Consider the following 71177-nt stretch of genomic DNA (forward strand, 5'->3'; position numbering starts at 1 on the left):
TTCGGTTTCCGGTGGCAACCTCGGAATGTTTTTCCAGCAAAGTTAATTAAATGTACCCAACACTCTCCATGCATCTTCCCCATCTTTCACATAGCCAGGCTTGTAATTTCATGTGCTTTTCCTTGATCTATTTTTACACCATCACATAATAATTTATCCCCTAAATATATCCATCATCCAGGATTTGCATTTATTTTTTTATTAAGTCCCTTGCCTGTCTCCCATAGTTTAATTGGCGTTTATTCCACTTTCTGAGTAGTGGAGGGCATAGAATGACAAGACGTGGGTCCTAATTCTGGACTCTTGTGGCTTGCCTGCTCTGTGACCGGGGGCAATTCCTTCCTGTTGATCCGGTTCTCAATGTGCTCATTTATAAATGGGAGCGAGACCTACAAGGAAGGGTTGTCGTGCGGCTCATAGGAAGAAATGCAGAATAATGCAGAAGCAACAGACTAATGGTCCATCTTTGTGTGGGGTTATCGCATATCATCGAGTCCTCAGCACCATGCACGCGGTGATGGGCAATGCAGTAAAGACAGTAAATGTGTGGTCTGTGGAAGACGACTGGCTGGCTCCCAGCTATTCCCGGCAGCGCGACTCTGGACACATGATGTAACTTTGCTATGCCTCAGTTTAGAGAGGGAACAGCTATAAAGTGAAGATGATAATAGCACCCACCTCCCTGGTCTCTATTAAGATGTGCTCAGTGGTTCTTTTTTTTTTTTTTTTTTTAAGATTTTTTATTTATTTATTCGACAGAGAAAGAGACAGCCAGCGAGAGAGGGAACACAAGCTGGCGGAGTGGGAGAGGAAGAAGCAGGCTCATAGTGGAGGAGCCTGATGTGGGGCTCGATCCCATAACGCCGAGATCACGCCCTGAGCCAAAGGCAGACGCTTAACTGCTGTGCCACCCAGGCGCCCCTCGCTCAGTGGTTCTTAATTGGGAGGGATTCTGCCTCCAGGAGTCTGGAGACATTATTGGTGGGGGTGGGAGGCTGCTGGCATCTGGTGGGTGGAGGTCAGGGATGAGGCTTGTGACCCTACAATGCGCAGGACAGTAAGTACCACCACGATATAGAATTACCTAACCCAACACGTTAACGGTGTCCAAGTTGAGAAACTCTCATGAATGGAAACAATCCAGGTAAATTCTTGGCATAGTTATTGGCGCACAAAACGTGTCTGTCTTGAGGAGTGAAGTTGGCTGTATCTGGAGAGAGCCATAGAATGTTCTGATGTCAGCCTCAGCACTGGGATGGGGACCTTCGTGCGAATCCCACTGGAGCTCCCCTGCATCTACCTGGCTCCATCGCAGATCCATTCCTTCGTGCCAGATGTGCGCACAGCAGTCCTGCTCGTCCACCTTCAGCTCTGTGGATGAGAGAATACAGCCCGATTCCTCTTCCGCTCCTTCCTGACGTTTATTACCATGACCTGACCCACAGGACATGCTCTGTTGTGGTCAGTAAAATCAGTTGCTGCCTGACAGGCGGCTGGCAGTTTGGTTTTGGAGTTTGGTTGGCAGGTATGGTAGAGAGACAGAGAGTAGCAGTCATTTGTTCAAGAAAGAGGGCGGGGCTCTTGTAGGAGGTGCTGATGGATGAATGCGGAGGGAAGTTCATCCTTCAAGGACAACTGGCTTTATCTGGAGATGGTCCTCACTCCTCAAAACTCACAGAAAAATACACTCACCTGAAGAAGGCGCAGAAGTTTCCAGGTGTCCAGCCTGGGGAAGACCAAAGGCTCTCCTCTGGGACCGAAGCTGGAAGAGTGATTGTTTGCAGGACCACCCAGGGATAGGTCTGCAAGGGACCACAGGAATCATCGGCCTCTCTGTTTCCCCAAGGAGGAAATAGATTCAGCAAAATATATCTGCAAAAGCTGCACCAGAGCTTGTGGGAACATGTCTTACTGAGCATTATATTCTCACAGGCTAGTGGAGAACTTGATAGCCCTGAGATGCTTAGGGTGTAAGTGACCCTATCGGAGTGTCCCTTCACCCATCTCGGAAGGGCCCTGAACCCTGCTGAGAGCATCCTCTCCTTGTCCATGGGTCTTAGCTAGACCTCAGCAGGTGCATATGACCATTGCACTGCTCACCTGCCCTCACATTTAAACTCCAATTCACGACTGCACGCCTGCCATTTTGCATGGGGATGGGTGGGGGCATGGGGACCAGACAAAGATCACAAGTCCACAGGGGTGGCTCCATGTCACCTAGCTCCTCCTTGACAACAGAAGGAATAATAATGAGGGCGTTCATAATGGCAGCTCTAGGTACTGAGCTTTGCTTAGACACTCAGTGCTTGACACATTTTAACTCATCAGAGTCTCCCATCAGTCCTATGAGGTGGGTGCTCTTTCCTATTTCCATTTTACAGATGAGCAAACTAAGGTTTAGACAAGGCACGCAGCATGCTTCCGGTAACAGAGCTAGGGTGTGGTAAATCCAGGACTTAAACTCACAGCCATCTGGCGCAGGAACCTCAACCCTTGACCGCAGCCCTCACGGTCTCTTAAGGTGCACGGACAGCAGCGTGATTCAGTGACCCTGGACTCCTATTCCCCACCTGCAGTGGGCAAGTTACTTACCTCTGGAAGCTTCAGTCTCCTTGTCTGTAAAATGGGCAGAATCACTTCACAGATGAAAGGAGATGTTGGCTCCCGGCACATGTTGATTGCTTTCCCTCCATGAAAATGCAGTCTGTGCAGAGAACTTAGTGGGACATCTCAATGCCATGTCCCCCGATACCCCACAATCCAGAGCTCTCTCTGCAGTATGTCCAGACCCTTGCCCTGCCCACCCCCAGGGACACCTGTTGGTTTGCAGACTGGCACCTGTGCGGAGGGCAAGGAGAGACCTGGGAAAGAGGCAGACCTCTCCAGATTGGTAGGTGGCAGCTTTCACAAGCAAGGGAACTTCCTAAAGGGGCTTGTCTTGGACGTTGCAAGATGAGTCCAGCTCCGCATCGCCTGCCAGAGTCTTTAAAGTTTATCCAGAGGCCTGAACTAGATTCAGTCACAGAAGCCACTTAGATATTCTCAACAATGCCTTATTCACAAGGCTGTGTCCTTGAAAGCAGCTCCCGCTGTGGGGAGGGTGGGCAGAGCGAACATTCCAAGGACAGGGGAGGGGCTGAGAAGCTTTTGATTGCCTGGGCCTAGTTTGCTGGCCACCTGGGGGTCTCTTGATGACCTCCCTCAACAACAGAAGAATTCTGTCTCTTAGTTATTGGCGTCCTCCAAGACTGCTTTATCAAAGTGCCTAGACCAAAATTAGCAGGCCATCAACCCATGCTAGATTGAAAGCATAATCAGACACAGAAAAAGGAGACGTGGATATATATGCATCTGTTTATATTTATATATACACAGAGAGAGTAAAAAGGCACTTACCTCATTCTCTTTCCGCAGAAGCTCTTGAAAATCTGCCTCTGGTGGCTCTTCTGTGGCCCTCTGGATGACACACAGGGACACAGGGGCTGAAGGGACCTCCATGGTACCACCTTCTGGCCAGGTTCCAGAGCTTCCTCCAGCCCCCACCTCCTGTCCCTCCTTCCTTGCCTCTCTCTCCTCTCTCCAGCCCTCATTGGCTTTCTTTTCCCTGGAGCCAGCTCCTCTTGTCGTGGCCAGTGGTTGCCCCACGGCCACGCTGCTTCCCTGTGTCCTGGCTCTGTGACGTGTCTGCAGAAGAAACTTGCTTAGAATAATGGCAGCGTGGAAAGAACCTAAAATCTGGAGTCAGGGAACCAGGGTGTGAACCCCAGACCCTCCTACCATCTTCTCAGTGTCCTCCAACTCTCTGAGCCTCAGTTTCCTTCTTCATACCATGGGCACCGTGACCCCTCTTCTGCTCATGGAAATCAAACAGGATAATGCCTGCTGGACTGTGTCACATAGAGGGTGATACCGACACTAGATATTATTAGTGCCTGGCCAGGGAGACGAAAAGCTCTGTGAGATCAGGGGCTGTGCCTTTCCCGGCTTCCTTATGGCCCTGCAGTGCCCGCCACAGGGTCGGACCCATGAATACGTGCATAATGAATTTGTAGTCGAAGGTGTCTAAATGCAAGAAAAAGACGGACATGATTATGACATAAATGTCTTGCTCCTTTGTGCTCAGTCCTGTTTTTCTCCTTCTCATTCCCATTTCACTTCTTTTATTTCGCGTTGCTTTATGAAAGAGGGAGGGAGTAAATACGTTGGCTTAACGTGAATACAGGAGAGACAGAAGAGTCCTCAAAGTCGTCCGAGGCAAACAGGAACAGAGGTGAGGCACGCTCCGACCCACGCACACTGGAGCTCTTCTTAAAAGAGCAGACGGGTGAAGAGAGAAGGGGGCAGGCTGGTGGGGGCGCTGCTGACTAAGAAGGTCGGTGGGTGGGCGAGAGGGCGTTCATGAGGGTTCAAGGAGGTTGTGGGATAAACAAAGTGACCAAGGTCGGACAAAATACGGCCTCCGCCCACCACTTGTTCCTAAAGATCAGAAGCACTTCCAACCAGGAGTGGGAGGACGCTCCCCTCCGCGCAAGGCAGGCCCAGCTCTTAGGCACCACGTGTGTTTCTGGGCTGTTCTTGTCGCCGCCAGCTCACCTATGGCCCAAGGGGTGCTGACAAAGTTGTCGTCGAAAGCCTGTCTGTAGCGGGTTGACTTCGGGGCTCTCTGTGCATTCGTCCTCATGTGTAAAGCAGTTGACTCTGGGGGTTGAGAGAAAACAAACAGCGGTGGGTTCTGTCGCCTCCTTCCTTCCCAGGGGAGAGAGGAACAGCAGCAGGCTCTGACGAGAGGACACGGGAAGAGAGAGACACGCAACAGAGAGAATTCAGAGAAGGCAAACATAATATAGAGGATGGACGGGGAGTGGGGGAGTGGGGGGTAGGGGTGCTTTCATGCCCTATGGAAAAGGGAAATGATGTAACATTAAATCAGGAGCTGGCCCCTCAGGGTCCTGGGTACCTTCTTTTACTCATGGGGTAGATTTGAACCAGACCTGCTTCGTTTCATATGAGAGGGGACTTTTGTGTCTTTAACCGGAGGGACTGGATAGGTCAGGTGTGCTCCTGGAGTCTCTGTTCAGCCTGCCTGGAGGGGTCAGGCCTTAGGTGACTAAGGGACTAGGGGTAGGTGTGTCTCACAGAAAGCAAACGCAGTAAGAGAAACACTGATTCAGTACTGAGGGGGGTGAGTACTCTTACTACAAACCAATTTTTGGCTATCAAGAAATTGATTGAGGGTAAGGAAGAGTTTGGAGGCCCTCTTGTGATTGTCTTCCTTATTTTACACAGCAAGCATTTATTAAACGCCTACTGTTTCAGTTATTTCTTTATGACATTATTATCCCATCAGATTAGGAAAGCAGAGAAAAGCTTTGGGTAGGTAAGCAATACTCATTGGGTAGGTAAGCAGTATTCCCTTCACACCTGACCTCAGCTTCTACCAGTGCCATTTTTTTGGGTAGTCTATGAAGAAGGGAGGAGAACCTAGTCGACAGCCTCCAAAGTCAGGATTTTGCATCCAATAGCCCCAGCTGAGGTTCTCCGGGAACACGGTCTCCTGCTGAATCCACGGGTCCACTGAGGTCTTCCCCGCTCCCGTTTGGGGGAAACAGTGGACAGGGTTGGGGGGTAGGAGGTGCCCTTCACCTTCCTCAGGAACTGGTTTCAGGACAGGGCACAGGTTTTTCAGGGTCAGAAGAGGGTCCCCATTTTGCATCTCAGAGAAGGAGCTTCAGCCTCGGAGGTGAGGGAACTCTTACATCACATAGTACTCCCATGTCCCCATGCTGGGGTGTGGCCTCTGATGAGCCAGGCAGGGTGTCTACTCCTGGGGGTGGGGGTGGGGGTGGAGGGGGGCCCTCTGTTCCAGGAGGAGTCGTAGATAATGCACAAGGAGATGAGATGAATTTCAAAAAATGATTAGTACTGAGAAGCAAAGGAAACAAGTGATGGGTTCATGAGGGGGGTGGAGGGTGGAGACAGGGAGGCCAGCCAAGTCCTCTCCGAGCAGGTGACATAAGAGAAGAAGCCAGCCATGGGAGAAACCTTTCCAGGCAGAGGGAAATGCCAAGTGCAAAACTCCGGAAAATGGCTTGGCATGCCTGATAGATAGGGGGAGCTCCTGGAACGTGGCTGATTCAGGTGGGGTCCCCATTCTGCCCTCCATAATCCCATAAAGGAAGACAGCCTTCCCCACCCCCAGAGATTCTGATTCGGGGGGCGGAGGGGGTGGAGAGAGGATGGAGCAGGTCCCTGCAGGTCTAACCAGTGTAGGGTGATTGGAATTCACCTGACCCTGTCATCACACCGCTCTAGCAGATGGTGACGTGGGGTGAATGACCAGAATCCCAGATTCTAACTCATTTTTATCCCATTAACAAGGCGTTTATGATTTGGTCAAGGATCGTGTCAAATTGTAGTGGCATAGAAAGCTGGTGCAGGAGGAGGCCTCAGCAAGAATTTAGCCCAAACAAGGAAACAGCACAGAGATGTCACATGGTTTTCCAAAGGCCACACAGCAAGTTAAATCCCACCCAGGGCTCATGTCAATTGGCAGCTGAACTCTAAAAGTCCTCTCTGTGTCGACTGGCTTCTGTAGTTTTTTCCTGGAAGGAAAAAACAAAACCACTAGACATAAAATCTCAACAAGCCAGACATTGAATGCCCACCTTTGCTTCCTGCCCCTCCCTGGTACGCCCTTCGTGACAAACAATTTGCTAAGCATACACTGAGTTACCGAAATGGGATTAGCAGTTCTATGAGGCATTTATTTATAAACCAACTGACAACAGGACACACTTTGGTTTACAATAGTTCATCTTTAACCTTTCTTTAGGGCAATGATGACAAGTCAGGAGAAAAGGTATATTGAGGCCCCTCCAAGTCTGAAATAATGCCATCTGAATATTAGAAAAGAATGTGTCTTTTTTTTTTAATTAGGGAGTGATGGTGACAGTAGCGTGTACCTAGCACGTTACATAGGAAATTAGCATTCAAGCCCATTGTAGATCTCAGCTTCCTGGCCCTCCTACCTGTCACCATTTGCAGGAGATGGCAGGCTGCCCTTTGTGTCCTCACCCTCCCTGGGCTGCAGGCTCTGGGCCGACCTCAGAGTCCCCAGGATGGGAAGAGGGTCCCCCGTGCTGCATCTCAGAAGAGCGGTATCAGTGTCAGAGAAAGTGCATTCATCCATACCTTCATTTATTCATTCATAAGTGAATACATTTACCAGAGCAAAAATCTCAGCACATTGTCTAAGTGGGGAGTTAAATTGCCTGATTTACAAGTGAATTATCTGGAAATTTCTTTAATGTTTAGCCATGCACTTAATATTTTGCTTTCATCAAAAAAAAAAAAAATCAAAAACAAAGAACAATTACACAAAATAAGGGCAGAGCCTGAACGTTGGGGCCAAATAGACCCAATCTAAACCCAGTCCCCACATCCCCGATATGTACCCACCGTGCAACGGAATAGACGCTGAGAATCAGATCGAAGAGGAAAATGTTTAACCAGTGGAAGACCACAAAAACATTTTTAAGGATCCTGGAATATCTGCTGCTTGTATATAAGCCATACCGCTAATTGCAAATGAGTCTTATCTAATAAAAAGGGTCCTTAAGAAGAGCTGTGTGGAAACATTTTATTTGCCATCAGGTTGAACTGCTGTATTTGGCAGAAAACCGGCATATATATTAGGATTCTTGGAAAGAATGACAAGTACAGGTTTCTGATAATTTAAGATCAATTTGCCTTCATGCAGGAGGGGCAGTAATGGACCTTTTAAGCGCCTTCCCAGGGCTGCCTGCTCAGCCCCACAATACGTCACAGGCTGGTCGCTGCAGAGCTGTCCCTGTTCTCCTCCCGCACGTCAGTAAATTGGGGCCATGACATGTAAAGACTTGTCTCTGCGGCAGGACACCCTGCAGACTCTGCCTCAAGAGAGAGAGTGGGGGGGCGAACCCACAAAAGTTCCAGGCCCAGGCACCAGTGTAAAGTTTTGGGGAGTCATTTGGTCAGATACGACTTGAGTTGTATCAGAAGCTGTGGTTGGTAAGGTGCAAGTCTATCCAGCCCCTAGGGATATGAAGGAGGTGCAAGCCTTTGTAGCATTGGGGGTTTGGGAGAGTGCCTGCATCCCTTATGGGCATGCGTGGGACAGCGGGTAAGAGAAGGCAAGAACATTCGTGAAGCCAATTATTAAATTCCGGGCATCTCCCAAGCAGAGCTACCTTTTGAGCTGGATAGGTCTGGGATTCCGGAAGGGAGGGGTGGAGCACTGCAGCAGAGAGCGCAGAAGGAGAAAATACCCTAGGATTTGGGTCCCCGTTCTGGAAGGTGGCAGAAACTTGAGAGGGCCCCACAGAGCCCCAGCTCCTAGCAGTATCCACAGTGCTCCTCCAGGTGGAGCCTCTCACCAAGAAACAAGCCGATCAGGGTGCGAGCTCCCCTCTCTACGAGGGGATGGGCTGAGAACATGTTCTATCCACTTCCTTCTCCCAGCGTTCAAACCCCTATAGTGACCAGAGGGCCGTGCCTACTAGCAGCAGAGGAGCAGCCTGTCCCCCAGCCCATGGTTTCTAGAAATGCAGGTGCCATGAAGCCCCGTAGAGTGCATAGATCCTCCAGATGCCACGCTCTCAGTTCCTGCAGGGGCCCCTGTGGCCTGTAGGAAGGGAGCGGGGAAATTCCTTCTGATGCCTGCAAACAGGAAGGAACCACAGCAGCCTGTGGGCTGAACTCAGGTTGGTTTGCTTGGGATTACTCGTGTGTCCCGGCCGTTGGCCCTTGGCACTGACTGACAGTGGACTCTTCTAAGGGGATCGGCCCTGTGGCTTGGACAAGGGGAAGCTGAGAGGTGGATGATCATGAACAAGCCCTCACGAGGTCAGCAAAGGTGGAACAACGTTTGGGTTCACCTGCAAGAGCCTGAGGCAATCCTGACCTCCACCTTCCAGCTCACACTGCTCAGACACCCCACTGGCAACCAGGAAGCTGCGCCCTAGCCCAGGTACGAGCCTTAGCAGCGGACCCTTCAGTTGATACAGCTGATTGGGTGCATAGGAAAAGGGGCCACTGTAGCTCCCAGGTGGGCTGGCCTCTTACCAAGGATGCTGGGTTGCCCGTGAAATACAGCAACTTGGTTAATGCAGTGCCCACATGTTCTGTGTGTTCTAAACAATGCCCGGGGCTCCAGCCAAAGGGGTCTGGAGCCACCTACTGGAGTGTCCAGCTGCTGAGAGATGGGAAAATTGCTTCTACTGGCTCCCTCCCTCTGCATGAGGATTCTGAATATGCCCGTTTTGTGTGGACACTTGGCCTAACTGAAGCTTTCCTTTATCGCCATGAAAACCAGGCGGCCACCATCAGAGGATTAGAGGAGCTGAGTACCACATCTGGATGCCTGTGCCAAATGCACCGTCATCAGGGGTCACACCCCAAAGGTCATAACGTGCAAGCCTGGGCCCAGGAACAGAACACTGAAAGCAAGTTTCATCTCTTCTAAAACCTGCAAGCAGCAGGCATAGTGAAAAGAGAAAACAGAGTACTAAAGCAACAGACTAAATTACTAACAGGTAAAACCACTGTGGCCATGTGGCCTAAAGTACTGTCCCACGCTTTCATACATTCGAATGATCAACCAGTAGGGCCTGTTGTTCCATATTGCAGAATGGGGACCCCTACGGAGACACCAATGCCATAAGGGATGGAAGTTTCTGGAAATAGCCCAGACTCTACCCGTGGATCAATGTGCTATGCTGCTGAAAACACCAAGCCCCATCATGCCCGGGAGAGGCATTATCTACTGGAATTTGCAATAAGACATCCCACCGGGATGGGTGAATTGCTTTGCATCCCTCCAAGAGGGGGAACTACTCACGTCTCCGTGGGGATCCTGCCGTCCCGCTGCAAGCTGAACCTTTGAAAACATTCTACCTGCAATGGAATAGGCACTATCGTCAGCGGCAACAATGTGGGGGTCTTGGTCTGGCATATCCCGCCCCCAGTCCATCTCCTCACACCTCTCCCCTGCCAACATGTACGGGACAAACAACCAGATAATGTCCCTCAAGCTGCCAACCTCCCTCTCCTCAAGGCCAAATGCACACGTTCTATTTTCCACTGGTCACTGTCTTTGTCTCCTGCATTGGCCTGGAAGACAGCACAGGCAGAAGCCCTTGCTAAATTCACCCAGCAAGCCTTCCGTGGGAACCGGCAGAGCCTGTCTTTATCGAACGCTGAAATGTCTAATGGAAAGAGCTGTCCTCCAATGTAAGATGGCCTTGGACATTATTACTGCCTCGCAAGGAGGCACCTTACCGTTATCCAAACAGAATGTTGTGTACTCATATCTGATGAGTCTGTTGATGTCCCATCTTTATTAAACCACACGAGGACACACGTGAGCGTCCTCAGGGATCCGATCCCCAACCTAGGGGACTTCATAAGTCAGTGGTTCAGATCACGGGGCTCTTCATGGAAAAAAAACCTGTTTCAAGGGTAATTACCTTAATTGTGTTTTGCATGTGCCTATACTGTTGCTGTGGTATCTCACTCAATGCAGCTGGATAGCTGCCAATAATGAGCCAACTCCACGCAGGTGAAACCCCTTGTTGACTGCTCAGGTGGAGGAGGGGGGCGGGTGAGAGTATGAGAACCGGTCACGAGGGGTGAAATGTTGGAAGGGGTGACTGAGAGGACGTGACCGCTGCTTAACCCCGAGCTTGACCCAGGGCAATCAGAGGCTCCTCACCCCCTTCCCGTCCTTGGTCCTTGGAATGTACATTTCGCTTGGCTACCCCACGCTAGAAGGTGCCCAAGGACACAGCTTTAAGGGTGTTGTTGAGATGGTATATGTGACTTAATCCAGTTAAGGCCTCTACATAAACATTCAAGGTCCTGGCAAGCAGGTGTGGAGATCTGTATGACTTACGGAGCACAAGACAAACCTCGTTAAATTCCCTTGCTTATAAAACCCACCCCTACTACTCCGGAGAGGTCTGCCTCCTTCTTGATCTCTCCTTGCTCTTCATGTCCAGGGGCCAGTTTGCAAACCAACACCGCTTCTACCTGCACGGAGTCCTGAGTTATCAAGGTAAGAAATGTGTCTTATTCCTCTTTGTTTCCCCCAAACCAATAGAGTGTCTGGTTCAGTTGGAGTTCCACGCACTTGTTAAACAGGCTGATGAGCCAAAATTCGGGAGATTCATCGGGGACGTCTACCTATGTAGGAGGGCCTTGAGCTGAAAAATGGACAACAGGGATGTGGCCTGGTGGAGGGAAGGGATAGGGCTGCTTTCTGATGTGGAAGGAGAAAGTATTATGTGTGTGGTACGTGGTGAGTGTGTGTGTGTCTGTGTGCAATGGGGGAAGTGGTATAGAAGTGCTTGTCCCCTTCCTACATTTGGGAAGGAGTGTTTGGATTCGCTTTCTGAGCCTGTGTTTTGGAAGCAAGCATGCCTGAGTTCAAGGCCCAGCTCTGGCTCTTATTAGCTGTGTAACTTGGAGAGGGCACCTCACTTCTTTGAGTCTTTCTTATCCGTGTAATAGAGGTAAACAACACACACCTGTCAAGATGACTGGAACGGTTAAGTGAGATAAGCTACGCTCACACAGGTCTCGACAGGATTTTTATTTTTGGCACTCTTGTTTTGAAAACCTCTACCTATCTAGGCCGCCCTACACGCAGGGGTCTGGGACCTCTGAGACGGCACATGCGTGAGGTGGGCTAGCCTCTGCCATTTGTGTTTACTTGCAATGCTTCTGTGCTCTGAGCTCCCAGGATCAATACACCACTAATTCAATGCCACATGTTTATTGCCTCAGAGAGCATTCAGATACTGTTCTGTTTGGATCTGGGTTAGCAAGAGGGCAGATGGCACAGGGAAATATTTCGAAGTAGATACAAAGCAGGAGGGCCATTCCTGAGGCCGCTTTCTTCTCAAATGCCTTCCAAGGAGTATTTAAGCTTGGCCTGCCCTGGGGACACCAAGTTGGCTCAACAAGGCGCTTTCGTGAGGCTCTGCCCCAGCTTGGCTGTGTGCATTGGGTTGGCCCCTGGAATTTTCTGTTCCTTTCCTCCTGATGGGATTTAGCATCACGGATTCTACAGGTTCCGGCCATTTGATCCCTGGCATGTGGCAAATCACACCCACCTGCTAGCAGGGGCTGACTTCCAGGGGATTTTCAGGAAAAGGAGGTAGGCAGCTGAAACCCCAATCCTTTGCTCCTACCTCTATCTCCAGCTGTGCTTCCATCTGGCAAATCCTGGGGCAGAACACACACACACACACAGCCCAAAGGGAATGCAGCCAGCCCTACCTGGAACCCCAGCTGTCTTTCCTCTTCAGATACAGAACCTTGGGACAGCAGTTTGGGGGGGGGGGTCTACTTGTTGCTCTTTCTCTGGGTCTCCAAGGGACGCCTGGCTCTTCCATCTCAGGAGGGGCTCCTGGCTCCCTGGAATGTTCCCCTCAGGCTCTCAGGTGGCCAGCCCCAGACGCACTGTGGTTTTAGACTGCTCTCTACCTTCCCCACATTCCGGAGCTCCCCTGGGGAGGCCCCAAGCTGAGTGTGACCTGGGAGCAGAATTCGGGCAAAGGAACCCTATCTCCACCCCCACACCTGGCGCGGGGGAGTTTACCAAGTGCCTCCTTGCCATCCGCGGGGAGGGGTGTCACGTTCTCACTCTCAGGGCCAGTTCTCCACCTTCCGCGAGGGGCCCCCGTTAGCTCCCTCCGAAGGTGGCCAAAAAGAAACTTTCGCCGGGTCCCCACCACCCCCACCCCCTACCTCCCGCCCCGCCCCCACCTCCTACCCCCGGAACGCGGAGGGGGGGAGGGGGGAGAGGGATTGAAGCGGGGGAGGGGAGAAGGCCGGCTCGCTCAGCGCCCTCTGGGTCTCGCCTTACTTCCGGGAGGCGGGGGGAGAGGCGAGGCCCGCGGAGCCCCCGCGTCCGGCCAGCCTCCGGGTCCGCGTCTCTCCGCGGTCGCGCGCTGCCTCCTCTCCGGGCGCTGGCGCGGCCCGCCGGCATTTGGAATTCCGCCCGAGAGAGGGGGGGGGCGGGGGCTGGAGGAGGCGGCGAGGAGGGCCGGCGGCCGGCGGCGAGAAGCGGAATCCGGGGTCCAGAGCGGCGCCGGGAGCCGAGCGGAGCGGCGGCGGCTCGGGAGGCTCCGCGCTGCGCCCGCCCGCAGTGCATCAGCGTGGCCGCGCGACATCCCCGGGATGCTCAACGCGGGGCATTATGCACTGGTTAACAGGCTCCGGGCTGCCGGCGACTTGTTTGAAGCATTTTCTCCCTCGCTCTCGCTTTTAATCTTGTCTCTAGTGGCGTGTGTAGGGGGGAGGACTTTATTTCCATTGGCTAAGCTCTCCCTTCCCACCCACATCTCTTCCACATCACCTTGGTGTCTCCCTAAATAAAACCAGCCCTCCTTATCGCCTGGAAAAAATCAGGAGCTAGAGTTTGAATGGGTTTATATAAACACTCACCCCTGGCAGCGTGCGGCTGGGCTCCCAGGATAAACTCAAGGCGCCTGGCCTGATGCTTGCTTTGCCGTGTTCTCTCCCTTGAACGTCAAGGTTTGAGCAGAGCCCGAGGACTGGGAACTCTTCCCTGAAATTGGATCAACCTGAAGCCAGTTGCGGAACTGCACAGGGTCCCCATGGACCTCAAGGAGAGCCCCAGCGAGGGCAGCCTGCAGCCCTCGAGCATCCACATCTTCGCCAACACCTCCACCCTGCACGGCATCCGGCACATCTTCGTGTACGGGCCGATGACCATTCGGCGTGTGCTCTGGGCCGTGGCCTTCGTGGGCTCCCTGGGCCTGCTGCTGGTGGAGAGCTCCGAGAGGGTGTCCTACTACCTCTCCTACCAGCACGTCACCAAGGTGGATGAGGTGGTGGCCCAGAGCCTGGTCTTCCCGGCTGTGACCCTCTGCAACCTCAATGGCTTCCGCTTCTCCAGGCTGACCACCAATGACCTGTACCACGCCGGGGAGCTGCTGGCCTTGCTTGACGTCAACCTGCAGATCCCGGATCCGCACCTGGCCGACCCCGCGGTGCTGGAGGCCCTGCGGCAGAAGGCCAACTTCAAACACTACAAACCCAAGCAGTTCAGCATGCTGGAGTTCCTGCATCGCGTGGGCCACGACCTGAAGGATATGATGCTGTACTGCAAGTTCAAAGGGCAGGAGTGCGGCCACCAGGACTTCACCACGGTGAGTACTTGGTTTTCAGCTCATTCTTGCGCCTGGTGCTCTTGAGAAGTGGCCGCGCCGGGGGTCTCCCTGTGCTTTGGAGCAGGAGAGAGCGTATGGTGCCTGAGTTGAAGGCCAAGAGGGTAGTTGGCCGGAGTTGTTGGAAGTGGTCGGAGAAGTCCGCCTCCTGGAATGGGGTGCGGTTGTCTGGTCAGATGTGGAGGGTGAGCAGGGGGCCTGCGGTGGGGGATCGCTCCCCCAGATGTGCTGAGTTGGCTTCCTCCCAACCAGAGGGAGGAGGCCAGAGCTGTCCGTTGTCCAGGGCACTTGGTATCTGAGCTGTGTGATTGGAACAGCTTGTCATTGACGAGGTGGCATTTTTTTTCTCTCTCTTTCTCTGCTCGGAAGTGGCATCAGGCACTGCATCCTGTGGGCTGGGCTGGAGCTAAAGCTGCCAGAGAAGGGGGTGTGGGGCCCCAGGCAGCCTGGGTGGTTCCAGTGGCTTTGGGAGCTTGCTGGAGCAGGTGATGCCGCCCGGGGGTGGAGGTCTTTGTGCTTGCTTCTCTTGTGTGGATTCCGAGCTCCGTGTGGGGAGAGGAGAGGCCGGGGGACCCCCGGTGTCCGTCTGGTCTGCTGGCAGGTTGGAAGCAAAGAGATGTCCAGGGTGCTTGGGCCCAAAAGGAGCGTGTAAGTGGAGGCCCGTGTGTAGGAGGATGGCCAGTGAGGCGCCTGTGAGGGTGACGCGGTCCAGGCTGGCTTGTCTGGGAGCTTCGGCTTGAAACTCAAAGGCTTGGTTTGCTGTCTGTGCAATCGCTTAACAACGTGGTTGCGAGAGGAGTGGTGTGGGGAGGGGGCGAGCAGCTGTGGGATTGGAAAGCCTGGAGGAGGAGTGTGGAGCTGAGTAAAGAGGAAAGGCGGAGGGGGATGTGGCTAACATTCAGGATGGGGCTTCCTAGAGGGGCAGGGAAAGGATGGGCGGAGAGCTGTCATTGCCAGGGTTCTCTGCCCAATTAGTGGGCTGCTGGGCATAACTTGGTGTAAGGGGTCAGACTGCAGCTTCAGCCCCCTCCTTGCTTCCAGGCAACTCTGGGGCTTCGGGGGCCATGGGACCCTCTAGAAGCCCAGGGTGGCCGCTTCTCCCATAGCTGCCTTAGGGAGAACTCGGAGCATTGGGGTCTCAGAGCCTTGAACCAAATTGTCATGGTAGGTTCTGGGTGGCAGGTGCAGCAGTTGCAGCAGTTGCAAAGGAACTGGACTCTGTCATCAGCACTTGTCTGGGCCCTCTGCCTAATTGAGACATGCCCTACCTTGCCGATAGTGCGTCCATTCCCCACCTGCTCTCCGATCTACTGCCTACCGGCTTCTTGCTCTGAGTTCCTGTTAATGCCACAACCAGGCTCTGCCTGCAGCCTCTGTACTTGCAGTTGGCTGTCTGTGATTCTGGAAAAGTCCAGAGTGCCGGGGAGGAAGGGGCCTTGCCACTTGCATCCCATAGAGGTCTGTTTCCTGGGGGAGCTGTTTTTACTCTCCGTTTTAAACAGCGTGAGGGAGAGCACAACAAAATCAGTGGTGGTGTATTTATACTAAAGACGAAGAGGGTCTGAGCTGGGGGAAGGGACAGCCGTACTGGAAGCCCTTCTAAATGGAGCAAAGAGGACCCTAAAACAGGCCATGCACAAATGATGTCTTAGGTGGCTTGAGAGGGAAGGGGAAAATGCCTCATTCCTGAAGGCTGAGACCATCCTTGTATCCCACCTGTGCTTTCTAGTGCCGTGGTAACACTTGGCTTCACCACTGCACTTTGCAGCTCGAAAATGCACTCCGCTGTTCCTCTGTCTGCGTGAACACACAAGGAACACACGGAGAGAAACTGCAGTTGGTAGCAGACCCTGGACCGAGTTCTCAAACATCCTCATAACTGCGTGTCCAGCTAGTGGCTTCCTCGCAATTCATGATCAAGTTCCATTTCCAAGGAAAGGTTCTTTGACCCACGGCTACTGTTTTGCGCTTAGCCCATCATTTGAGTTACTGGAGTCCCAAGAGGCCAAAGATCAGGCCTTCAAGCCTTACGTGGGCCTTTGACCTCTCCAGGATGTCTCTCCAATAGTAAAGTCGCTTGTGGGTATGGTTTATTAAATAGTGAGTGGCACGTCCCTCTCTGCCATCCTCACCAAATCCAGGCGTGTTCCCCCTCCCCCAGCACCGAAAAGGGGGTGAGCCTCAGGGCTGGATCCCCACGCTGTGCGGGAAGTGTCAAAAAGAGCACCCACTCCAGGAAATCTGGAGGAGGCCCCAGGTGGACCTCTGATCTTTCTTACCCTTTGATCGCAGCGGAAAGCCATGCTGAGCCTCTGTGAGAGGGGACGCACACCAGATTTGTTCCAAGACCTTGCAGTGAGGGATAATCCTTCCCACTGCCCCTTTGTACACCTGTCCCTTTTGGCCTGGGGTATAGTATGCTCATTCTTAGGGCAGAGAACCTCGCAGGTGGTTATGGGAGAAGTCTAGTTCATTGGCGTTCTCACTCATTCATTCTCTCTGCTGCTCATCCCTCTCCAGTTGGCTTATTTGTTAGGCCCTGCCTGGGTTTGTCCTGTGCTGGGTGGCTTCTTGCTTTACGTGCTGTGGCTGACAGTATTAGAGAAGGTTGGGGGAGGGGAGGTCCCAGGTGGATCACTTTTCCTGTTTTTCTTTTTCCATAAAGCATACCTAGTGCTGTCTCCAGGGTTATTGCTTCTGCATAAGCTTTCTTATTCCAGGTTCTTAGCTGGTGTGCAATGAAGTGCATAATACCCTTTAATTAGTGAATGAGCCATGATTCTAGCAGAGGGAAGGGCTGTTTGTGGAGGTTAAAAGTCCCAGGAAGCCAGGTGTGGAGTTCTGACTGCCGTGTAAACAGCTGTGCTCCATGCTGATGCTGGTACACTCTTAGCCCTCACCTGGGATGATCTGAATGCAGATAGGCACGTGTTTGTCCTTCCAGGGAAAGCAGAACAGGGCTTGCTTCCATAGTGCCTGCTTGGGGGAGATTGCCCCACTGACCTCCACGAGACAGATAGATGGAGGTCCGGATGGGGTGTCTCTGGCCGTGACAGTGGGCAGTCTAAGGTTACAATTAGGAGCCACTTCTTAGCTTGAATGGGTTCGAATCCCAGCTCCATCATTTTCTAGCTTATTCCCTAGGCTTCGATTTGGTCATGGAACATCTCCTATTAATACCTGACTTTCTAACTCACAGGGTTATTGGGAGGAGGAGCCATGTGAGACACTACATGTGAATATCCTTTTGTACTTTGTGACAACTGTGCAGATGGAAGGCTGGGACAGGACCTTCTCCATGTTAGGAGGAGTGTTATTGTCCACTGCACCTGCCCTCTTTGCAGCCCACCGTAGGAGTCAGGTGATGACTCATGCTGTGAGCATGAACCAGGGAGATGGAAGTGCTGCTGTTTTCTCTCTCTGGAGCCCAGGGTTAAAGCCCAGCCTTGCAGAGGTGGGATTTCTTAGAGTGGAGGTCACAGCTGGGTTCGCTAGCTAACTATTGCTGACAGGTGGCAACTCCATTGTTTGTGACTAGCACATGACTATTTCACGTTGTTTCTCTGCTCATCACAGTGGGGTTCATCTGCCTCCAAGTTCAGGAATGCAAATGACCCTTCAGTTGGCACTTGTAACTCGATTACCGTAGTTGTGTGTGTTTGTGCTTTCAACTTGAGATTTCTGGGTCTCCTGGGGGGCTCAGTTGGTTAAGCATTTGCCTTTGGCTCAGGTCATGATTCCAAGCTCCTGGAATCAAGTCCGGCATTTGGCTCCCTGCTCAGTGGGGAGTCTGCTTCTGCCTCTGCCTCTCCCCGTTTGTGCGCACGTGCTCTCTCATACAAAATCTTAAACCAACAAACTTGAGATTTCTTAGGAAAGGCATTTCTTTCTTACTGAAAGCGAGGTCTCTCCACAATGAGATCTTGTTAGAGGCACATCTATGGGTCTTATGTGTCTGTACCACATAGCGTTACAAAGACGTAGAGGTGAGGGCTTAGGAGGCTACATGCTTGGGATTCTTGCCCAAGGCTGGTGAGTCCACAGCTAACCTCTCGGCCTTTCTTATTACATGAGGAGTAGGCGCGTGAAGACTGGGGGCTTTGGGGCAAGAGCTGAGCTGGAATTCCACCTGTGTTCCCATTTACTGTTTAATCTTCAGCAAGTTCCTTAGCCTCACTTTCCCCATTTTTAAGAATCGAAACAGTAATACCTGACACTTGGAGTTGTACTGATCCAGGGCGGTAGTGTATGCCAAGAGGCCGCGTGTGGCGGAGGCCTGGTGCATACGGGGTGGACCCCTTGCTCTGCTGCGCGGCCCACGGGAGTGTTGACTGAGCCTGCGCTAGATGCTGGCTCCCTTGACTCTAGGCCAGTGTTCTTCCTACTCTTCCTTACTGTGACTCACCACCAGCTTTAGAGCACAGGCAACTGCTATGCTCCTGGGTTCTACGTTCTCTCAATGCTTATGCTTAGATTTCCACTTCCCCTGGGCTTTGGCTCCTATCAATCCTGTGGCCTAAACATCCTCTCCTTCCCTACCCTCTGGGCTTCCACATTGCAGCTCATGCTACTGACCCCGCCCCCCCCCCCCCCCCCCCCCGCGGAAGCTCGTGCGGCACCGGCCCCTGCAAGGAGCTGAGTGACCTCCACACCAGGCCCAGAGCTTTTATGACCATGCGTCATGTTACTGCACGCACAGTCTTCCCTCTGTTGACCCAAGAGAACACCTGCTCGGCAGCGGTTATAACGCCAGGCCAGGGACTTGCCATCTGAGAGCTCACTGCTCATTTCCCATCCTTTCTAGATGGAGAGCTGGTTGAGAGCCGGCATCTCGGATTGTCAAATGCATTATCTGTGCATGAGAGGCTGAATACGGGCCAGCACGCGGCTGGTTGTTGATTACAAGTTGCTTTCTGTTTCCTGACCGGACCCAGAATCTTTTGTTTGTGACTGACTTTTGGCTTCCGCCCCCCCGCCCCCATGTTTATGTCTTTAAATCCGATGGGTCCTTTAAAATCCAGCTCTAATATCTCTGTAGCCTTTTCCAGGAAACCATTGCCAATCCCTCCCCTCCATGACCGTAATCTAAATGAATTTCTTCCTCCTCTGTCTTTGAAAGAGCATTTTGGCTCCCTCCTCTGTCAGAGCACTCACTGTGCCTTTCCTAGCCTTAGACTCAAAGTGTTTACGCTAGAAGAGCCCTCAGAGATGGTTTGATTTAATACCTGAATTCTTTAGCCACAGATAATTTTTATGCATTGCCTATTTCTGTCTCTCTTCCCTGTAAGACATGATGTCTTTACTGACCTTATATTCTCAGGGCTTAGAATTGCTTAGCACATGGTAAAGCTCTCAAAATGTGTCTTCCAAGTGCGTTAAGTGGGCTTGAAGCTACTGGAAGGTAAGTTGACACGCTAGCTGATAGAAAGGGAGATAACAATTTTTCAGCCTTCTTCTCCAGCGTAGGTATCTGGGATCCCACCTGCACCGGGATGACGTGTCTCATTATGGTCATTATTTTAATAATATACTTCCAGATGATGGAAACAATCCATGCTCATTGGAGAACACTTGGGCAGTGTGGGGAAAGAATAGAGAAGAAAGACAAAAATTGCCTGCAGTAGCACCCGGATGCAATTACATGTCTTATTTTGGGGCTTGGGAGTAGCTCTGTCCGGTCACACAGTGTGTGCACGTTTGTGTGTCTGTGTGCCTGGGACCACACCTTCTGTGCCTCTGGTGACTTGTTTGGCGTGCGGCACACATCCAATCAGTGTCAGCTTGCTCTCTTGTGTCCCCGGGGTAGTGTCCAGGGTGTTAGAGATTCCCTCCAAGGTCCACTTAGCGTCAAAGCAAAATCCAAAGCTAGGTCTGATCAATACCCCTCTTGTGGGCTGCGTTTTGCCTTCTCTGCCAGAAGCACTAGGGATAATTTGTGAGAGCCAGTGGTAACCACCCCTCTTAATTCAGCCTCTTTGGATTTTAGGTTCACAACTGAACACCAGTTCCCCTCCTCTGATGGCACTTGATCGATAATTCATCTGTGCATTGACCTGAAACTATCTTGGTCCCACTGTTTGTTGTATGCTTACTAGGATGAACCACGGATGTGTTCGTTGATACCAAATTAGATCTCCTGACCCTGCTTCTAGATGAGGCCCAACCTTATGACTATGCAGAGTCATGAGGACCATGGACTACAGAGACCATGAGATTCTCTAGTCATGAGGACCATGGACTACAGAGACCATGAGATTCTCTTTGTACAGACCATTCCTGTCTGCCTCATTACATGGGTGTAGACGACCCTGTCTCTCCATCACTTGTGAAGTCTTGGGGCTCTATGACAAATGGTCGAAACTGCACTTTTTTTTTTTTTTTTTTTTTTTAGGATTTTATTTATTTGACAGAGAGACCGCGAGAGAGGGAATACAGGCAGGGGGAGTGGGAGAGGGAGAAGCAGGCTTCCTGCCGAGTAGGGAGCCCGATGCGGGGCTCGATCCCAGGACCCTGGGATCATGACCTGAGCCACCCAGGCGCCCCTAAACTGCACTTTTATTCCTTAAGGTGCTTGGAAGTTTTGTGAGCATTTGCCATGTGGTTGGAAAGGCAACCACTGCCAAGCTGAGCGAGGGATTTTTTTCCTTGGTGCCACTTCTGATTTGCAGGACGTGAGGTTGTGGCTCCCTGGAAGTAAAGCTTTCAGGGGTGTATTGAATTCTCTCTGACATGTTGGATGGATAGGACAGTGACTGGGAGCTGTTACAATGACCCACATCATCAACTCGCAGAGAAAAGTGGATACCGCTGCACAGACCATAGAGCTAGTGCCTCGATGCTTGTGGGGCGAGCCTACGTGTCTGTGCCTCTGTTGCCCTAGGACTTATTGAATTGGTAATGGGTCCCTTTCCCCCTCTCTATAGTGGTTCCCTTTTCCTTCCTACAGAAAGTCCTTCCCTTAATGAAGAGATGAGTTCTAGGAATTTTTCTGCAAAGCAAATCCTTGCTCACCACTGGTTTCTATAGTACGAGCTGAAATGGGATCCCATTAAAAAAAAAAAAAAAAGAAATCCCCCAAAGACCGAATTGGCAGCTTTTAGCACCAGGTTTGCTGTCAGAGCTATTGCTCCATAGAGCAGTTCATATTTCAAAGTACCAAGGATCCCATTCTCTCCATCAGACAAAAAATATACCACCTAGGTCAAGAGATAACTGAAAGTATGCTGTGTGTTTTCTCTTTTGTCTGAGTGTTTATGTTTGATGGAACTGAGTTGAAATAGCAAACCGGACTGCAGAGCCATTTGAATCCACAATCTGTTATAACCTGGGACTAATGGCCTACATCATCGCCCCTGCAAGTGTGAAATTCCATAGATCACATTTCACCCATGCAGTGGACTTAAAACTAGTCCATACAGACTGGCCTTAGTGGTTACTGGGTAGCAGATGCCCCCAGAAATACATGCTGATTATTTGATAAATCTGAAGCTTAGGATAGAAGCGTGTTTACTGGGTTAGGCTTTATTTGGGAACAGCATTCCAAAAAGTGTCATCCTTTTGATGCTGAAGCATCTTTCTACCTCCCAGTACTTATTTCTCATGACTCAGGTACGCTCTATATTGATTACCTCAGTGATCATGGAAATTTTTACTCAAGAAATCAAGCATGAGACACGGGAGGAATGTATTTGCCTGTATTTATTGACTTCTGTTGGTTGAGTCGTACAACCTTGGGCAAGATAATTAGCCTCTGGGGGCCTCAGTTTCCTCATCTGTAAAATGAGGGGGTTGAACTGGGTGATTCCAAAGGACTTGCCCACCTGTCGAACTCTACTGCAGTAAAGTATAACCAACATTTATTTTTCGGATTCCACGTTTGTTCCCTGACACTGCAACTTTTAACTTCTATTTGGGGGAGGGAGCTGATGTTCTTTTGCAACCAGATCTATTTATCCATTTATTTGTTTTATTTAGATAGATCTGTGCAGTGGAAGCAGAAACACTCTGATATGCTGAGTGGTTGTAGTGGGGTAAAGGGAGGCACAGCACCCTACTTCCAAAATCCTGTCCATGAGCCTGGCTGCATCATATCGGTCTGACTGAAAGTTTCCATCACTAGTCCTGTGCTTGTGAGCGGGGATGCGCGTATGAATTAGCAAGGACATCTTTGGAAGATGCTGCCGAGGTCCCCTTTGGTGCTGCTAGGGGTCAGGTTCTTGATCACTCATAGCTGTACCAATAGCACCGCCACTCCTGGGAATAGCTGGGAAGTTATTCACCTCCCCACCGCCTGGGGGCAGCCCGTGGCCAGCGACTAACTGACCCAAATTACCAGCCATCTTGCCTCAAGATGGTACAACTTTCCAAGCAGTTTACACTCCAGAGTTTCCCACAGGACGAGGCTGAGCCGGAACTCTCCGGTGGTTTCAATATCTTTGCTTATCTTTTCTCCCTTGCCCATATCCTGCATGCCTCACTCCCTGAGGTCTTTCCCTCAATAAATCACCTGGATGAGAAACCCCATCTCAGGCCTTGCTAGGGAGTACAACCCACGTGGTGATGAGTTTTAGCTTCTCTGTCTGTTTGGTAACAAGGAGAATCATCTAGGCACATGGACCAATGACTGGCTTAGAAAGAGGGAAATACCTGTTTCAAAAGTCTTCTAAGCCTTGAACTTTCTAGATCTGTGTCTTTAACTGGGGCCTATACCAATTTCCAGGGGAGGTTTATCTTTTTAATTTTTTTTATTTTAATAATTCAAATGAACATCTAATTAGGATTCACACCTCGGGGAGCAGCTGATTTGCTCCTCTTTGGAGCTTCTTGCCCAAGCAAAGCCCTTCCTGCAGTTGCCCATATCCTCCAAGTTGAGCTATCCCTATTCTCCCAGCTGCTGCCTACCCCAAGGAGCTCACATTCTAGCTCATACCTTCACCAACACCTGAATTCTCCTCTTTTCCCAGTTCTGCTCTGAGCTTGCCTTTCCCAGCGCTCCTCCCCCAGCCAGCCTTCGGTGCCGTTTCTTCCTGGATGTGCACCAGTCTGGCTTTGAGCCACAAGGAGGAGAGTTTCACGTTGGCCGTGGCTCGGGCCCATCTCTAAAGCAGGAGGCGGTGAGCGATGTCTGGCTGACCAGGGGTGATGTTCTTGATATGTCACAGAAACCATGAGTGATGAGCGTAGGAAAGAACTGAGACTCCTTAGCCTGCAAAGGGAAGTGGGTGACCCAAGGCAGGGCGATTGCCTTCTGCAAACCCTTGGAAGGCAGTCCTGGGGAAGAGGAGTGAAACTTTCTCTTGCAAGGCTGGAGCGCAGAGCTAGCCCCAGTGCGGGTATGGGGCAGAAGTTCAGAGAAGTGGCTCCCGGCTGACTGGAAGGAGCCGTCCTGGGAGTTTTGAGGACCCGTGCCCTGTCAGCAGCTCCAGCCCGGGCCACACAATTGCTTATTGCCAGTGCTGTAGGGGTGGATCAATGTCAGATGAAGGGCTGGATTTACCGGCCTCTCAAGTTCCTTCCAATGCTGAGCATCCCTGATTTATTTCCTTCCTGAACAGATATTTGAAATCAGCGGTGAGGGGCATTGGCATTTGACATTGGAAAGAATGGATGATAGATGCAAGCCAGCTCGTCCAGCCTGCAGAACCACCCCCATTTCCCAGCCCCGTGTAGGGCTGAGGCTGAGTGTTTCAGAAACCAAGGTTAAAAGGGTGCTGTGGGCCAATCCTTGCAGACAAGAGAGCGGATATTCAGTTTGTCCAGACAGGAAGTGTGTGGGTGCGGGTGGCCAGGGCTTGGGGTGGCTGTTCAAAGACCTGGCCTCCCGAAGTGAGTGTGCATGCCTTTCTTGAGAAGAAGTTCCCAGAGGAATTTGTCATAAGTTCTGGGCTCTAGATCCAATCCTAGAGAGCAAATCTTGGGTGTGGTTTGGTCTGGCCTGGTTCCATGTGGTGTCTGGGGAGACTGGGAGGTATATGGATTAGAGGTGGGTGGGGGTAGAGAGACACTGAGCTACAGGGGCTAGGAAGGAGGCTAATCTGGTCCCAAAAATGCCCTGATCCAGAGCACCAGGGGATAGTGGCAAGTGTTGGAAAGATGAAGGGGCTTTGGCACCTGAGATAATTACATAAGAGATTAACTTTGTGGCATGATCATGGAATTTAGGGTCCCATAGGTGTATGCTCCAGACTTTGTGACTGTGATTTTGATGAATAAGTAATATATATTTGGTCTTCGTTCTTGGCTCCTGGTACAAGAGCTTTAAATGCCCTTGGAATTTCCTGAGAGATTGGGGCGAGAGGAGAATCTTTGATTATTCTTAATAAGGGCCTTTCAACCATACCTGATTTTATGCTGATGAAGTGACTCTTGGTGGCCCCTAGATTGCTTTAGGATGGAGGCTGGGTGCCAGAGGAACCAACCCTCTGACCGGAGAGAGGGGTGGAGATTGAGTCAATCCCCAATGACCCATGATTTAATCCAGGGTGCCTATGTTATGAACCTCCACAGAAAACTCTAAATGAAGGGACTCGGAGTGCTTCTGGGTTGGTGAGCATATGAGGTGCCGGGAGGGTGGTGTGCCTGGGTGGGGGGTAGGCATGGAAGCTCTGTGCCCCTCCCCCATATCTTAGACACAACCTGAATTGCATCCTATAAGTAGTACCAATAAATTCCTGAGTTCTCTATGCCATTCTAGCAAATTATTGAATCTGAGAAGGGGGTTGTGGGAATCTCTGACATATAGCTAGTTAGTCAGAAGCGTGGGTGACCTGGACTCATAACTGGCACCTGACGTGAGGGACATTCTCGTGGGATCGAGCCCATAACCTGTGGGGTTTGCACACACTCTGGGTAGTCAGCCTCAGAATTGTTTGGCATGAGGAGAAAGCGCACACATTTGGCGTCAGAAGTGAAGGGCTCTGGGAGTCCAAAACAGAGCTCAGTAACGACCTCAGGCATATTACTGACCCTCTCCACGCCTCAGTTTCCCCATCTGTTAAATAATAATAACCCTGGCACTTGCCTCATAGGATCGTTTGCAGCCATGGAAGGAAGTGAGAGAAGTGAAACTTCTAGCAACGGGCCTGATGTAGAGGGCTCAGTATTTTGTTGCTGTTATTTTTATTATGACTAAGAGGGGCTGGTGATTCCCCCACAGTGAGGGGGGAATCCAAGAGCAAAAATGTTTTTGGGGGAATCCGTACCGACATCAGCAAGTCTCAGGAGTATGGGGAGTGAGGCTGCAATCAAGCCTGGGGCTCAGCTCCTGCTCTTACTGGTGGGTATAGACTTTGTCACATCTAGAATTCCTCCCGTTTGGTCATTCCTGTGTAGTTTATAAAACCTGTGAATTACTAACATTTTCTGAGCACAGAATATATCCCAGGCCCTGTTCAAAGTCAGGCACCTGATGGGGAGTAACTCATTCAGTCCTCACAACCGCCTTGGGAATGATGGATTATTGGTAACTCTTTCTGGCATGGAAAAAATTGGGGCTCAGAAAAGTGACAGGACTGATGTCACTTAGCGAGGAATTGGTGGAACTGGGTTTTGAACCGGGAACTCTGGTTCCAGATCCCCTGGATGCTTTCACTACAAGATGCTCTGTGATCCTCACTAACTCTGAAAGTGAAAAAGGTAGTGATGTATCTGTTTCCCAGTTGAACATACATAAGGCTCAGAGAGGTTTGGTGACTGGTGCAGGGTCACTGGTGCAGGCACTGGTGCAGGCACTCGTGGGGTTTAGAGTCACGCCTTTTGATTTCCTTGGGGTGTTTTCTGTAAAGACCTCAAGCTTATTTGTACAGGGCTGAGCTGCATGAAGTCGGGCCATTTGTCAGCAAGTCTTCAGCTCCAAAGGGTTGGGGTTTAGGCACAAGGTCCCTCAACTCATCTGCATCCTCCCCTGGGAACCTGGAGCCTGGCAGCTGCCAGACCCGAAGCCGAGCAGGAAGACTGGCCCAGGTGGGGGTGCCAAGTTGAGAAGCTGGAGAAGTCTCTTCTTGCCAGGGTGACACTTGGGACGACTCTGAGTTGCAAAACGGGGAGCTCAGGAGTCTGTGCATGTGATTCTGCCCTGCCTGCCCTTTCTGCCGTTTCATGCATCCATCCATTCATTCATTATTTAAAAGATTTTATGTATTTATTTGAGAGAAAGAGAGAGTGAGCACACACGTGCACGAGCGGGAGTAACGGGAACAGCAGAGGGAGAGGGAGAAGCAGACTCTCCACTGAGCAGGGAGCCTGATGTGGGGCTCATTCCCAGGACCCCAGAACCATGACCTGAGCTGAAGGCAGACACTTAACCGACTGAGCCACCCAGGCACCTCCGCATTTTAAATCCGACTCTGGGTGGCAGAAAGGATGACTTTGGGAGAAGCAGCTGTGTTTAAGGCACCGGGGGGCTAGAGCTTGGTATCGAGAGCTTCAGCTTCTGCTTCTGACCCAGTGGCTTGAATTTGGACATCTAGTCCAGGTGCACTCTGATTGACAGATGGGCAGGTGGCAGAAGAATACAGTGGGTAAGAGCTGGGCTCTGGAACGAGACTGTCTTGATTCAAATTCTACAGTCATCGTTGGGCCAAGTATTCAGTTTGGTTTTGGGAGAACTAAAGAATTCGTGAAGTATGTTACAGTAGACCTCAACCTACCTGAGTTTCTTCTCCCCCTTCTCCCTCCTGCCATTTCCACCCACATGTCAGACTTCTGACTTCTCTTCCAGGACTCTAGTCATCCATATCCTCCTTTCTGTGGTGTCAACTGAGGCTTTCCAGTGGAAGTCTCTGGAGCGTGTTCTCTTGGGTTTTCTCCTCCCCCAAGGGGATGGCAGTCGAGGGCCCTCTCTGCAGAGCAGGAGTGGTTGCAACCGGGCTCTCGTATGTCTCCCATGACGATGTAGGGAATTCCAGGTTCGTGTCTTCTCCCTGGGGACCCTGAGAGGGGCTTGTCCCTCTCTTCATGGAGTGTGAGAAAGCAGTGATGAGAGAGAAGCCTCTCCATGAACTGGAAGTAACCGTGTCTTCTCAAGTTTGGGCCAAGGCTGCTTCTGCCATCCTGGAATGATTTCTTAGCAGAACACCTTCCATCCCCTGGGCCTGTTAGCTATTTCAGGGACATTTTAAGTGGCTATTAACAAATGTTGAATTATGGCTGCAAACCTCTGGGAGCTCAAGTGACATTCACATGAATCACAAGTGAGCTCTGCGCAGTCAAGGCTGCCACAATGGGCTGGGATTAAACAAACAGGAGCCATTGTTCTCTCCAAAGCAATGAGGCAAGAACACTGCTCCTTGGAGCCTGTGATCTCAGGCAGCGTGCCCCGTAGAAGCAGGATGCTGTCCAGGACACAAGGCTCATTGCTGCAGGGCAGACAGATGCTCTTTGGTTTGCAGAGAGGCATATTCGAGCTTAATATCTGGAGGTATTTACCAACCGTCGGCATGTCCGGGGATATGCCAGCCGCTCTCGGGGGTTATGAGTTGCCCAGAACATTGATTTGACAAACATCTCCTGAGTGCTTCCTACATTCTGGACTGAACTCTAGACAAATGGAAATCAGTAGGGCCCAACCAGGAATTCGAGATGCTCAGTCTGGTGGGGAGGCTGAGCAGCAAACAGATTACTTGACTCTAAACAGCCAAAGTTTATACAGAGTCCAGAGACCACATGGGGTAGGCTCCAAAAATCTTCCAAAAAGAGATGATATGTATTTTTTTTTTTCCATAACAATTTCAAACATGTTGCAAGACTAGTTCAGAGAACTCTGGTGTGTCCTTCCCCGCCCTCCCCGGGGTCCCACGGATGTCCTCTCTGGCTAGAGGACCTCATGGAGGGTCACTCTGCTGTCAAATCCCCCGGTTGTCAAAGCCCCCAGTTATCAGATTCCCCAAGCTTCCTTTACTCTGTAACTGTTCCTTAGTTTCTCTCTGACTGTCATGACCTTGACATTCTTTACAATTCAAGGGCAGCCATCTTGCCGAAGGATTTTCTGTTTGGGTTTCCCTCTTGATTAGACCCAGGTAACAAATTTTTGGCTGAATTTCTCAGAACTGATTCAGGATTCTTCTCGTTGCCTCCCATCCAGAGGCACACGATACCTATTTGTCCCAATACTTACCATGTTAATTTTTTTTTTTAAAGATTTTATTTATTTATTTGACAGAGATAGAGACAGCCAGCGAGAGAGGGAACACAAGCAGGGGGAGTGGGAGAGGAAGAAGCAGGCTCATAGCGAAGGAGCCTGATGTGGGGCTCGATCCCATAACGCCAGGATCACGCCCTGAGCCGAAGGCAGACGCTTAACCGCTGTGCCACCCAGGCGCCCCACCATGTTAATTTTTATCCCTTGATTAACATGGTGTCTTCCAGGGAGACACTTTGAGACCATGTAAAGCCCCATTTCTCAACCCTCTCTCACCCTCTGGCTTTATCATCATTGATTTTTCTTGCTTGAGTTATTACAGTGATGCTCGCCAAATGGTGATTTTCTAATTCCATCATTTCGTCCGCATTTATTAGGTGACTTCCTAGAACACGGAAGAGCTCTCTTCTCCCCTTTTATTCATTTATTTATTCAAATCAGTGTAGTTTCAGATCTCTATTTTATTCAATGGGTTATAATCTTTAATCAAAATCTCTGTTTTATTCAGTGGGTTCCTATCATTACTTCTTTCGAAATTTCAATTTTCCCATACTTGGGAACCTCCTCAAGCTGACTTTTGTGTTCTTTTGACATTTCCTTGCAACTTCTGAGCATTTCTGCAGTTTCTGGCCCCGCTAGACGCTGCAAGTTCATCTTCTTCTTTTCCTGTAACTGGTCATGTCTCTAGTGAACTCTGGTTCCTCTCAGTAGGAAATGATGTTTAGAACTAAGATCTGGGTTCTAGGCTCATCGCAGCTGGGGTGCCACTGCTCCCTGGCTCAGTGGACAGAACTCTGTATATGTATTTACATACACATTGGCATCTACGGTGAAAACCACGACCTTACAGCAGTACTTCCTACACCCAAGGTGGGGCTTGAACTCACCACCCCGAGATCAAGAGTCACATGTTCCACCGACTAAGCCAGCCAGGCCCCCTCACACCAATACTTCCAATTCTGATCTAATACCACAGGGTTCATTCTAGACTTTTCCTCTTTTCGTATTAGTCCCTCCTTTCTCTAGCAGTAGGAAACCAGCCTCCCATTATCTTACCTACTTGTTTGCTCCATTCTCTTGAACAGAGACCATCTCCCCCTCCCCTGGGCTCCTGCTCTGCTTGGTGGCCTGCTCGCCTGGGCCCTGTCCTCAGGGCCTACCTCCTGGCCAGCCTGCAGTGCCCTCCTAGTGTGTGCTCTGGCTGCTCACGGCTGCCTCCCATTCTTACATTTCCTCAAGTGTTCCCCCGCACGTTTTTACAGCTTTTTAACTTTACAAATTCAGCAGCCACTCAAGATACAATCAAGATTCGTGGCCTGCATTCGGTTCTCCTGCCTCTTTAATCAAAGAGCTCTCCCTCAACATAGCACACACAGGGTTTTTAAAAATAGCTTTATTGGGATACAATTCTTCTATCATACAATTTATCCACAGAAAGTGTTAAATTCAGTGGATTTAGTGCATTCACGGTGTAGTGAATTTTAGAACATTTTCACGACTCCAAAAAGAAACTCGGTCCCCATTAGCTCCCTCCCTCCCTCCCTCTTCCACTCCCCCCACCCCCCACCCCTAGTGTCAAGTGATTACTAACCTGCGGTCTGTCTGCTCAGATTTGCCTATTCCGGACACTTCCTACAAATGCAATCATACGCTACAGTACGTGGTCTTTTGTGATAGAGCTTTTGTGTAGCTTAACGTTTTCAAGGTTCACCCATATTGTAGCGCGCGTCAGAACTCTCTTCCTTTTTTATTACCAAATGATGGTCCACTGGGTGCATGTGCCTCATTTTACTTCTCTCCATCAGTTGATGGATGTTCACATTGTTTCCATTTTCCGTGATTACGAATAACGCTGGTATTCCCACTTGTTTTGATAGTGACTTCTGGAAGAGAACAGACCGGTGGTCCTATACAATCCGATTATTGCCTCGTGATTTCACTTAACCTCCTTCTTTCCCTGTGTTTCTTGTAAACTGGTAGTTAGGTTTCAGGATCTGATGAGATTGAGGGTAATGATTTTGGGAAGAGGGCACCACAGACGAGGCTGTGAACCTCCTATTGCATCATAGCGGGAAGAGCGTATTGTGTGGTTGTCCCACTCCTAGAGAGGCTAGTTCTGATCACGTGGTTAAGGCGGCACCTGCTGGGTCTCTCCGTTGCATCATCTCCCATGATCAGGTGATCCCCAACATCTGTGGGATGATAGATGCTATGGTACCCTGCAAATATTTTATTTACTGTGATAGTTGAACCAAAATTAACAGTTTCATTAGAGGTTGCAAAATAGTGGTTCCCCCATTCTGTCATTCTTCCTACATCTATTGGCTGGTGTTCCTTTGTAAAGAACATTCCCTCATCAACCGGGGACCAGCTACAGTTCCTCCTGTGATGGCAGGATGAATGCTTCTTGTTGTCCTTCAGTTGCCAGTTTTCAGAGGATAGCGTTGGTGTAGGAATTGCCATCCAGGCTCTGAGGGATGGTGAGTTCCTGGACGGACCAGGGGTAAGGTGTTCACCAGAGAATGTTTGTGGGTGGGAAGGGAGCGGGAAGGACAGTAGGACTCCACTCAGCTGTAGTCAAGGCAACCACAGACTCCTTCCAGATGCCATGGTATCCTAAGTTGGGGATGTTCATTCATCCTTAGACATGGTTCTCACTGGTCCTGAGCCTGGGTGGGCCTGGAGCGGAGGTGGCCGGCACTAGGGTTGGCGGGACAGGCTGTGACAGCACTGACCACGGGGCTCCAGGCAGGTTATGAAGTGTCAGCTGTAGGGGTCCTAATTCTTTGGCCTATCTCTTGGTATCTCATTACTTCCCTGGGGCCTGATACTTGTGTGACCTTGTCCCTGTCTCTGGGGTATTCATGCAGCAGCCCCTCCTCAGGGGGAGCAGAAGAAGTGGGGCAGAAAGGGAAGTCTCACACGTGGATCCCATTTCATTGAACTGCTAAATGAAGCGAGTGTCTCATCTACTGAGCATTTGCTCCGTGCCAGGCAAAGTTGAAAGCGTGTCCAGTGACATGATGAGGGAGGTCCTTTCCTCCTTCCGTGTTATGTATATGACTGAGGCACAAGAGATTTAGGAAATTGCCAGGGTCTCAAAGTTCCTGGTACCATTCATTCCCCTGTTCTGCCTTTCTAGGCAGTGCATGATGAAGAGCCTTCTGCCTGGGGGGGGGGGGGGAGAGGGACACAGGGCCATGGCGCCCCTGGGGGCATTGTCCCTTTCCTCTGCCCCCAGCATGTATCTCCCTGCACACCTGGATGGCTCCACAGCTCTCTGGCTGTCAGCCTGGAGGGGGCACGTCTGCGTGCAGAGGGGGTAGAGTGGAGGGGGGGTTTCACAGAGGGGAAAGGTACCCAGTGGACACAAGTATGATTGTCCCCAGGAAACCGTGGCATCACGGCTCTGTCCCTTACCCTGCACCCCTGTCTGATATTCCACGAGCAGAGGCGGCTTCCTTCATACAGCCTGCTCTCTGTCTTGGCTGCGCAGGGGTGCTAATTATCTGGCATGCTAATGAGCCCGGAGGATTAACATGGAATATGGGCAATGATGATTTCACTGGATGGATTCAAGGCTACCTTCCTGCGAAAATATTTCAGCCTGTTTGCTGGGAGAGCATCTCACAACCAAAGAGCATGTGATGACTAAGGTCTCAGCTTTGGGGAAGCAAGGATAGTCCCACAATGTGTAGTTTATTTAACTTGCTCTTCCGTCCGTCTGTCCTTCCTTTTGCATTCCCTGACGGCCTACTTTGTGCCAGGATGGATAAGGCACATCCCCTGTCCGCAGGCAAATGTGCCATTTTTAGAGGGCTGCAGATACATAAATACATACTTTCAGTTAGAATTGTCATGAGAGAATTATCTCTACTGTGCGTGGCGGGGGGCAGTGCCTGGCAGAGGGGAGAGGGATTCATTACAACTGGGAGGAATGGAATAACTTTGTGAAGAAGGTGGCATTTTAGCTCGTCAAAATTCTACTTCTCCTGACGGCCAAGGGGTAGGGGCAGGTGAGGGCATCGCGGGGCTGAGGAGCACTGCCTATGAAGCTCCAGGACAGGTGGGCCCTGGGAAAGGGAGAAGCAGACTTCCCGCTGAGCAGGGAGCCTGACGCAGCCTGGATCCCAGGACCCCGAGATCATGACCTGAGCTGAAGGCAGACACTTAACCGACTGAGCCACCCAGGTGCCCCTGTTTTGTTATTACTTAAAATATAAGAGTCATGCTTTTATTGGACTCTTACCTTTTAATCTTTTTAATCCTTTCTTGGTGGAGCTCAAGTCCTTGGTGTGAATTACGGACTCCGGAGTACAAATGATACTCGTGTACTGGAAAACGGAATCCTCGTGTACCAGGAGAACTCATCAAGGCCAAAAGGGAAGATTACAGTCTAGGATTCTCAACCTTGACTGCCCGTTAGAATTACTTGGGGGAGCTTTAAACAATACTGATGTCTGAGTCCCACTCCAGAGACATCTGGGTTGAAGTCCAGGCATTGGGATTTTTCAAAGCTCACCGGGTTAGTTCAAATGCTCCGCCAAGGTTGAGCACTACTAGTTAGAGAACCAGCAGACGGAGCGCTGGCAGCAGAACCCCCTGCTAGGTTTTGCTGGATGGTCCTCTCCCCGCGAAGTGCCAGCGCTTGTCCCGGTCCTTAGCCCCTTCCTCTCTGAAGCTCAGCTGGTGTGCCTGCCATGTTCATGTTCACAGCCTGCCAGGGACCAGCGGGCAGGCCTGTCTGCCACCGCCTGGCCGTAGCACGTGACTGTAGTTCTCAGCTCAGGCCGGCCAGGCCGTCGTTGCCTGAGGCCTTCCTGGCCGGAACACGGAGAAGCTGTGGGGTTCTGTTCTTGGAATTATTAATCAAGGGCTTTCCAATTTCCCCAGCAGGAAGAGCCTTTATTTCAGGCAAAGCATCCCATTTGGCTTTGGAGCTCTGACAAGTCAGTCTGTGGGGTCTCAGGCTTCACTCTCTGGTTGCCAGTCTCTCAGCGATGCCTGTGGCTGGTAGCTGTCTGGTAGAGTAGGATTCCAAAGGTCGGGATGCTGTTCTTTTGGCCCAAGTGCGGGGTATGGATGGCAGGGGCCCCGGAAACTACTGCCTATGTGTGGGCTAGGGGGCCCAGAGGACCAGAGTAAGGGTGGGAGCTCAGTGCTCAGCTGCCCCCTCTTAGGAATGATTGGCCACCTGTCTGTCCACCAAAACGGTCAGATGCAGGACTTCCTCCTGCGGTCAGACCTGATTCATCTCGGGACCATCATGCATAAAGACTTAGCTTCTGGGTACATGGTGTGAACTGGCATTGAGAAAAGGGTGAGGTCCCTTGCTGACCTAGAACCTCATCCCATCTCCTCACAGGACTCAGGGCAGAGTCTTGCTTCTGAGCTGCCATGGCGCTTGAGCCCCAGCTCTGCTGGCCTTGTTGCCTTATCTCTACCATGGCTGTCCGCCTACTCGTCTGTCCTACTGCACTCTTACTAGGTGTCAGACACTTGACCTATGTGGCGTGAACCATCTGGCCTGCCCCTGGGGACCTCGTCGGGGTGACTGTCCAGTTTTAGTGAGAGGGCCATGTGGTTCCTTTCTACACCCTGGGGAGCTCACCCCGGCCATTAGCACTTAAGGACAGACGCTGTGCCTGGAGGTGGGGGGGGGGGAGCGGTCACAGAAGAAACTGACCACTTATCAAATTCCAAATGCAAATAAATCATCATTCAACACCCAAGCCTTTAGTACCAACGACTCCATCATCCCAGGAAGCGACAGCGTGCTTCCTGTTGGGGCATTTCAGTAGGACCCAGGATGCTCCTGACGCTGTCTGCAGGAGGGAAGGCAGGCTTGTCTATTCTTGGGTTTCCTTGGCCAGCACTAGTCTCCCCATTATAGATATAAAGGAGGAGCATTGGCTCCAGAATCAGAGAATCAGTACCTGGAAGGTGATTCCAGCGCTCATCAGCTGCGTGAACTTGGTAAGCTTCTCCTAGAAACCGTTTCTTTGTCTCAGGATTTCTCGCCCTGGGCACTATTGACATTTTAGGCCAGATTCTTTTTTTTTTTTTTTTTTTTTTAAGATTTTATTTGAGAGAGAGACAGAGAATGAGTGGGGATAGGGGCGGAGGGAGAGGGACAAGAAGACACCCCTCTGAGCAGGGAGCCCGGTGCAGGGCTCAGTCTCAGGACCCGGAGATCATGACCTGAGCTGAAGGCAGACGCTTAACCAACCATGCAGGTGCCGTGGACTGGATACCTCTCTGACGAGGGGCTGTCCTGCTCATGGTAGGATTTTTAGCAGTATTCCTGGCCAGTAGTACCTCCCCTGCACCTGAGTTTTGTCTGCCCCGTGTCTCCTGTGGGGCGAAATTGTCCCTGGTTGAGAACCACTGGTTTACCTGAGATTGGGATGAAAACCTAACCTGTTGGAGGTTGTCCTCAGCTGTAAATAAGTGTGGTTTGCAGGTGACAGCACTTGGCACACAGCAGGTGGCTTCGGCAGGCACAGCGAAGCCCAGGGAGGCTGTGGGCTCCCCTGGCTCCCTCACAAGAACAGCTTTCCCTGTTGGTGCCAGGCCCTTCCAGGCTCCCCGAGTCAGGGTGGGACACCAGGCTCACTGGCACCCTTGGTCCCCTGGCCTGTGGCCATGCATGTGGGTGTCTGCCTCCTGGGCTTCTGCCCCACAGCTCAGAGCCACGGCTGCTCCTGGGCTGTGGCCTGATGTTCTGTAGGCTGCCCCACAGGGCCAGCCCACCCCAGGACACTTCCAGGGCACTGGTGATTCACAGGAGTGTGGTTCCTTCCAGCACCTACTTTAAAAGGGAAGGGAAGGGGAAGGAACTAACATTGACTGAGCATTACCATGGCTCTACTCCCACCTACCCAGAGGAGCTCTCTCCTTGCTCTGTACCATGTAAAGAAGAGTAGAAAATCACCGAGAAAAAAAGTAAGATCCTTGGAGGCATAGAGACCTGAGTTCTTATCCTCTCATTGCCTCTAAAACGAGAAAACCTATCTCTGTCCGTATCCTCTCTCACATATATATTTACATCATGTATCATCAGATATAGATCTCATGTATTACATCTCATATAGGAGAGCGTTAGCATGCACATTGAATTACGCCAGATCATAGAAGCTGAGCGAGGGTCTGGCACATAATAAATAGGAAATCTTTGGTATTTATCATCTTCCTTCACACAAACGATCTCCGTCTCTTCTCACAGTGAAGGGAGGAGGCAGGTATTAAATTGGGGCTTAGGCCTATCTCTGGAGGAGACCGTGTTTCTAGGGAGGCCTTGGGTTCCCTCTGCAGACTGAAGAGGCCAGAGAAGCATGGGGGTGGGTGGTTGAAGCATGATCTGCTTTTCTGAGCCCTCACAGTTTTTAGGGAGTATTCACATGTACGTTCACCCTCTGGTTCAACAGCCCACCGTCGTGGGGCAGGCAGGTGTTATTCCTGCCTTATAGGTGAGCAAATTCAAGCTTGAGGAAGTTGGGGGGCTTTTCCAAAGTCAAGCTCTGGCAAGGACCCCAATCCAGATTACCCAGACTTGTCATCCCTCTTTTTGATTACGATGTTTGTTCCCTGCATGAGGCATTAGGACCTTCCTTTCTCAGCCCCCCAGCATCAAGCTCTGGGGTGCAGAGCAGGGTACCCTAGATTCCAGGAAAGCACCCACAATTGTCACAAAAGTTCTCAGAACACCCTCCCAGACAGCCAGGGGTCCTAACTTCCCACGGGGTGGGAAGGGTTTGACTCAAGGTAATTCACCAAAGGGCCAGCACTCCGACTTTCAGACAGATTCTCAGACCACCTGGGGGCCTCTTCACCTGGTCCCATGTGAGCCATGGGCCTCGGCGATGGCCCCTGCCCAGCATACCCTAAGAGAGGTGAAGGAGCCGTGGTCTGAAATGTTTTTCCCTCACCTTTTTGATGGAGTGTGAAATACCTCTTGAGGGTCTGAGGACAGAATTCAAGCTTAGGATGATGCCATCAGCTGGAGGCAGTCCTGCTGACCACTGTTGGTGCTGTCAGGGGACCACAGGCTGGCCTCCCCCGAGGAATAGTGGGGTGACACAGTCAGGGCTGGCTGTGCTCAGGTCCAGGCAGGTGACAGCTCAGAACTGGAGTGGAGCTGGGAACAGAGACCTTTCTGTGGCTCTACTTAGGTCCTGGTGGTCAAAAGGGAGGAGCCTTATCGGTGCAAGGATGACTTCTCTGGGGCCTGGGCGGTGGAGCCGGGGGGCTGGCAACTTCTTTAGGGGTACGACAGCTGACCCAAAATGAATGTTTCTAATCAGTCCCTCGCCGGCTTCTCCCCTCTCCTCCCCATTATTCAGCACTGTCACATGGTCCTGTCTGCTGCATCACTGCTTGGCTCTCCTCCATCAGCGGGGCCCCATTGCCTTCCCGAGGAGCGTTTCCATCTCTTTATGACACGTACCCTAAACTCGGGTCAGACATGCAGTGTGCTCTTTCCTGAATGCTTCCTTTGCCCGTTGACTCCTCGCTGGTACTCATCCTATTTGTTCTTAGAATTTACTCCTTTGGAGCCCCTGGTATCCATTTGTTGAAAGTCTACTCATCCTCCCACACCCATTTTGATGAAGCATTTTCCACGAGGCTTCCCATATGCACCTCAATGGATCCATGTTCTCCCTTCTATTGGACGCTTCTTCCTCTCCCAGGGCGCACGCCAGAGTTGCCCTATGATACACTGATGGCTAAACATCCCTAGCCCTGACCTCCGTCTCCTCCTCTCAGAAAGCATTTGTTGAACATCTGCTACCTTCAGGCAGTTGCTAAGGGACGCCCCCGCCCGTGTTACAAACATCAGTAATGTGGGACCCAGACCTTGGCGAGCTTGCAGCCCGGACAGGAGAACAAGCCTTCTAACACATTCTATGGCGTGATAAGCACCCTGATGGGGAATTCCAAAGCTTAGCGGAGGAAACGTGTTACTCTGTTTGAGGAGCGGTTTGGGCACCGAAGCGTCCCAGAGGCTAGAAGCATCTTTCGCACAGGGTCTCTATCTTTCGTGTGCATTTCCTCTATGCCTGGAGCAGCACCTGGGACAGAGGAGGAGCTCAGGACACGCGTGCCGCACTGGGAAGGGGCCGATCTATGTTCCCCTTTGTCCAGGCTCCTTTGAGGCCTTGCCCGTGCTCCCATTACAATGGTGTTGTAACAGTTTGCATGCCTGTCTTCACATGAACTGTGAACCCCTGGAAGGCAGCGGCTGCATCTAATTCCTCACCGCATGAACTTCAGAGTCCGCGAAGAGGAAGCCTTTAATGGAGCTGTACTGGGGGAAGTAATGGGCGGCAGCGACTGTCCCTACTGATCCTATCTTGGAAAGTATACAAGAGGTTCTGTGAGATCATTCTGTTTTAATGTGTCTATTCTGGTCCTTTCACAATGTGCTAATGAATGAATTCCCCAACTGCACAGCCAGCCTGAAGAGTGCAGAGCCACCCTTACAATGAAAAGGTGCAACTTTCCACTGTGGTTTTATTGTCACCCACCTGGACCCACCTGGCTGTTGGATGACAGTGCTTTCTGCCCCATGGGGCCAGCTGCCTTCTTAATTGCCACCCTCCCGGCTCATCAGACTCCCGTGAGGTGGGAAGTGGTGCGTCTGGGGGGGTGACCGCTCGCATTAGCCTTCATTCTGTACTTGGTTCACTCAGAGCTCATTTTCTGGGTTTCAAGAAGCATTGATATGGAAGTCCAAGAAGATGGCATGTAGCTTTGGTGGGGACTCATATGCCCTGTTTTAAGTATCAGTTTGGGTATTCAATAAAAGGGTTCTGTGGCTAAGGAAGCTCTATAAAATCTGGATGAAATAAAACTACCAAAATTTCCTTACTGCAGGACTTATCAGCACCTTTACTATGAATCTCTTGCATGCATTCTAGGAGGGTCTATAATATGTTCCTTCTTAGCCAAGAACCTGTTAATATCTTAGCCCATGATCAATGTGTATGTCAAGTATAGTCATGTGATACCAAGATTTCCAAAGCTGATTCTGTCCAACAAAGGTTTCTAGGGTTTTTGGATTTTATCGGGTAAACAAAATCAGAAGGAGGATTCTCTGCTTCAGATCATGGAGAGAACAAAATCTTGTGATAACCTCTCTTAAGAGCAGGTCTCCAGGCTAGTTGCCCTGGTTTCAAATACATTTTGAGGGTAGGGAAGTTGAAAATAGAAGAAAAATAAGAGGGCAGTGGATTTAAGCACGAAGAGGTCATAGGATTGTAGATCTGAGAGTGACAGACCTGGCAGCCTGGTGACCTCACTTTGCAGGTGAGGAAAAAGTCCCAGAGACGGCAGTGACTTGCTCGAAGTAAAACACAAGTGCAAGGCGGGGGGGGGGGGTCCAGGGCTTTCTGCCCAGCACTGGTCAATGGCCTACGGGGTGCAGGGCTTGGCCCCGGAGTCAGGCAGAGCTGGGGTGCTGGTCCACCATGAATAGTGTGCGGTAGTAAGCTCTGCCCATTCCCCCTTGCTGGGAATGGGGTGGTGCGGGCCCCAGCTGCTAGGGTGGTGTGAGCAGTCGCTGGGATAAAGGCTATCACGTGCTCCGCATAGCACTTGACGTGTTATCCGTGTTTGATAAATGTGAGCTATTAAAAACTAGGTTCATAAATGTTTCATCTCATAGTTCACAGGCCCTTGAACTCTGGGGGAGGGGTGTGCATCCCTGTGCAGACTGATGTTAAGATTATTTTCCTCTTTCTGGTTTATCTGTGTTCTCTTGTTTGGGGAGTCCGGAGTTCACAACCTTAGGATACACTGGTGAATATTCCGGAAGAACTAGCCCAGCCTCCACGCGGATCAGGGCGGGGCTCAGGAGGTTCCAAGGTGCAGCCAGAACTGACTAGAGTTAGACCACCCTCTCTATGGACTTCACCTTCCCTCCCCCAACCCCCCCCCCCAGGAAAGAACCCGACTGACTCTATTTTGCATCTGCAGGGCACCAGGCAATGCTTTGCTCCAAAAGAACCCTGGAGGCGACCCTAATACTAACCTCATCTAGCACTTAGCTCCGGTGCTAGAACCACCCTCCCACAGGTGAGGCCAGCACGGCGGGGCTGTTCGCCTTCCCTGGTTTACAGATGAGGAAACAGGCTCTGAGAGGTGACCTGCCTGAGGTCATGCAGTGACGTAGATCGGCCCCCCTTTGCCTATCAGGTTGAGTAAGTGTGGATTGCAGGGGAAAGCAGGTGGTGTGCAGCACCAGCAGTTGTCTCCTGAGGCCCAGGGAGGCTGCATGTCCCCTTGGCTCCCTCATGAGGATAGCTTCACCTGCTGGTGCTGGGCCCTACGAGGCTCCCTGTACTAGGAGATAGTGAGAACTCAGCAAGCGGGCTTCTCAATGGGGACAGACCACCCACACAGACACGTACACAGATCAGATGTATTAATTATTGACAGCCATGGTCCCAGCCTCTTACCATGCATTCATTTCCTTCCTTCCCCCCACCCCTTCCCCCCTCCCCTGTCCCCTTCCCTGCCCCCTACCCCAGTCCTCCCTCCCTCCCTTCCTTCCTGTCCTCCCTCCCTCCCTTCCTGTCCTCCTTTCTTGGCTCTTTTCTCTGTCCTCCCTTCCCTAGACCTTTACTAACACTACACAAGGTATTAAGCACGGAGAGTGATGGTGATCATCTTTGTTACAGGGTATGTTCGTGGCGGTCCATGTGCCCTGCATGCCCCATGCATTCCGTCATTTAATTCTTACATCAACCTTGTGAGGGAGGAACTATTAGAATCCCCTTTGACACATGAAGAAATCTGAGGTTTGCAGAGCTGCTAGCTGGTCACACAGCTAGAACAAGAGCTGGAATGTGGATCTCTGGGGCTCCAGCCTCCTTCCACTGAAGCCTGGGAAGCTTCGCACAAGGAAGGCCAGCTTAGTGGCAGGCCACTTGGAGACATAGGTTCCCCGACCCTGCACTCAGAACACCACCCCAGCCTGCTCTCCACTACCTGTGCTCCTCTCCTGGAATGGGACAGGTCCCCGTGTTCTTGAGTCCAGCTGTTTCTGTCTGTGGAGGACTCCGGTGGTATCTGGCTCTTCGTTGGAGCGCTCAGCATTGACCAGGTGGGGGAGGAGTAGAGGGAGCAGTGGTCCTGGCTGACCTCACAAAAGGGGAAGGAGTACGAGAAGAGGGGTCCCTGTACCCCATGTCTTCCCTTCTGATTCTAGCTACTTATTTGGAGGGCAAAACTCATTGCTACATGACTCGTTTAGGAATGTGGTTTAGGGTGGGGTTGATGGTCTGAAGAGAGGACGGGGTGGCACCAGCCGAAACTGCTGGCAGCGGTCACCCACAGTGGCTACGGCCTGACATTTCAGTTGCCTCAGAACAAATTCACGATTATTAGAGTTGAAAGAGATCCCCAAAGACCATCCTGTTCTTTGCTCTTCAGAGTTCAGAATGAAGCTAGGGAGAGGCCAGCAGATGTGGGAGTGGGAGGCAGCCAGTGGGGCAGGGAGGCAGGCGGTGTGGATGCAGGGAGGTCCAAGCCCGGTGGTAGTCAGTCCCCACTTCTAGCTAGGGAAGCCCCGGATCTGACGCCGGTGTCCTCTGTGTCTGCCCCCAGTCTTCTGGCTCCAAATGTGTGGGGTTATGCCTCACATCAACCAATTCTCCAGCTCTTGGGATACCAGCTGGGTGTCCTGCAGTCCACCTGTGACATTAACTACCAGAGTTGGTGCAGACCCTGCAGGTTAAGAGCGTCGTCCCACAGCACAGTCCCCTGCTTCAGACGCCAAGGCGAGGCCCGGCCTGCCGTGCTTCTGACCAGCTGGCTACGTAACTCAGGGTTCCCACTGCACTAGAACGACTCGCAGGACCCGGAACTAGGACTGGTTAATTTAAAAAGGCTAGAACTCCGGAACAGGCAAATGGAAGGGATGCACAGGGCCAGGCCTAGCGGAGGGGTGCAGGGCTGCCAGGCCCTCTCCAGGAACGCCACGCTCCCACCCTCGATGCACGAGTCAGCCTGGAAGGTGGCCCCGTCTGGGGTCCTCATTCCTCCTTGCGTGCCTGCCGGGCGCTGGGTACCCGGGCTCAGCTCTGACTCCGCAGTTCAGGGCACGGGGTGGGGGGCTACCATCCCCACGTTCACCTGGGAGGGCAAGCTGAGCACTCTGATGGGGGTCCCTGCGTCTCCGTGGCTTAGCGACAACCACCATAGAGGTCTGTTCTCGCTCGCCCTGCAGGCCGGGCAGCGCTCTGGAGGGCAGCCCTCCTCATGAGGGCTCAGGGCCGAGGCTCGTGCCATACGGTGGCTCTGCCCCCTCCAGGGCCTCCTGTCCTCCCCGGGGTCCACCGCATCTTGCCACGAGACGGTGGAGGACACGTGCCAGCCCTCGGCTGCTCCAGCCCAGAGCTGACCCACTTCTCTGGCGTTCACACTCCGCCGAGCAGAAAGGTCCGTGCCAGGGCCCCTCTCTGTCCCCTGGGGGCTGAGCCGCGGGGTCCAGCTGTGCTCAGTGCAGGGGGTGGGGGGGTGGGGAATGTGCGTGGGGAGGGCCAACTGCCTCTGTCACACTGTCTCCTCCAGGCTCCCCGCAACTGTGGGTCTGAGCTCCCACCAGGCTCCTCAGCTCCAGAAGCACCTGCCCGCCCACGCCCACGCCCAGGTGGCTGTGGCACTGCGGGGACACCTGGGCCTGAGAACACGGTTCCACGGCCTGTTGTGCATGGGGCTGTGAGGAAGTCCCACAACCTCCGTATATGTTTATATGTGTCTCCTCCCTGGTAAGGTAGCAAGAACTACCTTGACTCCTCGTCCCTCATTTGTTAAATCACACTGAATGGGAGCTGAGGAGACCTTGTGCCAGGACGTGGCAGCCATAGCGCCCCCCACTGGAGCAGCCAGGCACTGGACTTTGAGTGTTCCTTTGGGCTGTTCCTTTCCGAGACTGGTTCTCTGGTGTTCTGGAGATTCCAAGAGCCACCTAGCACCCTTAAATACATGCCTTTTTGGTTAAACCTATCTAGAGTGGGTTCTGTTGGGTTGGTGTTGTCCCTGGGGTTGCAGTGAGACTGTGGTGTCCTGGTGAAGCACAGGCCTGTGGCTGTCAACCCCCTGCCCCCCCCTACCCCGCCAGTAACCATAGAAATATAGAAACCACACACAAGCACCTGCTGTGTGCCAGGACCTGGGATATACTAATGACAAGGCCTGGCCATCCAGCTGACCCTGGCCAAACAGGGAGGCAGACAGAGGGCAGACATGTGCGGGGTGTGTGGTGGGGTGGGAGTTCCATGATCGGGCACGGGAGGCTCACTGGAGACCCTGGAGAACAAGTGTGCGGATCTGCCTGCAGGGGCAGGGAAAGCTTCACTGGGAGGGGACTGAGATGTGAAGGGAAGGTTTTTCCAGAATAGGGAAGAACAGGCATTATAAGCAGAGGGGAGGGCATATGTAAAAATCCCAGTAGGCGAGTGAGCAGAGCACATTCCTGAAAGAACTGGGGGAGAATTACAATAAACCGTGACATGGGGGGTGGGGAGGGCTAGGGAACTGAGGCTGAACAGGCAAACCAAGGTCAGATTAAGGAGATCTTTGTTTGCAAAGGGAAGAGGTTCAGACTTGATCAAAAAGGCAGAGAGAATCCATTGAAGGAGTATAGGTAAGGTGGTGATGTGTTCGTATTTGTGTTTTATTTATTTTTATTTTTCATTATTGTGTTAGTCACCATACAGTACATCCTTAGTTTTTGATGTAGTGTTCCATGATTCATTGTTTGCATATAACACCCAGTGCTCCATGCAATACGTGCCCTCCTTAATACCCATCACTGGACTAGCCCATCCTCCCACTCCCCTCCCCTCTAAAACCCTCAGTTTGTTTCCTGGAGTCCATAGTCTCTCATGGTTCATCTCCCCCTCTGTCCCTCCCCCTTCATTTTTCCCTTCCTTCTCCTAATGTCCTCCCTGCTATTCATTATGTTCCACAAATGAGTGAAACCATATGATAATTGTCTTTCTCTGCTTGACTCACTTCACTTAGCATAATCTCCTCCAGTCCTGTCCATGTTGCTGCAAATGTTGGGTAATCATCCTTTCTGATGGCCGAGTCATATTCCATTGTCTATATGGACCACATCTTCTTTATCCATTCGTCTGTTGAAGGGCATCTCGGCTCCTTCCACAGTTTGGCTCTTGTGGACATTGTTGCTATGAACATTGGGGTGCATATGGCCCTTCTCTTCACTACGTCTGTATCTTTGGGGTAAATACCCAGTAGTGCAATGGCTGGGTCATAGGGTAGCTTTATTTTTAATTTTTTGAGGGACCTCCACACTGTTTTCCAAAGTGGCTGTACCAACTTGCATTCCCACCAACAATGTAGAAGGGATCCCCTTTCTCCACATCCTCTCCAGCAATTGTTGTTTCTTGCCTTGTCCATGTTTGCCATTCTAACTGGCGTAAGGTGGTATCTCGATGTGGTTTTGATCTGAATTTCCCTGATGGCTGATGGTGTTGAACAACATATTTGTGTCTTAGAAAGCTCTCCCTAGCAGCTAGAGGAGGATGGCTCTCCCTAGCATCCTAGAGGAGGATGGCTGGGAAGGCTCCAAAGACCACCTGTGAGACTCTGGTAGTAATCGGAGTTTTAAAAATGCAGTCCAGATCAGTCATGCTTAGGTGCCTGAAACAGCTTTCGAAGTACATTTGGAAAGCATATTAAATATTATAGAATTACAAGTGATAACACTCATCGAGCTTTTACAAGGTGCCAGGTGTGGTGCTAAGCATTCTCTGCATATTATTTCTCTTACTTAACTTCTGTGCCTCAGCTTTCTTATCTGTAAAATGGTGAGAAAAACAAAGGCAACCTCACTGAGTTGTTTTGAAGATAAACGGCTTAATACCTATAAAGAGCCTTGAATAATCCCAGCCCAGGTCAGGCCTTCCGTAAAGGCTCGTGGCCATGCAATCCTCCGAGGTAGGGTGACCTCGTTGCAGTTTGTAGATCAGAAGCTGAGGCTTGCAGGACCACTCAGGCTATGCGTGCTAGCTCCAGGGTTTGGATCTAGACTGTCTGGCAGCCACCTCCAGATTCTCAGCCAATACACTGACTCTGTGGTTGTTGTCACTGTCTCGATGACTCAAAGAGGCAGGTGCATGACCAAGGTGACTCCCAGGGGCACCCTCATGCCTGAGCAGGGTCTACCTGCGGGGAGCCGGCTGCCATTCCCAGGAGTCAAACCCTGCCCCCTCCCTGAGAGTCTGCAGAGGGAGGGCAGGAGAGGAGCAGCAGAGTGTGACATTACCAGCAGAGCTAAAAGTCTTTCTCCCCCCTAGCCTGGGTGGGTTCCCACTGGGTTTCTGGGTGATGACACCAGCTCAGCTTGATCTCAGCTCCGTCTAGGTTGTGGGGCCCCTGGACCACCCTAGAACCCATCCACGCAGGTGGAAATCCTCTCCCCTGTCCCAGGGCCAGCAGGGAGTTTCTTCCTGGGCAGGATTGTCTGCTCAGAGCTTCCCATCTCCCTTGGAGAGGGCCACGTAACAGGCGATTCTAGATTCTTCTTCTAGCCTGGGTGAGACTCCTCTGCCAGCTTGGAGCAATGGGAGCCCTGGAAGCCCACAGAACCATCAACTGGGGGCAGTGAAGCCAGGCTCCGTGAATTTTTGATGGACTCCCCTCCCTAAGATATTAGTGTGCCCTTGAAGGCGGATAATTGAAATTCATATTTGGATATTCTGTTGCGTTGCGATCTTCTTTATGAGGGCTGCTTTGTGTTTCCCGGTGACTCGGTTGCAGCTTTAGTGACTCCATTATGGAGAAATATATTGATTTGTCAGGGTGGTGTCGGGGGCTCTGCTCTGATGAAAATTGATTTATCTCTCTCTGAGCAGCTTGTGTTTTTAATTCGTCTTTGCCTCCAACAAGGCGCGGGGTGGGGGGTGCGTGCGAGGAGGGCGCCTCCCCTGTCAGGAGCCTTCCCCAGCACACACTGTAAATAAAGTCGGGGTGCAGCCTGGCTCTGGTTTTACGTTCTGTGCCGAGGAGATAAAATAGCTCCTCATTTTCCTCTGCTAGTGTTTATAACATTTGTGTTCATTCGTCCCCTCCCGTGACACAGACACACATAGTTGGGTGTGACGGATGAGGGCCGTCACTCACGCAGCCATGGGAGAATGGCTCTGTCTCGCACTCTCTCCCTCTCTAGACAAGAAGCAAGTCGATATCGAAGTGGCAGCAGGAACTAGGGAGGTCTCCACTTGCATTCCGATGAACTGTGGGGAAGAACTTTTAATTGCGAGACGTCGCTGATGTTCACCGGCCCCTCCCTTCCTCGTTCTGGCAGTGTGGTGGCATCTGTGTGCCGGACAAGACCCTGGCCTCGGCCACTTTCTGGCTCTGCGTGCCGGGCGGTGACTTCATCTCCCGGAGACCGGCCTCCTTAGTCCTAATGGGAAGATAACGATGCTAAGATGCTGGGGAGGGGGGGAGGGGGGAAGGAGGGGGTGACACAGTGCACGTCAAGTGTTTAGCGTGTTGCCTGGCCCCAACCCGTAACAGCGATTCCTGAAAGCCAGTAAGTGCAATGAATAAAATAGAATGAAGTAATTCCTTGCTGGACACCTGCTCTGTGACCGTGTTGGCTTTGGCGATATAAGCGACAGAGATGGCTCCTGCCCCGCAAGGAGCTCAATCTAGTGGCGGAAATGTGCTGGGTCAAGGTGACCCTGTGACAGGACAGAGAGGGGCACCGTATTTAGACCGGGAGGGGAAAGGTTAGAGAAGTCTTCCTGAAGGAGGTGATATCAGATGTAAGTTTGAAGAGAGAGTAAAAGTTAGGCAAAGAAGAGAAGCAAGGTTGCAGGCGGGGACAAGGGTAGGTGAAGATCCTTCAGTGGAGAAACCTGTTAGAGATTGGAATATTCCAGTAGGCTTGGCACAAAGGGTGCGTGTGAGTGTGGTGGTGGCAGGTGACCCCAAGGTGAGGGTTGCAGTTCTCATTGTCAAGGGTCTGAAACTAGACTGAGACGTTTACACCCCTTGGTCAATGTCCTGAAGACTCAGAGGAGCCCCTCAGGGTTTTACAGGGGGAAGCGTGATCAGACTGATATTTTGGAAGGATCCTTTCAGCCACCATGTGGTTGTATAGAGGACACTTACCTGAAGGAACCCGTAGCAGGAACACTTACTGGAAAGCCCTTGTAATAATGCATGTGTCAAGAGAGGAAAGATTAAACCAAGGGTGTGATGGTGGGAATGAGTCAGGCAAGGCAGGGAGGAGAGTCAGGAGGGAAGGGGGTCACTGGGGTGAGTCTGGCTGAGGAGGCTGAGGAGAGAGTGTAGGCCAAATCGCTGTCCACTGGGGGGAAGGATAGTGGGTGTGTTCATTTCTTAGGGCTGCCATTGGGGAGTACCATGGACAGGTGGCTTAAAACAACAGAAATTTATTGTCTGAGTTCTAGAGGTTATATGTCTGAAATCAAAGTGTTGAAAGGGCCAACCTGTGAGGGAAGCCTGTGGGGAAGAATCTTTCCTTCTTCCAGCGTCTGGGGTTTGCCAGACACCCTCGGCATTGCCCAGTTTGCAGGTGCGTTACTCCAGTCTCTACCTCATCGTCACGTGGCCATCTTCTCCCTGTGTGTTCCCCCTCCTTTTAAGGATACCAGTCGTACTGGATGGGGGACCCACCCTACTCCAGGATGACTTTGTCTTAACCAAGTAAATCTGCAGTGACCCTATTTCCAAATGAGGTCACGTTCAGAGGCACTGGAGTTTAGAACTTCAGCATACATTTTTGGGGGATACAATTCAACCCAGAATGGTCTACCCTCTGGACCCCCTAAATTTATGTCCTTTCCACAGGGAAAATACATTCACCCTATCCCAGTATCCCCAAGTGTCGTGTGTGTGTGTGTGTGTGTGTGTGTGTGTGTGTGTGTTTGTGTGTGTGTGTAAGGGGGGAGGGAGGTTCACTGAAGATTAGATTTGGAGTTGAGCCTTGAAGAATGGGTCATATTTGGGCATATCAGGGAGGCTGGTTTTGCAGGCACAAAGAAGAGAAGATAAGGAGAGAGATGATCTAAGCATTATCCGGGGACTGTAATACACTTAGGAAGTAATAATAGAAGGTGGACTATGATTGGGGTAACAAAACAGTACTTTTATTTGCATCACCTCACTTGGTACTTGCAGTAACACTAGGTAGAAGAGATCTTATTCCCATTTTCAGATGTGAAAATAGAGACTCTGGACAGGGTTTGGTAACATGTCAAGCTTAATATAATTAGTAGAAGATGGAGCTGGGGCTCAAGCCAGTGTCTTTTGACTCCAAGGCCCGTGTTCCCTCTACTGTGTCTCCTTTATTACTCTTCTCCCTCTCTCAGCACTGTGACAAACACTTGCTTCTTCAGTAAAACCAGAAAGAATTCCATAAGGTTGACTGCGTGGGCCCAGATGAAGAAGCAGCTTATAGGGTGAATTTTCTGATTTCGGGCCAGCATCTTCCCTGCCTCAGTTCCTGGGGCCCCACCATGAAGACTGTGGAATGGGCAAGGGGAAATTTCTGCCTAATACACTTCCATAAGAGCTTACCCAGCTATGCTCACCGTGGACCGTCCAGGCAGGATCGATGCCAGGTCCATGTTCAAGGTTGTATTAGGCTGTTCCATACTTTGGGTCCTGCAGAGCACAGCCCTAGAGCACCCATTCCCTGGATGGAAGCAGACCATCTCCACATCTCATAAGACCTGTAGAGAAGACCAGGATTCAGAGAAGCAAGGACACGCTCACTTGCATTCAGGGGAGGAGTTGGCTGAGCTGGCTGGAGCGCGGTGCCCAGGAGGCCTCAGCCTTCAGGGTCAGACAGTTCTGTTCTGTTTCTTTTTTTTTTTTTTTAAAGATTTTATTTATTTATTTGACAGAGATAGAGATAGCCAGCGAGAGAGGGAACACAAGCAGGGGGAGTGGGAGAGGATGAAGCAGGCTCATAGCAGAGGAGCCTGATGTGGGGCTCGATCCCATAACGCCGGGATCACGCCCTGAGCTGAAGGCAGACGCTTAACCGCTGTGCCACCCAGGCGCCCCATCTGTTCTGTTTCTTGACCCCGACCAGCATCCTCTCCAGGGTAGAGGACCTGGTCAGTGTCCCACATCCGGAAACATGGCCAGAGACACATTCTGCTGACAGTGGCTGGGAGTTCGGTCTCTATGTCTAAAGGGCAGGGCTTTATGACTGCATTGCGTCAACCTCGATGGAGATCTTCTGGAAGAAGCTGAGGCCTAGGGAATTATAGGGAATTGATCCTTGTCTGCTGAAGAGCTCTTCACACTGCAAACAGACAAATATATTTTTGAAAAAGAAGAGTATGCTGCTAACAATGACAAGATTGCTTTTTTTGAGTTCTTACAATGGGCCTGATGTTACTCTGAGCCTCTTATGTTACCACTAGCTCATTTAACGTCTTGGTGACCTATGAGGTAGATCAGTGTACCCATTTTATAGAGAACAACTGAGGCTTCAGAGAGATTAAGTAACAGGCCCAACACAGCCTGTTAGGGGCAGGGGAGAAGATTTGGACCCAGGGCTGCCTGGTCCCTCGCTATGTGCTCTTAACCCCTATTCTGTGTTCCTGACATCCTCCCCACCCCCAACGACCCATCTTATTCTCCACCTGCAGCCTAAGGAGGGGTCCTGATGCCTCGGGAACTCTCCGTGGTTTGGCATCTGGCTAAGAGGTGGCATTAGAGGGTGTCATTTAAGGGCATAGCAGAGCTGATTTTCATTTCAAGGCCCAGGCAGAAGAATGTCCTTGAAAGCTGTTGGAAGATGTGCCCCTTGCTGTTATTTATCTAACCTCCCCCAGAACTTGCTTCTCCTGTGTTCTCAATCTTGGTTAATGATGACGTTAGCCAGTCGATCTGCAAAACCAGAAAGCTCAGAGTCCTCCTCAGCTCCCTGCTCCTCTACAGGGCCCCTCCCCCACCGTCCATCACCAGCACTGCAATTCTATCTCACGCAGGTATCTGGAATCCAGCCTTTCTTCTCTCCATTCCACAACCACCATCCACCCTCTGAGGACAGGACGTTAGCATCTTTGGTCAGGATGATTCCAGTCACTTCTCTTTAGCTAGAACTCCTTAAGTGAAGTCCCTCCCACCCTGGACCCCGATTCCTCAGGTCACCTATTCTGCCATTACGCTCCACCAGCCCCAAGCTCCGGGTACTCTTGTTTTCCCCCAAATGATGTGCCCAGCCCCAACTCTTAGTCTTTCACCAGCTGCTTCCCTTGCTTCAAATGCCCTTTTCCCATCTCCGTGCTGGAAAAACTCCTATTCATCTGTCAAGGCCCCAACATGTGCCACTTCCTCTGGAAGATCTCTCAATTCCTGCCCCCCTGGGGGCCCCTGCCCCCTCTGTGCTCTGGCGTCACTGACTTAATCTATCTGGCTCAGACAAACTGGACTGTTCTATAATTTGTGATTACGTCTCTCCCACCAGAGACGTATTCCTCTTTCTCTGTACCGCTAGCATAGTGTTTAGGCCATAATCTGTGCTAAGTAAAGGGTTGTCGAATACATGGTTGAAAAACCCTGACAGACTGATAGTTCACAGTGCATACAGTTGGTGTACGCGTGTACACACACACACACGCATGCATGCAAGCACTTGTGGAAGGATTGGGATTATTTGAAATTGGCTTAGCAAATCAGGAATTCTGGTTACTGCTCAGAGGTCTGTGTCTCTAACCAGATCACACCATGGAAGAGATAAGACATGTTAATAATACTTCGGAGCTTGTCAATGGCATCTTTTAAGTACCCCCCCCCCCAGGAGAAAGCAGGTGGTACAGGGAGGGAGAGGGGGCAGCAGCTATTTTCAAGGCTTCCTGAACGCTGCTTGGTAAGAAATAAAATAAAATGCCAGCACCAGCGATCACGGCCACCCCCTGACTACAGCGTAAGATTTCTTTAACACCTTAGCAGACAAACTCCCCCACAGGAGGAATCACACTGCCGTACTAGCCCACACTGAGGTGTAAATCGCTGATGTAAGGTCTTTGCTCAAAGCAGACTTCTCTAAGGAGGATGGAGGACCCTCCCGTTGGGGAGTACGAAACCCATTCTGAGCCCTGTGTGCCCCCAACCCTGTGCCAGACCCTGTCTGTTACTTTCCTTATCCTCATAGCTGCCTAGGGAGGGAGACAGCATCGTCCCATTATGCAGGTAATGAAACAGAGGGTCAGCAAGAGAAAGGCATTTGTCTGATGCTACACAGCCAAGGAGAACAAGGACTCACACCCAATCCAGTGTGGATCTAATGTCCGTCCTTTTCCCACCTCCTCTGCTGAATCAGGAGGGAGGAAGGGGCTCAGGGGCCTCAAAGTCTCTCCGTGACTTTGCCAAGAGCCATCTGGACTCTGAACAGGACCTTCAACGAAGTGGTTTGGGTGCTGACCTATGCTGTTCCACTTCTGCCTCACACGGTTTCCCACCCTCCTTGGGTTCCCTTCCCTTTCCCTTCCCTTCCCGTTTTATTTAGAGATAGACAGCTAGCGAGAGAGGGAACACAAGCAGGGGGAGTGGGAGAGGAAGAAGCAGGCTCCTAGCAGGGGAGCCTGATGTGGGGCTTGATCCCAGAACGCTGGAATCATGCCCTGATCCAAAGGCAGACGCTTAATGACTGCGCCACCCAGGCGTCCCCCACGCTCCTTGGGTTTCTGTCTCTAGGTCAAGGCTGGTGAATCCATGTGGAAGGAATGCTCCCCATTCTCTCCTGCAAAATCATTCTGTGCGCAGGCAACATATTCCCACATCTATACCTAGATGTGCTGTTTGAGCCGTATTCGTAAAACCATGCATACATGAATAAGGGCATGCTCGTCCAAGTCACATCCGAAATACGGTGTTTTTAACTAGGAATTTCAGCTAAATTCCTAGATGCCACATGTTGCCAGGAATCACTATCCAGACGAGAGAAACCAAGATAGGGCAGCTCTAGAAACAAAACCATATGAGGAATATTTGAAGGAAATCGGAAATGTTTAGTCTGGAGAGACTTGGAAATATTGGAGTTAGCCAAACACAGAAGTGAAGACGAGAAAAGATTTCTTTTTTTTTTTTTTTAAAGATTTTATTTATTTATGTGACAGAGAGACAGCCAGCGAGAGAGGGAACACAGCAGGGGAGAGGGAGAGGAAGAAGCAGGCTCCCAGCCGAGGAGCCCGATGTGGGACTCGATCCCGCAACGCCAGGATCACGCCCTGAGCCGAAGGCAGACGCTTAACGACTGCGCTACCCAGGTGCCCCGAGAAAAGATTTCTAACAAACGGATTGATCAGTAAATGGAAAAGAATTTGAGCCGTCCATGAATGGCCTTCATCTATGCAACGTGTATGGAGAATTGAATATTCAAGGGGTTCCAGTACCAAATGGATGCTTGGAAAAGATGAAATCTAGTGCACTGTAATTCAAATGTCCCAAAACTCCCTAAGGGGAGGTCTAGTCGTGTCCCTTGTGCGATCCAGACTCCTGAACGCGGGACACTGTGTGCTTTCGTTGTGGGATGAGTGACTAATGCAATGCATGGCTGTCTCTCCTCTAGTGACGAGTCCGGGCACGGAGTGGGGGGGATCAAGTTAGCAGTCGATTCCCGTGCGCCGAGAGAACTCAACGGGAAGAGGGCCGAAACGAAAGCAGAATGAATTTGGCTCGAAGTAATGTGTTGACCCCAAGGGGACCAGTCACTGACATGAGCATCAAAGGGAAGCTGGTCTCTCTGTCCCAAGCGACTCCTTGAAATCTCGTAGGTGTCTGAGCCTGTAAGACTGTGATCACTGGGAGTTCGGTACGCTCGTTAGAGCCCTGGGCTATAGAATCAGCGAGGGGACAGAACTGTTCAAAGTGCCCTCATAACTGTGGGACTTTGCGATCTTAACTGGTCGTCCTGCCTCCTACCTTTTCATCCTCCTCCTGCCTACGGCTCTCAGGCCTTCCTAGCAGTTGTCCTGGGAGCTCTGGGGAGCAGCTGTGTCTGTGTCTCCACCCTTTGGATTATAGGACAAATCTGTCCCACACCTTTCAGGATGCCTGCCTCCTGGTTTTTACCTCACCTGACCCTCCCCATCCTCAACACAGAAACATCGTTCAGAGGGAGAGAATGATGCCTCTCCACCAGTGACTGGGCCGGATCTAGTACATGTCTGGCCCACTTTTAGTCCCCCCCCCCCCAAATCTTTTCTGCAGATGGGGATCTAAGAACCTAGGAAAGTTGCCCAAAAGTTGCAGAGCCAGTGGCAGAGTCAGGTTCAGTCCAGGTATGTGTGTGTGTGTGTGTGTGTGTGTGTGTGTGTGTACACATGGGTGCGTCTCCTGGACTCCAAATCCAGTGCTCTTCCTATTCCCTGGGAAGCCCCGTGTGGCAGCCCCTCTCCTTGCTCTCACAGCTCCCCCCAGGGCTTCCTGGCTGGGTTCTGAGCAGGGCAGAACACACTGTCTTCTGAAGGGTGAACTCCAGGTGTGCGTCTCTCTGCTGTGAGCCAGGAGCTGTTCTGAGGAGCTGTTCCAGTGCGGCCATCGAAAGCACTGTTCTCAGTCCTGGCACCAGGTCTGTTTCATTCAACTTGGTGCAGGCAAGACGGAGCAGACAGCTTGGACAACTGCTCTGCCAATTTCTTCTTGATCCGAGAGCATCTGCCCAAGGGAACAGTGTGTTCTGAGGAGTCTTTCGAACGAACATCACAGATGAATGAGAAATCCTATCTTCTGACTATCTTTCCTGTCTCTGCAGGGGTCACGGTTCCTGGACTGTAGGCGGTCCTCAGCAAATAGATAAAGGGCGATTCAATGCAAGTCCGGAGCCTGCATTTCCTCATCTTGAAAATGATGGGGGTAACGGTATCTCCCTGGCAGGTGGTGAGCACCCAGTCAGCAAGCTCCTTTTATTCTCCTGTGATCGGTACTTGCTAAATCTTTGACAATATTCGTTTCCCTCCACCCCACCACTTTCGGCTTCCTTTACTGCCTTCTTTGGGCCTAGGCCGGAAGCAGGGGGTGCCTCTCCTCGGGACAGCAGATTGCTCACTGCAGCCAAGGGGTCAGCAGCCACTGCACCGTTAGGGCCCGCTGCCGGGAGCCTCGGGGGAGGCTCAGCAGCCAAGATGCTGTGGACCAGAGTACTGTTTATCCCTGGAAACCCGTCAGTGCTTGGTTAGCTCCTAGGAAAGTGCATTTCATTTCTGATGCCTCCCCATCTCTCTCGTTCTCCAATCCACTTGACCCTGCACCTGACTTGGGAAGTGGGGACATGATAGAGAGCAGCCTCGAGCTGAGCAAGCACAGCTGCCCAACCATAAGGCCACGTGGGAACATTTATAGGTGTACCTCGTCAAGTGTCTCCTGTGCGCTTAGCAATGTCTAAGCTAGGGGAATCTTCCCATGACATCCCCACAGAGACAGGAGCTTACAATGTCTCACAGAGTGAGGACATTTATTCTAAGAGCTTCAGGCAGCGTCACTGCCCAGCCTGTAACAAGGTCTTATCTTGTAAATGGCCGGAGGACCGGGGAAGGGTTAGTTTCACATGCTGGTTTCACTGCAGAGCCCAGGGATTAATATATAATGCATTCAGTGTTGGTGAAGCGTCCGATCTGTGGCTGGTTTGAGCTGAGAAAGATGCTGGCATGGAGCGAATTCCCCTGTTTACCCACCTCCCTTGGCTGCCCTGTGAGCATGTGTGGGGGTGTGGGCTGAAAGGTTGCTTCCTGATCAGCGGAAACTTGGGGGTGGTAGAAACTTGAGAAGGACCATCATTTTACTTTATCTTTATTTTTTGGTTAGTGAATTTATCATGGATGATGTTTTTGTTAATTTATCACAGTGGACTTTGTGTGTGTTTTAATTTATTTGTATTATGTCGTCGTGAAGTTAAAACTTACCATCACCATTTTATAAATGAAAAAGACTCCGAGATTATACATAAGTGGCTCAGTTTCACAAATTTAGAATGTGAAAGAGCTAGTAGTCAAATTCTAGTCTTTTCCATTTTGAATATATTATTCTTCCTACCCGAACTAGTGTCTCTCTTCAAATACAACTTCCTAACAATAATGGATATTTTGAGAAATTACATTAGGTTACTAATACCTTTAAAAAAAAAAGTCTTGTATTTTCCAAGTTCCCAGGAGCATTTTTTCCATATGGATATGCATTTTAATATAGTTATAATCATTACATACGATTACTTTTGTATTCTATTCTCATGTCTTGATGTTATATGATAAGCTTTTCCTGATATTGCTAAATAATCTTTAAAATTATCATTCGTAAGAAGGCAAAATAATCCACTGGGTTAATTTCCCATAATTTATTAAAATGTCCTATTATGAGTCACTTTTCTTTTCCTCACTTTTTGCTCTTATAAACAATGCTGCAGTGAAGATGTCCATGCATAGAACTCCTTCTCCCAAAGCAGTATTTCATAGAGGAAGGAACAGGGGATGGAACTCAGTCTGCCTGAGTTTGAATGCAGGTTCTCCATCATAATGATGCTGCGGCATCAGAGAAATCATTAGCCGTTGTCCTAACTTCCTCATCTATAAAATGGGAATAAAAATATGTGTCAAAAGACGGATACGCAGAATTGATAGCATAGTGTCTGTAAACATGCCTAACCCATGACAGGTAATCAATTTGACCTCTTCTCTCCTGTTTGGAAAACCCCGTACGTAGAGTGTGTGAATGCATATGCTTTTGCGAGTTTTGCACCTACTGCAAAATTTCTTTTCAATAGGGTTAGAACCACCTCTGCTGTCAGCAGTAATATGTGAAAGTACTATTTTACCACAAGCTCACAAGCAATTGATTTTATTATTTTTGATGCCCATAGTTTTGAAAGGGCAACAAGATAGAAATAAAAATCAGCTGTATGCTCTTTCCTTGTGAAGATGCTGGACTAGATGTTTGCAAAAAAATGGAGTCACAAAGCTTTGGAAGGGCAGAGACTGCTTAGTGGCCAGCAGGGCTTCTATGTAAGTCCCATATGACTGAGCAAATCCCCTTGAACCAAGCGATGGATGGGATATAAAGAATGTATTCTTGACAGGAAACATTATCTGACCTGAGCATGGGTGACTGGTAGACATTGCAAAACCTTCTTGACTGATGATTTTTTTTTTAAAGGAGGACTTGTCATCAGATAAGGAGGCTTAACAAGATCGTCTTCTAAATTGGATTTGACATGTGCCTGGCACTCGGGCAGCTGCGCCCTCCCTCCCCAGACGATTCTCTGCAGCTACAGCCCAGGGCAGCAGGGCTCTGCCCAGCCTGCTGCTGACACGGCTGCTAATCCCAGGCTAATGAGTGGTCCCAAGGCGGGGGTGGCGGTGAGGCTGGGGGAGCCGGCAAGGGCATTGTGGGCAACTGGAGCGGCCTGAAACACAGACTAGGAGGAGGTTGTTTCCTAGGGCAGCCAGAGAACGCAGCTTTCCCAGAGTCGTTCCTGGATCTAAATCAGGCCAGTGCTCTAGGTCCTATCCCAATCTGGGACAAAACTTAGGATGCCAGAGAAAGAGAGAGAGAGACAGTTGCTGAGACCGACTTGATGCCCACATTCATTTGTTCAGTCTATAAACCCACATAGGAAGATGGATAATATTGGGGGACTGTCTTCTTAGGACATGTCTTCAAGGTGGTTTTGATTTTTATTCACTTTAATTTGATTTTACTCAGGAAAAAGATTGGGGGCAAAGGATACATTGGGGGTGATTTGCCTTGGAAGTAATTTTTATCCAGGGATGGCTTTAAAGACCTCAGGCCAAAATGCAATTAAAAAAAAACAAAACTATCCCACCCCATCATACACATACTGACACATCTACTTAGTCATAAATCTGTAGGGTATCAGGATAGATGGATAGATACATGGATGGATAGATGGATAGATGGATGGGTAGATAGGAAAATTTTTTCAGTGTTAGAATACCTAGATTTATGACAGCTCTGTCTTGTAGGGCACTTTACCTAATGCATCTGATTTTTCATTTCTCAACTTAAAAAATGAGAATGGGGTGCCCGGGTGGTTCAGTCGGTTAAGTGGCTGCTTTCTGCTTGGGTCATGATCCCAGGGTCATGGGATCAAGTCCTGCATCGGGTTCCGTGCTCCTCGGGGAGCCTGCTTCTCCCTTTCCCTCTGCCTGTGGCTCTCCCTGTTTGTGCTCTCTATGTCAAATAAATAAAAATCTTTAAAAAATGAGAATAAAATATATGAATGGTTAAGTCCCCAAAGAGGCAGTCTTAGTGGTCAATGTGTACATGAAGAAATGCAGATTTATACAACAGTGAGATTAATTTAAAACCTATCAAAGGGCGGGGTGCCTGGGTGGGTCAGTCATTAAGCGTCTGCCTTCGGCTCAGGGCGTGATCCCAGCATTCTGGGATCGAGCCCCACATCAGGCTCCCCCAATGGGAGCCTGCTTCTTCCTCTCCCACTCCCCCTGCTTGTGTTCCCTCTCTTGCTGGCTGTCTCTCTGTCAAATAAATAAATAAAATCTTCAAAAAAAAAAAAAAACCTATCAAAGGGCAAATGTGGTTGTGTGTATGTGGTTGTGTGTGTGTGTGTGTGTGTAAGGATGTTCAACATGAATTCTCATCTACTGTTGATGAAAGTGTAAATTGACAAAACTTATTTTGTAGTCCTACAAGTGAATAGTTAGTTACATGGTTAAGATAGAGGATTCTCACATCCTGAGAGAACCAGAAGTTTTGTGCTTTGGTCTCTCCTGGAACGTACATGTACATGGAAGATATGCACAGGAATTCATATTTTGATATTTGTCCATATGAAAAAACATAAACAGCCTAATGGCAATCAACAGCAGAATGCAAAATTAGTTTTGGTATATTTCTATGATGATGTATGACACAGCAGAGAGGCTGAAAGACCTGGAGGCAGGTTTAAGGAGCTCCCGTTGACCAAATTTGAGACAATTTGAGCCCCCCAAATAATTAAGGATAGTCATGAGTAATAAGCCCTGCGAAAGTAGGAATTCATGAATCTACATTCTTAATTGATGATGGAGAGTGAGAGAGAGAGATGGATTCAATACACAGATTAAGACATACATACATGCCTGCATGCATGAGAAGGGAGGCTTCCTGTTTACCTTAGAATGCTGTGGGTGGATTGGTCAATCTGGAGGGAGTGCTGGAGTTTGGAAATCATTATTTTGCAACCATCGTGGTAAAGATGGGTAGGGAAGCATCATGAGTGACTATTAAATCTAGGGGGGAGTTTTGATGAGAGCAATATTTACATGATTTTTTGTCTCCTGTGCATGGATTATTAGTTGAAAGGAATAGAAAACATCAATAAGCATATACTGACAAAATTGGCAACACCTTGACTGAGTGATCAAAATTAACATCACCAATGGGGAACAGATGGACATTGTGTGTCTCCAGATGTGATATCCTAGGAGAGCGTGTGACCTTAATTCAATCATGAGGAAATATCACATAACCCAAAGTGGATAACATTCTATTACAAGATAGAAGAGCTGTATTCTTCAAAATGTTATTGTCATAAAGACAAGGAAAGACTGTGAAAACATTTCAGCTTCTCTAAAGCTAAAGAAACTGGACAACTAGACAGGATCTTATACTGGAAAAGAGAAGGATGCTATAAGGACATTTTTAGGCAAACAGATAAAGTCGGAATATGGTTGGTATATTAATTGGAAGTATATCCTGAATGTAAATGTATGAGTTTGATAACTGCAGTGGTATTCTTACTCATGGAAGTACACATTTTTAAGTATTTAGGGGTAAAGATCCTTGATGTATGTAAATTACTCTCAAGTGTTTCAGAAAATAATTATACAGCAGATGAGAAATATTAATATAGATGAATCTGTACAAAGGATAGTTGGATGTTCTTTATACTGTTTTATTTTTATAACTCTTTGGCATTGTTTATTTTTATTAATATGTGAGAGATGCAGCTAAACCAATGTTTAGAGGAACAAAAGGTAGCTTTGAATGTTTATATTAGAAAGATGGGTATATAACTCATGATTTAAGTTTCCGCTATAGGAGGACAAAAAGAAAAGCCAAATTAAGTAGATGGAAGGAAATAATAAAAATAAGAGCAGATATCACAAAAATAAAAAAAAAAAACAGAAAAGAAAGAAAACTGACAAAGTCAATTAAAAACATAAATTTGATAAACTCTTAGCCAGACAAAAACAAGAGAAAACACAAATTGCCTATTGATATTGTAACGGGAATTAAGGAGTGACTATCACTAGAAATCCTACAGATTTTAAAAGGACAAAAAAGGAATATTATGAAAAACATTATGCTGACAAATTCTACAGTTCAGATGGAACGAACAAATTCCTTGAAAAACTCAACTGACCAAAAACCCAAACTGACACAAGATGGTAATAGAATTCTGAGTAGCTCTATACCTATGAATGACATTGAATTTTATTTTATTTATTTTTTTTTTTTTTGAGAAAGAACATGTACCGGGGATGGGGCATGGGGAGGGGCAGAGGGGGAGAGAGACTCCTAAGCACTTGGAGCTTGATTGACCTGAGCCAAAATCAAGAGTCCAACCCTCGATGATTGAATCACCCAGGCACCTCTGAACGACAATGAATTTCAAAATCTTTCAACAAATAAACTCTAGGTCCCAAGAGTTTCCTAGGTGAATGCTATCAAACATTTAAGGAAGAAATAGTACCATCTTACAGCAACTCTTCCAGAAAATAGAGGAAGAAGAAACAGGTATTAACTCATGTTATGAGTTAAATCATGGCAAAGACATTGCAAGAGAATAAAATATTCCTCCCTAGATGTAAAAATCCTTCACAAAAGTGATAAATCTTTTGACATATGTAAAAAGCATACTACATCATGATCAATTAAAGTTTATTCCAGAAATTCCAGTTTGATTCAACATTCAAAAATTAATCTGCCAGATTAATAGGCTGAAGTAAAAAAACCATATGACTGTCTTCATGAATGGGGGAAAAAAAGGGCGCCTGGGTGGCTCAGTCGGTTAAGCATCTGACTCTTGATTTTGGCTCAGGTTGTGATCTTAGGGTAATAGTTTGAGCCCCATGTCGGGCTGCACGCTGAGCATGCAGCCTGCTTAGGATTCTTTCTCTCCCTCTGCCTTTGCCCCTCCCCCCACTCACGTGATCTTGCTCACTCTGTCTCTCTCTCAAAATAAATAAAACTTAAAATTTTTAAAAATTGGGGAAAAAGGGATTTAACAACATTCGACACTCATTCATGACAAAGATTCTCAGCGAACTAGATCTCTTCCAGCTGCACTCCAGAATACTCACACTGATAAAGGACATCTACAGAGTACCTCCAGTTAATACTTAATGGTGAAGCACGGAGTGCTTTCCCCTAAGATCAGAAAAAAGGCAAGAATGTTGAATCTTCTATTCAATATTGTGTGAGGGTTCTAGCCTGTTCGATGATGCAAGACAAAAGTGCAAAGATTCAAAAGGGACAATTTAATTCAATTTATTTATGTGTATCAGCAAAATTGTATTTAATAATTTAAAGAATTCAAAATCACAGCATAATATTTTATAAGAAAATCCTAAGAAATTATCAGAGAAAGCACTCAGTAATATTTAAATGAATTTACCTGTATTTCAGGATACATGATGCACAAGTAACAATCAGTTATATTTCTATGTATTGGCAGAAAACAAGTGGGAAATAAAATTTTATTCACAATATTACAAAAATTATGCTGAGCAAGATATATAACAAAAATGTGACAACCCTCTCTACTGTAAACTATAGCACATTGCTAAGAAAAATGAGAGAAGACCTAAGTGAATGGGAAGATGCACCATATTGGTGAGGCGGAAAATCCAATATTGTTAAGATGTCAAAATTTTCCACACTGATCCATAGTTCAACATAATTCAAATCAAATTCCAAGAGGCTTTTTAAAAATAGAAAAAGATAAGCTGGTTCTAAATTTATGTTTATATTATAACTTATATGGGAATGCAAAAATGCAAATGATCTTGAATAGTCAAAACACTCTTGCAAAAGGAGGAACAAAGCTGGAAGACTCACACTCTTTGCCTTCAAGACTAAAGCTACAGGAATTAACCCAGTTTGATACTGGCATCAGGGTAGAAGCACAGGTCGATCAGTGCAGTAGACCAGAGAGTCCATACACACACCTGTATATGGTGGGTTGATGTTTGACAAAAACAACAAAGTAATTCAAAGAGGAAAAGAAAGTCTTTGAAACCACAGGCCATCTGTGTGGTGAAAAACATGAGCTCAGTCCTCTACCTCACACCGCACAGAATTTAATATTTGATGGATCTCAGACCTAAGTATAGAAATTAAAATTATGAGGCTTTTAGATGATTCACAGGGTAGACAGAAATTTCTAAGACAAAATTCAAAAAACATTGTCAGTAAAAGAAAAAGAAATCATAAATCAGACTTCATAAAAATTAAAACACAAAAACTCTGGTCAACAAAATGTATCATTATGAACAAATGAATAGACAGACGTGAAGAAAATGTTTCCCAAACCGATTTCTGACAAAAAGCTTCTGTTCAGGGTATGTAAAGAACTCTTCCAACTCAGTACTGGAATGACAGCTCAGTAAAAAGAGGCAAAAGTCTTGAACAATGAAAAGCACTTCACAGCAGGCGTTGGTGAGGACGTGAACAGCTGGAACGCTCAGACACCACCGGAGAGAAGATACTATGGCACAACCACCTTGGAAAACAGTTTGGTGATTTTTCATTAAGTTCAAATACCCCGACTCCTTGACCCGGCAATTCCGCCCCTTTATCCCAGGGAAGTGCAAACAAGTATCCACAAAAACTGCGTAAACACGTTCACAGCAACTTTATTCACAATGGCCGAAAACTGGCATCCAGCTGCTCTTCAGCGGGAGAATGAATGGACACACTGCCGTATTCAGACAGTGGAAAGCTACTTAGCCGGTAGGATAAAGCCATCAGTTGATACATGGGAACACCACGGATGGATCTCAGAGACTTAATGCCTTTCCCCCAAAGGGATACAAATGGCCGTAGCCTCCGAGTCTCTTTAGATGAAGTTCTAGAAAAGATGTAGTCTGAGGTGAAAGATCAAAATAGTGGTTTCCTAGGATGGAGGGATGGCGGAGGGGAGAAAGAGTTTGGGAAAAGAAGAAAATTTCCTGTAGAGGTGTGTTCTACACCTGGGTAGAAATAGCAACACAGGATGTATCTCTTTTTAAAGAGGATACAGTTAAGGTTTATGCATTCAAGTGCGTGTAAGATTTACTTCAAAGAGGAATTGTCAAAATCCCTGGGTGAGGGGAGGTAAGGTGTGGCATCATTACAGGTGAATCAGGGACGCGTGAGTATTGATGATTGGAGCTGGGTGATAGGTACCTTACACTATTGGGTTTCCTTTTATACATTTGAACTTTCCCCTAATAGAAGGCTTCCCTTAACAAAAGCAAGCTGCTGGACGTGTACAGTATGGTATCGTTTGTATCAAGTTTCAAAGGGTGTATACAGAAATATACATTGTTTATAGGTCTATATTTTTGTATTAATTTTTTAAAGATTTTATTTATTAGAGAGAGTGCACATGAGTGGGGGGAGGGGCAGAGGGAGAAGCAGACTCCCCGCTGAGCAAGGAGCCAGATACGGGGTTCGATCCCAGGACCCTAAGATCATGACCTGAGCTGAAGGCAAACACTTAACTGACTGAACCTACCCAGGCGCCCCTGTAGTAAACGTTTTTAAAAAGAAATGGAGATCATAATACCCGATTTGAGATTAGTGGTTCCCACTGGATGGCACAGAAAGGATTCAAAGGCCTTTGTGATATTCTATGAATTCATTAAATTATCCTCTGTACATTTTTAGACTGGGATATTTCATTAAAAGTGCGGGAACCAGCAAGGACCCTAGCCTAGTACAGAGAGGGGGCATGTTTGTTATTGAGAAGGATGTAGTAATCCCCACCCTACTCACCTTTGAGGTGAGCACTGAATGGAATGTTAAGTGGGGAAAGTGCTGTGTAAACTGTCAAGCGTAATCACCTGCAGAGACTTTGGGGGAAAGCTAGAGGGGCTTCCAGACCTCTAAGCACTATTATAGCACACTGCTTTACCAGCTGGGGAGCTCCTTGAAGGGGGGGGGGGTCATGCCTTCCATGTCTCCATGTCTCTGGTACATGAGATAATGCCTGGAACAATTGGGATGCTCACCAGATTTATGGAAGGAATGGTGGTTGGGTGGTGTCCCTATCCCCCCCACCAAAAGCTGTGGGGGACACTGGGAGATGCTAGGATTGTTTTAATAAGTGGTAACGATGGCTGATGGGAATTCTATGTCAGGCATCTTGTGAAGGCTCTGTCAGGATGAACTCATGTCCTCCTCACAGCAATTCTGTTGTTTGGTTCTGTTATTATCAACCCCACTGTACAGCTGATGACACTGAGGGACAGAAAAGTTAGATTTCTTTCCCAAGGTCACACAGCTAGTACTAGAGGACGAGGGGTTTGACCCTAGAGCCCTTATATTTGACTCTGAGGCCCTATGGCCTCTTATGATCAAGTGGGTTTGGAAGTGGAGCCCTGATGGTGGGGGCAGTTCTGGCGCCAGGTGACACAGAGACACGTGTGGAGCATGAGGGAGCCCAGCAGAGTTCTTTTTCAGGGAAGAAGTGGGGACTTTCAGTGTAGAGTGGGGGGGGGGGGCGATGGGTGCAGGAGACACCCAGGAGGCCAGCTGGTTTTGGTGTCTGGGAGCCCTCAGCCTTCTCACGGATGTGTATCCCTTTGGAGGAGATACGGCTCTCCCGAGTCCCGTGCTCACGGCTATGTTGAGGCATCGCTCTGAGGCTCTGAGCCATCCTGGGGGCCGGGGCTCCTGTGGGCTGATGATACCAAAGTCTGGGGATGGCTGCTCTGGGTAAACAGGGCCTGGCCTGCTCCCGTTGCCAGGCAGAATGAATACAATGTGTTTTAATAATGAATGAGTGATTAATAGCAACTGCTTTGGAGAATTATGATGTGACGAGCCTTACCGTACCGTGGAGCTGAGTATAAATGATGCTGGAATGCATAATCGGGACGTTAGCATCTGTTACAAACTGCATTATAAACCCGGCTCCATAATGCCGCTTATCCACACCTCCCTGACATGTTATTATAACACCTCTCTTGAGAATGGATTGGAGGGAAATGTAATACCTATTAATCACCAATTGATAAAAAGAAGAAGAAGACTGTTAAATTAAGGTAATGTCATGCAGGCTTTCTCCCTCTTCCTGCCATGGCTCTGGATTCTGCCCTGTGATGCCTGCAGGGACCGTGTTCCCTGTTCCCAAGGTGAGAGAATGTGCTCTGGATAGAGGAGCCTTGCAAAAGCAGGCAGCAAGTATCTGGGAACCCGAGTCCGTTAGCGCCCCGCCCTTCCCCCAGTTGCTTTCCTAATGCAATCCTGGCCCCTCCAAGGCCTGCCTGCGTGTTTGGGCCGCATCGGGCCCACCAACCGCACTGACTATGCTTCCTGGTCTCTTGCTCTGCGCTCCAGGTCGTGGGGAACTGTTTGTGGTCCCCAGGAGCCGACAGGCTCTTTCTGGAGCATCATGCCCTCCTCCCCCAGGCTAATCTGCTCATCCTCTACACCTCTGCTCTGTGTCATTTCCTCCACCAAGGCGTGCCTGCACGCTCTCACCCCGTTCATTCCATCAGCCTCATGCATCACCCAAGCGGGTATGGAAATTGCTTACCTGCCATCTTCTCCGCTGGCCGAGAACCCTTGGCGAGAGCTCGTCTTACTCACCGAGGTTTTTCCAGAAAGCAGCCCAGGATGGGGCATCGGGTAGGTGCTTTACAAAGGAAGCCGTGAGCTCCCAAACGATGGAGGCCACGATGGCATTTTGGTTAAGGGACTCTTAAGGAAAGAAGGGTCACCAGCCTGTGAGCAGTTTGTGTCCCAGCCCCCTCCCCTCGGCGCATTTCCCGTCATACTGCAGGTTCAGTTCAGATGCCATGAGCGGTAGGAAAACTTCCACATCCACCCCAGGGCAAAGGTACAGAATGTCCTTATTTCGAGATGCATGCTTTTGCCCATTTGACTGTTGTTGTTGTTTTCTCCACTGGGAATTTGCAGTATTGACATGTGACCCACGATGGGCTGGTTCGATGTGGTCCAGTTGTCTCTCGCTGCTGGCTGTCGTCAGGTCAGGACGTGCCTCGCCATCAAGGTGTTTCTCGGTGAGGGTCGCAGGAAGTACCTGAGGCGTGTGCTTTCGTGGGCTTCGTTTGCACGGTGGATGCACTGCTCTCCTCATTGTGTCTGGTCACATATCCGTCTCCCTCACTGGACTGTGAATTCCTCAAGGGCAGCCATGTCCAAGTCAACCGCAATTGTCCTTCAGCTTTGCACCTGTGCCCGGCACCCAGCGAGCACTCATTTCTCTTGGGGACTAAAGCATTGCATGACATCATGGAAGGACGCTCTCCCGCCTTCCACCCCATCAGATCTGGCAACTTCTCTTTCCTATGCATCTCTTCAAGTTCACCTCCAGAGCCACCTGTGTAGAGGACGGCTGAGCACAGGCTGACCACATGCTGCTGGGGGATCTGCCCATGTGATTCCCGAGGCCTCCGATCCCTGACCTGCAACAGGGACCTGAAGCCCCCACCTCCTGCCACTCTAGGGAAAGATAAAGCGTAATAAGCACCAGGTACGTTTTCACAAGCTGGGTGGCTTAAAGCAACAGAAATGTCTTCTCTTACAGTTCTGGAGGCTGGAAGTCTGACATCAAGATGTTGGCAGGGAGCCATGCTTTCTTCAGCGCCTCTGGGGGAGGATCCTTCATTGTCTCTTCCGGCTTCCGGCGGCCTTGGGTGTTTCTTAGCTTCGACAGCATAACTCCAATCCCTGCTTCATCTTCCCATGGGCTGTCTTCTCTCTCTTACAGGAACACAGGTCCTATTGGATGAGGGGCCCACCTGCCTCCAGTCTGACCTCACTGTAGCTTAACTAATGACATCCACAACGACCCTGCCTCCACAAAAGGTCCTTCTGAGCTGCCCGAGGTTAGGACTTCAGCAGATCCGTTTGAGAAACAAAGTTCAATCCACCACACACACAAAGTATGTTCTAGTGAATAATCACTTTCTCTCACCCCCTGCGCCCCCAAGTAGGCCAACTCCGCCTCTTCCTCCGGCATCTCCCTTCTTGTCCCCGCCTCTCTGAGGTGTATCGCTAAGGTATCTTTTTCGGAAAGAATGCGCTCCTTTCCTAACCAGGAGGGAAGCTTTTTGAAGGTGGAGTGGTAAAAGATGTCCTTCTCGCATCTGAATGACCGCTTGGCATGTCCTGAGGTCTCCGTATGTGTTTATGGATCGTTTGGTAATAAAGGAGCAGAAAATATTGATCACATTTTCTGCCACACTGTCCTTCTCTCTAGAATTCTTTCTCTGGGTTCTTAGAGGGGTATTACCATTCTCATTTCAAGTAGCCTCGTGTAGGAGCTGCCAGGAGAAAATGAGTTTAGAGAGTTTGTGGTCTGACCACATTTCTTAACTCATCTTGACAGCTACCACCCTCACTGGGCCTCCGTGAGCTCTCATTTGGGCAGCTGTCCTCGTGCTGCTCCTTTTCAATCCAGTCTTTGTGCTGCACTCAGAGGGATCTTTTTTTTTTTTTTAATTTTTAATTTTAATTTTTTATTTCACGTAGGCTCCATGTCCAACACGGGGCTTGAACTCACGACCCTGAGATCAAGCGTCACACGACGTACCGACTGAGCCATCCAGGCACCCCTTGAGGGATCTTTTACAAACACAGATAGAATGGCATCATTTCGTGAAGTCCAGTGTACTTCTTGTGTGTTTTTTTAGGGCTGGAGGTTGCATGTGCCTGGTACTATGCCTGGGTATAATATTGCTGGCTAAATATTTGTGGGAAGTTGAAGGGACATAGTTAAAAGATTCAGGCATAAAGTTAAAAAAAAAAAAAGAAAAAAGAAACTAGGGAACTAGGATTCAAATCCTGGATCTTCCACATATCAGATGTTTTACTTTGAGAAAGATACCTGATTTTTCTGAACTTCAATGTGCTCATCGATAAAACAAGGATAGTAAATGCAGATTGGTTTCAGCTCAACTGAAACAATGCAGGCGAAGAACCGAGTATCCTTCCCAGCGCATGATCGATGTTTATGGACTATCAATTCCCTTCCTCACCTCCCAGCCTGTGCCTTTCCCCTCAAGAGCTCCTCGCCATCCCTACCTGGTTCCCCTGCAGGGAACTCTGTGTGCTGTGTGCCCCCTTCTCCCCAGCTCCTCCCCTGAGGGGGTTCCTGCCTTTCTCATTTTCTCATGATTAAAATAAAGCATCCTGGAAAACTGATTAATATTGCAGAGATGAAGGATGCCGTGTTGCCAGTCCCGGCTCTCCACTGAGTGCAAACCACTTACAGTGAAACCCGCCAGCTTGGCTATTTAGAAGAAAAAGGATTTATTTATCAACAAGAGGGAATACAACCCTTTTATAATGCAGCCCCCAGCCTGCCTTTGATGGTGCTGCCAGCTTCACACCCCAGGTGCCTGCAAAAAGGCCAAGTGGAGAATAGACTCATGCAAAGGAGACGGACAGTGTGGAATCCCCAGGTCTCTTCTGGTCTTGGCCACTGTGCCATGGGGGACCTCTCTGTACTCCTGGCCACATCTTAACCCTCATTCCACAATGATCTCCCTCATGGCACCCAGGGTGGGGCCATGACCAATAGAAAGGGTCCTGGACCAGGAGCCAGAGGGCAACAGGACTGGAAGCACCAAGAGATTATCCTTTGTTATGATCCCATTTTAGATATGGACAAACTGAGGACTCAGAGGTGGGACATGAGTTACAAAGTGGCCAATGTCCCAGGGTAGAGACTTTAGGCAGGGCCCTGACTAATCAGCTGTGCTTTCCTCCAGGACATTCCTTCCTTGTTCTCCTTGCACAGTGCTGCTAAAGCCCTCCCAGCCATTATTATCTTGAACTGTGAACCTTTGCGCTGTCCCGCTGAGCAGCTGCTGGACGAGTGGCGACTCCGTGGTTTTTCATTCTCTGCCTTTGTGGAGCCTAGAACAGTACTTTGCGCACAGCAGGGATTTCATATTTATTAAATTAGTTTGCTAATGCATGAACTCGATGGCATTGCAATTTCTTCTCGTGTGCACGTGATCAAATGGGCTCAGGGAGGAATTTCAGTCTGACAGGCCTGGAGTCACGACCTTTGGAGATAATTTTCAAGGTTTCACCGAAGCATCCCTGCTTTAGCCATTGCTTCATGATTTCGAGCCACTTCTGCTGCTGAGCCCTGCCTGGCCACCCGGGGTTGGAGCTGCACCGTCCTCACTGTGTGCCTCGGTTTCTCCATCTGTCCTTGTCGTCAGCCCAGCAGGGATGTTGCAAGGGTTGCATTGGATCGTATGCCCAGTGAGGAGGCAGTGTGCACAGTGTGTAGACGTGTCTGCATGAGGTGAAGCCCGCCTGGCTGTGAGGTCCGTGACATGGCCCTCCGATTCCGTCAGGGGACGCCCAGCGATGTAGACAGCCAGTGGCGGTGGCTGTGATTGGCACATGGTAAATGTTAGTTGATATTTGTCACCAGATGAGACTAAATGACCTAAACTAGGTCGAAGGCTAGGAAGTGGCAGATGCAGGATTGACGGCAAGTTCCTTTCCTTCTTCCTTTTTTTTTTTTTTTTTTTTTTAAGATTTTTTTGTTTATTTATAAGAAAGAGAGAGCACAAGCAGGGGGAGCTGCAGAGGGAGAGGGAGAATCAGGCTCCCCGCTGAGCAAGGAGCCTGATGTGGGGTTAGATCCCAGGACCCCGAGATCATGACTGAGCCAACAGCAGGTGCTTGACCGACTGAGCCACCCAGGTGCCCCATTTTTAAAGAGTGCTTTGTTCTTCTCCCATCAGTATCTGCTCTGAGGACCAGCACTGCTATCAGACACGTGTGCTGTAGTGTGTGTCTTACATAGAAAAGTAATCTTACCAGGGAAAGGGAGGCCAACGTCACTGTCTCCTGTAAGTGGAGAGTTCCAGGGGTCTAGCATGATGGGGTGCCTCAGGCTGACAAATGGCAGGAGGCTGCCTTCACATGCCCCAGATAACTAGGGGGCCCTTGTGTCCTGTGTAGGAGAGACTGGATGTCTTCGCTTCTTTGAGAAGACTTCATTAAATGGTGAGAGGCAGCTCTCAGTTTGCACAAGGGCCACCGAGCACATGGGATTCACTGGGATTTCTTTGGACCCATAGGTGGAGGCTTAGAGACATCGAGGTAAAGGGAAATACAAGTTGAGTGTATAAATTACCCTGCTTCTCTGGGACCCCTTCTCCATAAGGCATTAGTTCATGCATCCATCAGGTCAACAAACATTTAAAGCACATTTTACAAAGTTCTAGGTCCCGTTCCTGGGATGGGGCTGCGGTATTGAATGAATCAGACCCAACCCCTGCTTCTTGGAGCTTAGAGTCTAGTCAAGCAGGAGCCGGGAATGAGTTCATGCAGCCAGGACAAGTCCTGTAGAACTTTGTGGGGCTTGGGGCAGGTCGCTGACCCCGCATTTCCTTTCTGAAGATGGAGGGCAGAGATAAGAATCCCCAAGGGCAAAGCCAAGGTGGCAAGTCCCAAACCAGCTCCAGGAAGCAAGGGACCGGTCAGATAGCAGGAGCCTAACCGCGGAGCCCAAGCAGAGTGGCTCGGATGCGGGGCATGGGGGGAAGGCGTGTCCTAGAGAAGGAGTGACCGGTGGGCTGCAAGGCACCGTCTCCACATCCACGTGTAGAGTCCGGCTGGGACACGTTCCCAGCACCGTTTTGTAAGAGAAAAACTCTGGCAAGAGCCTCTATTATCTGTTAACAGGAGGAATAAATAAATGATGGTGTACTCAAATAATAAAAGTTTCAGCGGAGAAAAGTAATAGACCAGAGCCACACATGTCAACATGGATGAATCGCACAGAAGTAACGGTGGATGAGAAACCGCAAGCTGCAGAAAAATATGCTTATTTTAGGATACCATTTACAGAAAGTTTGCAAACATGTAAACCAGTTCTATATATTGTTCAGGGATCAATAAATATGTCATAAAAACATAAAGTCATTTGTGGGAAGGCTAAAGTCTCAGTCCCAGGTTCCGATGTCTTCTGGGGGGCGGGGAGGGGGAGGGTGTGCTCCAGAAGAGTGTGGCGTGGGGAGGGCTTCAACTGAGTCCGCAATGCCTTATTTCCTCATTTCTGAGACGCCTGGCTGCTCCTTGTATTATTATATATGCCTTTTAAAAATATGTCTTGACGATTGCATAATTGAAGTTTATGTAAGAAGCTGGAGGGAGGCACATGATGTGTATTAGAGAAGGAGGGGCTCCTTTCTAACCCTCCCGCCTCTAGTCATCAGGCATCAAACTTAGGTGTCTTTCCAAAGCCTTCCTCAGAGGCGGGAGACGAGATGGCTCTTACTGAACAGCTGCTGGCCCTGTCAGCTCCCTCTCCATTCCACTCAGCTCTCTGTCCATTCCACTCAGCTCTCCCCTGGGTCAGTGCAAAGATTTGTAAAGTAAAGACAGGGTAAGGCTTAAGCGCCCCTGGGTACCCTTCCAGTTCTCTGAAGTCCACCCACTCTCCCCTAGAGGCACAAGCTGTCCCGTGGCCCAAGGAGCTGGAACCCCATCACTAGCCAGTGGTGCTCCCCGCCACGGGTCCACTGATGACTCCGCCCCCCCATCCTTTGCCTGAGACCCTCAACGTTGTGTTGCTTCTTAGTCTTGACATGGGTCCCAGGGCCAGAAGGTTTGATACCTTTACTTACCGCACAAGGCATGACTCGTTTTTGGAGTCCTGGTGCCCAGGGTCCACTACTGTCCCTGAAATATCCTGCCCACAGCTCCTTCATGACTTGGCCCTTCCTTCCTCCTTTTCCTCCTACCCTTAGCACAACCCCAGGATACCACTGAGCTACTCCCAACCTCCTGCCCCAGGAAAGTAGGGGAGAAGAACCCCAAATGTGCTCTCTTTCCATTTAAACAAGAGGTGTGCTGCTATGGTCTCTACAGACAAGGAAACCAAGGCCCCAGTAAATACCTTGCTCCAGGTCACACAGCTAATAAGGGGCAGAGCTGGGATTCCAGTCTGTGTTCATCTGATCTCGGAGCTCATACGTTCGCACTTTCCTTTATCTTCCTGCCTCTCGGATGTTGGTTGGAAAGCTCCCAATGGGCTTTAACTTGTTCCACATTAATTCAGTGCCGTTGACAGGCTCCAGTGAAAATTCTGTTGCTCTCCTTCCTTCATTGGCTTCTTGTCACCTGAGAAAGAGAGGTGGTGGGGGTACCTCCAAGTCCATTGCCTCCCATCCCTAAAATAGTATTTCTCAGAACATGGTGGGAAAGGACCCCATGGAGCCATGCTAGCAGGGATCCTCCCACTCCCCAGTTTTTAGTTGTGTTATGGGAGATGCCAGACCACCCCTAACCACTACCACTCCAGTTGGCAGGCCCCGGCCCCCCACCTTGGGACTGCCTCCTGTGGGCCCGAACCCTGCTCTTCACCTGCCATGGAGCAAGGGCAATTGCCCAAGGCCATTTGGGTTCGACCCACTCAGGCCCTCTCTCTCCATAAGCTATGCCTCCTGGGGGAGGGCTACCAAGTTTTCCTAAGGTCTCTAAGATGTTACAGACCTTGAGTCATGTGAGAAGACATGTTTTTTTTGGGGGGTACCACTTTAGGTACAAAGTGGGTAACA

The 71177-nt window shown here is 49.8% G+C and overlaps 1 protein-coding gene across 1 annotated transcript; it reads left to right on the top strand.

The window, feature by feature from the left end:
* The first annotated feature begins 11007 nt into the window (after nucleotides 1-11007).
* On the top strand, nucleotides 11008-45814 carry LOC148107987 (acid-sensing ion channel 2-like). Its single transcript, XM_087854616.1, has 3 exons — nucleotides 11008-11092; nucleotides 13579-14216; nucleotides 45572-45814. Exons 2-3 carry the CDS (start codon nucleotides 13662-13664, stop codon nucleotides 45635-45637), a joined length of 621 nt encoding a protein of 206 aa, XP_087710742.1. The 5' UTR covers nucleotides 11008-11092; nucleotides 13579-13661; the 3' UTR covers nucleotides 45638-45814.
* The last annotated feature ends 25363 nt before the right edge of the window (nucleotides 45815-71177 follow it).

This window comes from Ursus americanus, chromosome 23 (genome assembly GCF_024610735.1).
Source record: "Ursus americanus isolate L20-20 chromosome 23, mUrsAme1.1.p, whole genome shotgun sequence".
Classification (NCBI taxonomy): Eukaryota; Metazoa; Chordata; class Mammalia; order Carnivora; family Ursidae; genus Ursus; species Ursus americanus.

What these genes read in the sequence shown, in the direction of transcription:
- LOC148107987 (XM_087854616.1), top strand. Translation starts at nt 13,662, where the DNA reads ATGGACCTCAAGGAGAGCCCCAGCGAGGGCAGCCTGCAGCCCTCGAGC. An exon ending in GCCACCAGGACTTCACCACG is followed by an intron (nt 14,217 to 45,571) that starts GTGAGTACTTGG and finishes CTCCCTCTCTAG; the next exon opens with ACAAGAAGCAAGTCGATATC.